General features: G+C 47.5%; 2 protein-coding genes across 15 annotated transcripts; one reads left to right on the forward strand and one right to left on the reverse strand.

Annotated features, from left to right (window-relative positions):
- Positions 1–15,614: 15,614 nt before the first annotated feature.
- On the forward strand, positions 15,615–47,657 carry SHROOM3 (shroom family member 3). 2 transcript variants are annotated; one of them, XM_075420806.1, is made up of 9 exons: positions 15,615–15,730; positions 26,081–26,212; positions 29,234–32,474; positions 35,553–35,629; positions 39,069–39,986; positions 41,071–41,589; positions 42,378–42,528; positions 46,372–46,644; positions 47,298–47,657. In XM_075420806.1, exons 2-9 carry the CDS (start codon positions 26,154–26,156, stop codon positions 47,655–47,657), a joined length of 5,598 nt encoding a protein of 1,865 aa, XP_075276921.1. In that variant the 5' UTR covers positions 15,615–15,730; positions 26,081–26,153. The 2 variants fall into 2 exon arrangements, with proteins under 2 accessions (XP_075276921.1, XP_075276922.1); XM_075420807.1 differs by having other exon boundaries at positions 41,074–41,589.
- LOC104330329 (16 kDa beta-galactoside-binding lectin) lies at positions 47,646–60,656 on the reverse strand. Of its 13 annotated transcripts, none has more exons than XM_075420814.1 (7): positions 60,556–60,656; positions 59,015–59,094; positions 58,708–58,879; positions 58,064–58,197; positions 51,178–51,318; positions 49,768–49,861; positions 47,646–47,731 (listed from the first exon to the last, which is right to left on the reverse strand). In XM_075420814.1, the coding sequence occupies exons 1-6, from the start codon at positions 60,562–60,564 to the stop codon at positions 49,777–49,779; spliced, it is 621 nt and encodes a 206-aa protein (XP_075276929.1). In that variant the 5' UTR covers positions 60,565–60,656; the 3' UTR covers positions 47,646–47,731; positions 49,768–49,776. The 13 variants fall into 13 exon arrangements, with proteins under 13 accessions (XP_075276929.1, XP_075276925.1, XP_075276932.1 ...); XM_075420810.1 differs by having other exon boundaries at positions 58,059–58,197; XM_075420817.1 differs by lacking the exon at positions 49,768–49,861 and having other exon boundaries at positions 47,647–47,731.
- Between the last annotated feature and the right edge of the window lie 6,871 nt (positions 60,657–67,527).

Here is a 67,527-nt window from a genome sequence, read left to right on the forward strand (position 1 = left end):
TCCAGGATGGCACCATCCCTCATTTTGACAGTGGCAATCAAGCAGAGGGTGGGTCACCCTTCTCCTGTCACTGCAGCTACTTCTCTCTTGTGGATGCAACAGGGATATTCCCCAAGGGTCATCTGTGCTGCGGGGGAGACTGAGAAGGGTGCAAACTGTCGATTAGCGTGTTCGTCTTTGCAAGTATTTCCCTTTTCTCAGCAAGTGCGCTGTTGAGAATAGATGATTCATGTCAAAGAACCCAAAGTTGCAAGAGGATATAAATATCTAAAGCTCTTTGTGATAGCAAAGCGTAAAGAACAGACACATAAGAAAAGACTGTATGCTTGAAAGCGGTGATTTAGGAGGGTTGCTACCAAATTTAACTTGAGTGAAAAGCTTGGCTAACCCTGATGTGATGCATGCTTGCCTGTATTCAGATGAGAGCCACTTCTCTAATCCTTTACATTCTAGTTGTGCCAGTGCTTGAATTAGTGTCACTGTCCTTTGGGGTTGAAGAAACATGAAGAATTTAAATCATCAGTTGTTCTTGATGGAAGAGTGGGTGGGGTTTTTTGATGTAGCAGTGACTACTGTATCGGCTCAGTTCTAGTGGTAGGGAGAAGGATCAGAAGCGTAAATTTGTGCCTTTGAAAGAGGAATCTGATGAAAATGAAACCAGCCCACTTCACCCTGGTTAGATTTCATCATGTTGTAACTTCAGAATGCCTTCAGCATCCTGGCAACAAGGGCAGAGATTTGAGAAACATTCATAAGTTAAAAGGACACAGTTTCTATGGATTATCAGTGTATCTTTTTTTTTTAAAAAAAAATCTCATCTTTACTATTCTTTCGACGCTTAAAATGGCATTGAAGAAAAGTATTCAGCCAGACAATAAAAATAGCCAGGCCAAGTGCTCTCCAGCAGCGACCTGATCCCGTCTCGTGTGTTGCGGAGGGCACAGATTCCTTTGCAGTTACAAACAGGCTCCAGGCTGGAGACAGACTCCGTTTCAGACTAATTTAAGTAAAGTACGTGAGGATAACTGATGGCCAGTGCGCAGTACAATTATAGTGGGGACAGGGCACCCCATGCAAGATGGCTACAATTTAATCGTGTTGTGGCAGCCTACATTTCCCTGGATAGATGGGAGCAAATCTGTGCTGTTAGGCATTGCTCTAAAAACTAAGTTACAGCCCTGATGGAATAATCAAGCCTGGAGTGTGTTTGTCTTAATATTGTGTTTTCCCATCTAGGCAGGGAGAAGGAAACAATGTTGTTACACAGCTCACAAGTTCTTTTTAAGCGGATTTCCCAACATTTTGTCTATTAAGGATACGTATTGGTCCTGATGTTCCAGGCGGATTATTAGATCCCAGATGCAGAGGACAAGGAATAGAGTAGCAAGCATTTTAAAGAGAAAGAAGAAAATGCAGGGGTAAAAGAAGGCCTAGCAATAACATATAAACAAACCCAGAATCGTGCCTGTGTCTCAGGCAAGGGGCAAATGTAAATCCAAATATATTCACTGAGTTACATCAGTCAAAAGACCTGGCACTGTCGTTGTGTTTCACCCAACGTGAACTCCTTTTTGTGATAACGATGCAGAGGAAAGCTGGGTCTCTTCCTGGGCTCTGGCACAGGCATCTTCAGAAGAGTCGTCTGGCAGAAGTTAAGCCAGGCTGGTTCCGTTCCCAGGTTTGCAGTGTGGCTGCACGTGTGGTGCTGTGAGCACACCCGATGAGATGTATACTCCACCACCCAGGGGCAGGAATGATCCACCAGGAGAAGGAGAAGCTGCGATATTTGAAGCGGCTTTTGCAGCCAAATAAAATCATGGTTTTATTAGTTTGTCTTCCTGTGCAGACATCTTTTGCCTAGGAGCTCTCTTACTCTGTGCTAATTTGAGCGCTTGATGCACTGCGGTCCAGACGTCAGGATGGTGCTGCTCTGCATTGGTGAAGAGAGACGTTAAGCCAGCAAAGCCTCTCTGAACAAGAGGGAGGTGTATGTTGAGAGGTAGATTGAAAATAAAAGATTTTACGGGGCCCAGTGGCTTTGTTGTGAAGGTTGCCAGACGTTCAGGCTGGAAGCTGCAGGCTATCACTGTGAGAAGCAAAAAAGCAGCTTAGTTTCTAAGTGGCTAATGAGTTTACTACCTTGTTTCCGTCAAGGGTTTTGCAGGGGTGATGCTGATTAATGTCCTGTCCTTTCCCCAAGGCTATCCCCTTCCTCTTCCATCTCGCCAGTCTCAGTCTGACACCAGTTATTAGGCTACTTGTCCCTGATTTGTGAGGAATCAGTATTGACACTGATGTCTGCTTAATAGGATTTGGGTTTGCTGTTCGCTCAGTGGAAGAGTTTGGCACTTCTGACTCAAATGACAATTTATGTTTGGGACTGGCTCCACCAAGACTTAATTCTGGAGTTGTGGGTTTTTTTTTTTTGATGAGGATGGTCACAGCATGTCCTGCGTATGAGGAGAGGCTGAGCTTGGGGATATGTATTCCTCCAGTTTTTCCTGTTTCCAGACTGTGGCTACAGATCACTGCACATCGCTAGCAAAGATGTAGATTCCTTTGAGAGGGTGCTGGTGTTCACACTGGGGAATAATAATTTTTCATGTGAGCTGTCTTTCATTAACCTGTAAATGGCTGCCTTCTGCTTAGCTATGGAAGACCTCAAGTCAGACTGCCAGTTGCAGTGAGCGGCCATCTCCTCCATGCTTTTCTTAATGTGCTTGGAGCTGCTCTAAGGAAAAGCAGTTCATACTGTTTTAAACAGAGTGGTTTTAGCTGGGTTTTTAAGATGTGTCCTTTCAAGGAAAGTCCTGTTAAAAGCTGATAGTCATTTAGGCTAAGTGGGGTTTTTTGAGTTTCCCAAGAGCTGTGAAAGGTTCTTTATCTACAGAGTAGCACCTTTGTGTTCGCAGGAACCCAGCAGCATTTGAGACATTTCCCTGGAAATCAAAGCTATATGCTGATCTGTAGTGTAATTTCTCTTAACTGTTCCTGGAGGTGCTTTGCCTCGTTGGTACTCAAGGGCAGCAGCACCAGGGAGGGCCCTGAGCTCATCCAGGTGAGTGTGTGAGCTTCCCCCCGCCTCCATGGGTGCTAATCCACCCCTGCAGTGCACGCAGCAGAGCATCCAAAGTCCCAGCTTCAGATTGTGCTTTGAGCCCAAGGAATGATTTGGGTCTGGACTCAGGATCTTCAGACCAAAACACAGTAGACAAGCTGATGGGGAAGGGTTTTACTGTTGGCAGCGCGCATAGAAGAGCTCCCACACATAGGGCTGTGTACAGGAAAGATGCTTGTAGTATCTTTTCAGCAGGAGGAAGGTCTATTTGTGCTGCGTAACAATAGAGCTTTGTCCTAAATGGCCTGAAATGTCTACATTCCCCAGTCCTGTTATTGAAAGAAAAATGTTCATGACTTCCTTACTCTTAGCAGTTGTTCACGTATCGGTGATGATGATGTTACTAATCCTGTTTCTAATGTGGGCTGTAAAAGACTTCATTATGTAGACAGAGACAAGGTAACTCACTACTTAGCCGTGCCATGCAAAGACAACCAGCGTCCCACTAGGGGCTGCGACCTGGCTGCTGGCAACTGCAAAGGTTTTTGTGGCTCCAGTGTTAGTTTCTCATCCGTCTCTGTTCCGTGCTAATCATGAGAGTCGAGCCCACTTGTCTGTTCCACCCTTACAATGCTTCCCCAGCCCGCTGAAACTGGAATAATTGTTTTATTGTTGCTTACAGTCTTCCCTATTCTTCACCTCCCTCCCACTTCTTTTTCAAAATTAGCTGCTTTGTGCACGTCCCCCAAGCGTGCCCCTCACCGCTGGCGGCAGGAATGTGCGGTGGGGTGGCGGGGCCACCTTTTCCCGCACTGCCAGCACCGGGCTCAGGGTGGCCGGCCCCCCACCGCCCCACACTCCAGCTGGCTTCACAAGGCAGGGGTAGGTGGCCGGCCCCTGCCTTTGTTGGAGGAGCTGCAGGTGCTGGGGGCCTCCGTTGCTGCCACTGCTGGGAGGGAGAGGAGTGGGAAGGCCGGTTCCTCCTTTGAGGTGGTTTGTGTGAGCGCAGTGGGGATGCACTGAAGCATAGCACCAGGCGAGAGGGGCCAAGGGTTCCTCTCTCATCCAGTGTGTCTTGTGATGGATGCAGTCCTCATCCTTTTCCAAACTCTTGTCAGCTCTCATCTCTGCCAGAGTGACAGAAGCTAAAAATAATTTGAGTGACAAACAGATATTTATTTATTTTTTAGCTTAGCAGCTAGCATTTTTATATCTTGCCTTGGCCACTCTCATCGAAAGTCAAAGAATCACAAAATGCTCAGTGGGCAGAGCCTTAGCTTGGGCACGCTGTTGTAGCTCAAATGTCTTCACTTCCATGGGCTTTGCTGCCCGCATGGATTCATAGCTGCATTTATGGCTGAAGTTGTAAAAAAGCTATGATATCACTGCTGCAGGGGGACAGTAACCACAGCAAACTCATTGTACTGTTTAAAAATAAAAATGCAAGGAGGTGATCAGCTAGATTGCAACTCTGCTGCATTCAGCAGGCTTTTGTTTGCTCTGTGCTTGTACCATGCTCTGTGGTACCTGTAAAGCTCAGGTCTTTTTTCTGTCTCCGGGCTGGTTTTGTGCCCTCCCCAGGCCAGTACATTGGTTTTCCACTGGACCTGTCTAGTTAATGTGGTGCAGAGGAGATATGATGAACCAACGATAGCATTTCTTGCCACAGGGATGGATGGACAGCTAACAGGCATAGCTGCATTCTGTAGTAACCATATTTTTCTTTTTGCTTTTTGCTTTTCTATACTACAGTCCCCGAGAAAACTACAGGTCTCTGAACTCTGTGCAAAATGATGCTGCAGATGCTGCTTGTAAAGCAGCTGGCCAAATCCTTATCTCTTTAATTAATCTCTCGTCATTTCTCACTTGAAGAAATCTCCTGCTGAAGTCCTGAGGAAGTAAATGGATGCTGTGTTGAGTAAGGGATTCAGGAATTTGTCCAGGAAGAAGTAGATGAGTGGGATGGAGAAGCAGCTCCTAAGAAGCAGCGCATGTTCTGGGGATTAGGCATTGCTACACCTGTGAAGGTGACTTAGACCTGTAAAATGCACTCCACCCCTCAAGTTACTGCAATTAAAATCTGGCATACCAGGAAACACTGGATAATAATCAGGTTAGAGAGCACAGAGACGAGACAGCTATAGACTTGAGTCAGTTCTTGAGGCTGAATGTCCACCATGCCTATGACAAACGTGAACATGAGGCTTTCCTCTGCCCCCTCTGAATAGGTGCTCAGATTGTCACTCACTCGGCACCAACCACTGAGACCAGTTTTTCAAAACACAGCTGAGCTACTGTTCCAGCACTTCAGTAACATCCATATTTTCAAAGGACAGCTGCTAGGGCAAAATTTCAGGACATATTCCTTAAAGTGCAATGCATATACAAGGCAGGAAGAGAGATCCAGCTGTGCTGGCGGAAGAGATTAATGCCCTCGCTTGCTCATCAGTGCCAGAGATCTCACCCATCTGCCGCTGGAGCAGTTCGTGTAAGCACTCCCTTAATCTTTAGCTTTAAACCATTTAAATTGTTGGTCTGAACTGACCTAGTTTGTTTTGCCTATAACACAGTGGGAAGTGCTCACACAAACCACTGCACGGGCAGATTGAGTCTGGCCCCAGCTCCTGCGTGCTGTTGGAAAAGGTTCCCGCTGAGGGCTAGTCTTCCTTTCAGGTCTCGGGTCTGCATCCTGTGCCCAGGTCCCAGGTGGGACACGTCTTGCCTGACATTCAGAGCCCTCCCTAGGACTGCCCTTTTGTATCTGGAAAATATCACTATTCTGAAGGGTGAGTAATTCTGAGAAAGTATCTTCTGCTTATTGAATCTCTCTCTGTCAACAGAACAATTTTTTCAGCGTGGAGGGCTTGTAGTTTTTTCCCATGGCATCATTTTAATTCTCTAATCCTACGATGGAAACCAGTCCTTACTTTACACGTGTATGACTTTTGCTTCCTGCTCATGGCTGCCTTTCTTTGTAGAAGCTGCAGTTATTTTTTTTTATTTTACACTTGTCCTTTAGAGCTGGCTTGTGCTTTGGTTCGTGTTATGTAAGAGTAGTTACATGTTGTAATTTATACAGAATGGCTTTTGATCCACATGATTCAGTGCTGGAATACCCCAGAACCTGTAAAGATGACGTTATTATTTTACCTCTGTGCACCAGTCGTGGTCCTTAAAGAGACAGATGCGTTAATGATCCTTCTGCTTGCATGAGCTCTGCAGTACATCGTCTTCATTTCAAGCACCTCTGACTAACAGACCTGAGCACTTCTGCACCTCAGAGAGTTGATCCCAATCTTTTATGGCCAGGTCTGAAAGATTGTTCCTAGTGTCCTCCTGGTCCCAAACAGCCTGTGAAGAGGGGCTACGCTCTGATTCCCCAAGCAAATCCCACAGCGTCCCCAAAGGCCAGTGTGACTTGATGTCTCTGAAAAAGCTCAAGAGATTTTCAGTAATGGTCAAGAGCAAGTCTGTAGATAGTCCCGTTAGTCCTGGGGTAGAAAAGAATGAAAATGGGGGGACCTTATTGCTCTCTACAACTACCTGAAAGGAGGTTGTAGTGAGGCAGGTGTTGGCCTCTTCTCTTCTGGCCTCACGACAGGATGAGAGGCAATGGCCTCAAGTTGCGCCAGGGGAGGTTTAGATTGGATATTTGGAAAAAATTCTTTACTGAAAGAGTGGTCAGACATTGGAATAGCCTGCCCAAGGAAGTGGTGGACTCACCATCCCTGGAGGTGTTCAAAAAACATGTAGATGTGGCACTTCGGGACATGGTTTAGTAGGCATGGTGGTGTTGGGTTGACTGTTGGACTTGATGATCTTAGAGGTCTTTTCCAACCTATGATTCTATGTCATTTACCTGTGTTTTTACTTACACAATAAGTAGATAAACCTGTTTTCAAAGGGGGTTAAAACTCTCTGAGTACAGGGTGCAGGAAAGCAATTCACTTACAAGTAGAGTCGGGGTGCAGGGTGGATTGCACTCCACTCTTTTGTGGTGGTACCATTTGACAGACCAAGACAGTTGTAACCTCTCAAGTCTCACCTCCTGAGAAGGGGAGATCTCCCCTGAGCAGGCAGAGTGCTGCTGAAGTCAGTACTCGTTTACACCAGCTGAAGATGAGAGCCCTTTACTTCCGCTGAACTACATCCTGAATTATTCCTTTACTGAATAAAGCCATCATCCTATAGGGGATGATTTGGGCCAGAGCTGCACAGAGAACACTTTACGTGTGTGGGAACAGCAGTAGGCTGTAAAGGCTCCTGAGCGTGATGGGTAGAGCAAAATCATGGCCAGCAGCAAACACACCTTGTGCACAGACAACCGCAGAGGTAGAAGCCCAGCTATGCAGAGAGTTGGTGCTGCAGCACTGGGCATTTGGAATTATTGTAGGAATTATTATTCCTATAATAAAGGGAAGGACCTTTTATTATATGTCAGTGTGTACAACCCAGGAATGGTGGGCACCAATGCCTGAAAAGGCAGGCTCTCTGGGTGGTACTGTGGCACAAACAGTAAGCTATAATGGAGTATAACTGTAAACTTCTGCTACGGAAAGCCAGGAATTGACTAGGGATAAAAGCTAATTTCTCAGCCCTACAGGTTCTTCCTTCCAGCTAGGGTCCAGGTCTTTTTGGCAGGGCCACGCAGGGAAACATGCACTCTGACCGCCAGCTCAGCAGTACAAGAAAAGACTCTGGTCTTCAGGGCTTCGTGCCCAGCTGCCTCCCTGCCTGCTGAATTCACACGCGCTGTCTGACGGCGAGCTACTCATGCAAAGCAGGGGAAGGCCCACATTTCAGAAAGCATCGATTTAGGGTGTCTTTGAAAGGGTGGCAGTCTCTGAGGTGGAGGTCTGGGTGCAGTGGAATGCCTATTGTCAAACCTAAAGACCAAAGCAAACTCTACCTATTGTGGACCCAAATGCAGCTGGCATGAACCAAAAACGTGCTTGTGAGTGCCTTTCTAAGTACCCAGTAATCCTCCAGGGCAAAACGAGGATTAGGTCTCTCTCACAGACAAAGAGGGAGTTCATTTTCTCAAAGATCCCTTGGCCAATACCAAATGAAGTTGAGGAACCCAAATGAATGCGAATACTCCTTTCAGAGCTCTGCTTGCAAACAGGTATGGCACCGAAGCAGCTTGTTTGTGCATTTGTGTGGGTCTGTGCAAACACAGCATGGCGAGATTGTGGGGTTGAGGTCAGGTCAAATAAAACCCATCCAATCTCAGAGAAAAGGGAAAGCCAGAAAAACACTGGACAAGTAGGGCCAGACGGTATTGCATGGTCAAAATACAGTCTCCGTTCTCCAGACTTTTTCTCGGTGGACCTGAAGGTCAGTGCTGATTGAAGTTGTTTAAGTTGGAGCTGCATAAGTGAAGAGCCCTGCTAGAAGGAAAACTGTGAGTCTGAATTAATTCCAAGTGACTTCTCTGCCTCTGTGTTTCTTTGGCCTGAAATACCGCGTGCTCAGCATGACCGTGTAGGAGCCATTAGATCAAAAGTGATGGGTGCTTGAGTGTGAGATGTATCCATCTAAAATTTGCCATCCCAAGACAGCTCCGTGACTTCTTAGCCCTTTGATTTGCCTTCAGGCAATGGCCTGTGCAATTAGAAAAGCACAAGCTGCCTCTGCACAGTTCCTGGAAAATTTCTTCTTTTCCCTTTTGGTGATTAGCTTATGGCATGAAGATCTAGTAACCCTGTCTTAACAGATATCAGCATGGATGTGCCTGTGATGCATACAAAAAAAATTTGTATTAAATAGTCCTGTTTCTTAGAAGCAGCAGCCAGCAGCACTCTGGATGGTTTTGGGTTGCGTGGCTTTTTTCTGTGAGCTTTACTGACCCGTGTGAATCCAAGACATGGATATTATTGCTTCTGCTTGAGACTTGGATCTTGCTGCAGAACTCTAGGAAGAATACCTAATTCAGTCCCAAGATTTGTGTGCTCGGTGAGCCTGATTGAGGTATCAAAACCTGTCTTGCTCTGCATTAGGATGAAAAAGTCCATCTAGGGGTTTCCACAGGTGGAGCCTGTTGCATTTTGAGGTGTCCGTGAAATGGCCCTGAACTCCTGATCTGCATTATTAGACTGTGGACTTGAACCTGGCTCTTCCCCTTCTCGGGAGAGCCTAAGTGGCAGGCTAGAGATTTTACCCAGGAATTGAGAGGCTTTTCCCAGCAAAAGCTTTAGTCCAAACTGCATGCTCTCCAAGGAGAAGCTTCAGCTCAATTTATGAGAATTTTTCTCATGAAACAATTGTTTTGTCCACATATTTCCAGCTGGTCCTGGCTCTGTCCGGCTCAGGGGTTCCATGAGCACAGACTAACAAACCTGTGCAGACGTTGCTGCTACCAGGTAAGACCCACATGTGCTCTGTCCGGGAGAGGATCTGGGCCTGTGTGCTCTGACACACAGGGTACTTCCACTTCAGCTTAAGGAGATTCTGTGAGCGTGACAGATATGTGGATTACGGGCTATTTCTGGACCAGCCACAGGAGGTAACAAAATAAGAAATACGTAAGCAATCCGGTCTTCTCACTTCAGGTGGAGCAGGGGGATCTGCAAAGCAGCATGCCTACTGGCAAGCGCAAGGTCCGTGCCCGGGGTGAGATTGATCTCTCTCCCCTTCTGCAGCCCTGCCCAGGGGAGCCCTCTCCTTAACAGCATGGAGGAGGCAAGAAGGCTTGCTGTTTACCACGAGATGAAGGACTGTCCTGGAGGCAGCGTTTTCATTCACAAGGAGACATAATTTCAGCTCATCAGCCGCTGAGAGCTTCCCTGTAGCCTGCAGGATGAGAATAGCCAGAGGTGAAGCTGCCGAACTCTCCTGATGTCACTTGGCTGAGCTGGGGATCTCAGAACGTCCTGTGACATTGTGTAACGCGGGGTGCTATGAGGATAAAAGAGCAGCCTTAATTCCTCCATCTCCCTCCTTGTATGGCTGTCGGAGTCGAGTTCTGCTTTGTTGCTGCTTCTCCTTATTTTTGTGTCTGTGCTGTGCTGTTGGCTGTTTCTGTAGTGGAGGAGGGTTACCCCTTGCGTTCTGATGTAGAACAAAGGGGAAAAACATCAGGAAATGCCTACAAATTGCTGTAGAACTTGGAAGAGAAGTTCCTTGCTTTAATCTCAATTTCAGAGGCGTCGGTGAGTAAGCAGTTATTTTTCTAGGAAAGCTCTTAATTCTGACAGTGGTTATAAACGTTCCTGTCAATCCTGAATGATTTAAAAGTCAGAATTTAAGCTCCATCCTCTCTTCTAGGAATAACACTGGGCTTAGAAGTAACGAGACATTGAAAATTACTAAACCTATTAACATTTGCGGGTTTGATCCTCTGGGACTTAGGTCTTCTATTACCGTGGCAGCAAACTTAGTGTTTTTTTAAAATAAGTAATTATGACTCCAAGATGTGGAACAGTTAGAAAAATACCCATTTTGAAATAAAAATTAAAAAAAACTTTAATAATTTTTAAACATAGTTCCAGGTGCTGTTTACAGATGATCTCAGCCATATATTAGACTCATACCTGGAACTACAGACAGCTAAGCAGAAAAGCAGAGTACAGGATGGTAGTGCAGACAGAAGGATCGTAAGGCTGACGTGCTGCAAAATAAGTACTATGAGCAGACAAAACTTCAGAAGTTTGGTTTTGTGCAGGTTCCCTGTGTAAAATCTCTCTCCTTTTGGGGAATTGTAGCCAGGCAGCTGAGCTGGCATCACAGTGTTTCCTCAATGAAAGCAAAGACTGATGCTACTTCCATTACTAGGGGAACTATTTGTACGACACATGGCGTTTAATTCGTTGAGAATAATGTCTCTGCAGACCCTGGCTGAAATTGTTCAGCTGGTTCTGATGTAATTGTTGGGGGATCTCCTGGGCAGAGGCACACACCTCCACTTACTGTCTAGGCTTGATTTAGGAAACCAATCCGTACTGGAATGTAGAGTTTATAAATAAGGATAAGGAAGACCAGAGAAAGTGAGAAAGAAGAGCCGAGATCCCAAAAGGTTAAGATAAATGGTATGAAATGTTTCAAGTATGCAGGTAACAGGAGGTCAGCGCAGGAGGCAGATAAGGTGGCCAGAGGAGGTAACAGTCGTCTATGGTCAAAAAAAGGATCTGCCTGAAAGAGCGAATGAGTTCTGCGGGGATTGTGTCAGCTTGGGAAGGACTTGAGATGTCGGGTGGCAGCAACAGGCAGACCAGTCTTGTAGGGAGTTGATTGACGTAAAATAAGGCCACCCATGCTTTCTTGTAGAGCTCTGAAGATGGTGGTAAAAATAGGGAAACGTTTCACAAATGTCTGCGTCAGAAAAGGCAGTTCTGGATGTGCGGAGGAGATACTGTCGCGTGGGTCAGGAGGTGCTGCCTCTTCTGGCGGCTGGTGCTTGCTGCCCAAGGCGGAGGCAACCAGGCTGTGGGGCAATGAAACTTCAAAGGAGCAGGCTTTTTTTAAAAAAAAGCTTAAATCTGTAATACTGTATTCTATCGCTATGTCTCGAGCAAGCATCAAGAAAAAATCCTAACTGGCCATATTTTTAGATGAGGGAAGAGCTGGGCAGAGTGTCTTTGTACAGCTACTCATTAACGTGTGGTATTACATACCAAAGGCACCATGGAAGCAGCAATATAAATGACAATTCAGAATTAAACACAAACTTTGCAAAAAAGGAAAGATTTCAGAGGCAGCTGCCAGCCTCAGGTGGGAGGTAAAGGAGTTTTAAATAGACTGCGCTAGGTTTCCTGTCTCCCACTTGCGTGCTTTAGAAACGACATGATAACAAAAAGAACAACTGCAGGCCACTCCTTGCCAGGGATACTTTTTAGCTATGCAGTTGTGAGGGCACTTTGCAACATCCCGAAATAAAATGCAGCCCCAACCTTAAAGAGCAACCCAGTGGGCTGGGTGCTGTTGCAGAGAGCCATCATGCCATGCCGTCCTGGGGGCCGCTCGAGCTTTAGGAGAACGATCGCTCTGAGGAGAATAAGGAGAAGGCGTCAGTGGCGACAGTCAAGACGCAAGGTAGGCCCTCAGCGTCTTTGCACTAGGGTGGCTGTTTCCATGTTACAGTTGAAGAAGTCTCTTTATAGAGATTAGCACGCTCCTGATCATTAGACTGAGCTGCCTTAGAAAATGATTTAGAAATGTCTTAGAAAATCTTCCGGGATAAGCAGTCAGGTCACTTGACTGAGTGTGAGGCAGAAAGCTGCAAGTGGAGGAAAGGTGCTAGGTTTGTGGTCCTGTTTGGAGGAGGTCTCCATCTCCACAGCTGCAGCCTTGATGCTGACCTCAGGTATTTTTCCTGCTCAGCCCACTGTGCTCTTGCTAGAGCCACCCTTGCGTGGCTGTCGTTCTCTCTGGCGAAGCACCCGGCAGTGGCCGCTGTTGAAGAGCTGCTGTGCTCCATCCCTAATGTGTGTGTGCTTCACTGGTGGAAGGATCTTCATTTCTTGTGTTCCCCACTGGGCTTGATTAATGGTGTTATTTATAGACTGGCTGATTAGTTTTCAATGTCTTATTGAGCCTGCTGTTCCACACAGAGCTCAGTAATTATAGTTTTTTAAGAGGCTCAGGAAGAACTCCGTTGCATTTCCTTCTTACCCCTAAACAACAACCCCAGAGCCCATGCAGACACTAATTAACGTTTCTTTGTCTCTGTGAGGTAAACCCCAAAGTTATGCGTGCTGGCAAGCACGGGTTTCTCACTGAGCGAGGGGGAACACCCAAGCTGCTTACCCTCCCGCTGCTTGTAGCTGCCAAGTGTGAGGGTCAGATCTGCGTGGATCCATATGGGAACGCTTGGAAGTAACTTACTCAGAAAGCTCTGCTCACAGCAGAGTTTAGAGTCTGTGTTGTCTCTTTTTTGTGTCACGCGTTTTGAAAGCTGTTTTGGAAAAAAAAATACAGGACACTAAGTGCTGAAAGATCACTAGGCTGTGGTGACCGGGAAGCTGTAGGCACTTACTCCTTTATATCAGTTTCTCAGGCTGCTGATTACTCTTTTTAATGTATTTGGCACAGGGGCAGTTTCCCAGTCCTGAATATTGTTACTGGCTACTTCGGAGGTAGCTGACCGGACAGAAGACATCAGCAGCTTTTCTCACTACAGGAGTACAGCTCTTGTGTAGCCTGGGAGAGCCAAAGTCTGCTATTTAGGAAACTGGTAGGGAAGTTACACCTAAGCACTGCTGGAAGTGTGTTAGGAAAGTTCATTGCTGATCCGAGGCGTCTCCTATGAACATGACAAAGATCTTCTACTGTGTCAGCGTCTGCTTTCAAACAGGTTGAAACAGCACGTGGAGAATAGTCTCAAAGAAATCACCTTCACTTTGTAAGTGTTTCAGTGTTGTGATGAGTGTTACAGTGCCATGGCAGTTGGTGGCTCTTTGGGACGTCCAGATGCCTGTTCCCAAAGGGCTCAGCAGCTGTGTTGCCCCTCAAAATCATCAGGAGCCATTGGCACTTCTGCAAAGAAGGCTGCTGGGCCAGCCTCCGGTAGTGACCCACCAGTTTTGACTGGGGCAAGGGTTACCCCGAATCAATGAGGTAGGTATGGTCACAGTCAAGTGCCTGTTCTCCCCTTTAAACGAAGGTTGTGTCACCCCAACATGGTGAAAGATCTGTGAAGGATCTTCAGGTAAACTGTATCTTCTCTTTATGGCCCTGTTAGCAAACCAGGGAGGTGTAAGGGATGGTAGTTCCTTGTGTGGGAACTGAGGCCTGAGTAGGGAGGTCAGGATTTACCCCGGAGTTAAGACAAGTGCCTCTGCTGAGATCCTTTCCCCTCTGAGGGGATCCTGCCACAACGCTGTCAGCGAGGCACCTCGTTAAGGCTTCAGCACAATACGCAGCAGCCTCACTGCGAATTTGAGCTGTGCTTAAACGCTCCCAGGGGCTTTGTGGGGCCCCTTGTCACAGGAATGTCATAGGGGCAGAAGTGCAGTTCTTTGTGGCTGAGACCACCTTTCCAGTGTCGCCATACAAAGCCTTAAACAGAGGACTTTGCCCTCTAAACACTATAGCTGTAAATATATTTTTGCTTACAAAACTGTATATATAAATTGTTTACGTACAATCTTTTAAATCCTCATCTGTAGAAGGCCTTCTGTCCTTTCTCTGTCTCTAAAATCTCTAAAAATTAGGAATTTTTCATGGTAAACTAAGTAAAGAGAATTGGAGCAATTGGCATTTCACAAGGCTGCAGCAAAGGAGGTTGTGCTCCTAGTATATAGCAAGGCTGGTACAGGAGCGGGGAGGGGGATCTTTCTAGTTTGATGGGAGGCTTGACATCATCTCATGGAGCGGGGTGACAGAGACAAAGCAGGACAGAATTTGGCACACAGAAAGAAAAAGCAGCTAAGGCAGGATTTGGGGTAGAATTCAGATGAAGATAAGCAGGGTGAGCAAAAAGGCTGCTCCGGACCTGTCGCTTTCCCCAATGTAGGTGAAAGTGCTGCTGCGCTTCCCTGGTATATCTCATCCGCCATGTGAGGCTTAACATTCCTGCCTGGCACGTGGGGCTTGGAGAGGGAGCGTGGGGGAGGACCGAGCCGGACACAAAGACGGCTGGTCTCTCACCGGAATGGCATCCAAGCCATCTCAGCTATCCAAAGCCCCCGATACCGACATGTGTGCTCAGTCTGCAGCCCGCTAAGCTAAGCACGCTACGAGAGGCAATTACAGCGCACCTCGGGCCACGGCCGCTGCAGGCCCAGCGAGGCATGGAGGGCGTCCTTTCAGACGCGCTTTTATTCGGTGTGGGGGTTCCTTGAGCAAGCAGAAATTTCAAATCTCTCCCGTGTTTCAGTGCTAAAAATGGGAGCAAGTGGGAATACTGGATCGTTTCAGGCTCTCCTGTGCCTGCGGGAAGGAAGGAGCTGAAGTGGTGGTTACACGATGTTTGTGTGACTTCTGCGTGTGCATGATGAAGCGGGGTAAATATTTGTTTCCTAACTTTGTGGAAATACCAGTAGAGGGGGGTTTAGGCTTCTCTTTCTTACTCTCACTGTGTAAACCTTTCTCTTAGCTTTTGTCTTGCGTGTTCAGAGCGTTCCCTAAGCTCTTGTAAAGTGGTTAAGTGTGGAAAGAGCATATCCCACAGTGCAACCCCTGAACTCCACACTTAGGGTTTGAGGTAATGCAGAGTACCAAAATGCAGGTACAGGATAATGAGTTTTGTGCCGTGGATGCTGCAGCTGATCCCTCTCCTGCGTGCCGAGGAGCAGCACTGTGGTATTGTGCAGCTCCTCCAGAGCTGTTGTGAGGGGCACTCACAGGGGCTGAGCACTGCCTAGGTATAAAGGAGAGCAAAATCTCACTCTTGTAGCCTGCCTGGGCAACATCATAGGGAAGAAAAGGGATACATGTGACATTTTCTGTGACATTTTCTTTGCACTTTTTAAAAACTAGACTGATGCCCCTACCTTGCCCCCTGAGTCTGTGTAATGGTTTCTTTCCAAAAATCCTTATTAAATGTAGGATACAAGGTCTGAGTTTTTTGTGTGTTAATGTTTACATGGCCTTGGTTTCTTTTGACAGGGACACACATGCAGTGAAGGGATGCACTGACCTGTCTCACAACCCACTCAGTCTGGACTGTGTGACCACTGACTTTCAGCCCAGCAAAACCACATGGTCAGGAGTTAAATTACGGTTGAAGACCAGGTGAGAATGTGGGTGTCTCTGTCCCTGTCTGCTGTGTGTGTTTTGTGGCCGCTGTTCTTGGAGAGCAGCTGGCAAACTCCACTTCCCTTTTGTTGGAGTGAGGGCAGCAGTAGTGCTGGCATGGAGCAGCGTGAATCCCCAGTGTCTGCGGCGTCAGGCGGTGGAAGAGGTCCAGGACAGTTTCTTAACCTCATGCCCACATTTTCCCAAGGTTTCCTTGCCCTCAGCATGGTGCCAGAGAAATGAATTCACCTTTTGAGCCCTGAGTCAAACATCAACATTGTTGGATGTCAGTAACATTTACATTTACATAGGGCTGGGTGTAAAACAGTTACTGCTTTGGCTGCCAATATGCCTGAGGATGACTCACTGAGGAGGAGTCCTGGAAGAGGTGTCCTTTCTCCTCAAAAACTTCGTCAGTGGTGGTAAAGGTCGTCAGAGATGCTGGACCAAAATATGTCCACAGAAATGATGTCAGCCTGCTGTGGCTCCCCAGCTTGAAGTGCCTGGCTTTCCAAAACCACCTGGCTTCTTCCAAGTTCCTGAGTTTCAGTGGGAGTCTGGCATTCATGACAATCCTGCTGAGTGCCTATCTGCATTTTTAACTGATTAAATGTCTTCAGAAGTGAGTTTCCTGAATTGCTCTGGATCGGCCAGTGTTGTGGCAGAGTCTGATTTCTTTCCTTTGTCCATGCAGTTTAGGACCAAGTCCTACGGCATTTATGCAGGCAAAGCTTTTGCTGGCATCAAGAGAGTCTCTTACATCAGTCAGATGATAATCTGGGTGACCTCATAGATTTTTGTGTCCCAGTCTTCTGAGACTGTACCATGAAGTCAAAGCAGTGACTTTTATAGGCAACATTGCGTTCAGGCCAGACCTTGACTTATTTAAAGTCAAGACGCTACACTGATTTCCTATAGCTGGAGGAAGTGTGGCCCAGCGCCTGTTACGGAGCAGCTGAGAAGGGAGTGTGACACGTGAAGTCACGGAGCAGCTGAGAAGGGAGTGTGACACGTGAAGTCACGTTCTGATCTCATCAGCAAGGATGCACTTCTGGAGCAAACTCACTGACCTTAATGGAGTTGCTCCAGCTTTTAGCCACTGCAGACAGTTATGGATGCTGACCCTGCACAGCCTGGGTAGCTGCAAAAGGAGGAGAAAGGGCTCAGCTCTTCTGCCAGCACTCATGTGTGTAACCTCACTAGGTTTGTATTGCTTTCCTCCAGATGAAGATTTGCACCATAAATCGTGTCTCTCTCAGATGGAGCAGATTTTAGAAGCTGAAATCTCTCCTCAAGGTACTTTTGTCAGGGAGAGATTTATCTCAGACTGGGGTGTGGGACTGCAGTTCCTGAGGTATGTGACCCACAGCAAATTGTGGACAGAAGCTCTCATACCTCCACCACCTTCCTATAGCAATGAGTTACTCAGCATACACCCTCTGTAAATCCTGCTTGCCTGTCGATCTAGTAGCAGATCTTCGCAGAAGCTCCGAAGTTTAGCGTTTCAATTGGATTAATTTGTCTTTGGATGCAGAGCCAATGTTTTGCTTTACTATTCTGGCAGTGTCAGAGGCTGTGTCTGCATATCTCAGAAGCTTTGGTTACAAACAGGAAGTTGCTTTAATGTATAAGAATTCGAGTGTGGGAGGGTATTTCAGACTCAGCAGCCTTTGCTTTGGCTGTAGCACCGGGTGCAATTCCCCTGCTTGTTTACTTTCCACAGACTCACCCTAGGCGATGAAGGCGACGGGCGGTCAGCAGTCCTGATCGGTTTCTGAAACTTGGGGTGCTGAATGAATGTCCTTTTTCAAAGGGGAAGTCCAGAGCTCGGGACCGGTTTCTCAGGTTTTGCAGTTGAGCATCTATGGAAAGGAACAGCACAGCACCACTCTGCAGTTTGCCCTCCGCAGTGTACACTCAATGATTGCTCACTGAAGCTTGCCTCATTTCCTCCACTGCGCAAAATAATCAAGGCCAGAGTGGCATTGCCAGCTAGTGCAGCCACATTACTGCAGCTCTACCCATCGGTAAAGGGCAATTTGAGATGAGAAGGAGGGAAGAATCAGGTCTAGAATCCAGATGCAGGGGTGTCTTTCACCACCAAAGTGATGTTTATCACCATGTTTATTACCAAAGTGATTAAAAGTTTCCCTGAGGGAGAGGACAGGTTTGTTAGCTGTTCTGTGGCTCGAATGGTGTTAGATCACTGCAGATTTGCTATTTCTCTTCCCCCACTGGTGTAAGTGCTAATGATATACTCCCGGCAGGAACAGTGGGAAGGTGTATTCCCAGCCAAGAGTAAATCACAAATTCACCTGGCTAGCTAAAAGATTAAACTGCCCTTGGTACCCTTTGCCTTTTTTTTTTTCTCTTGCAGTACCTCAGCAAGCAGTCTGTATGTGAACAGATCCCCCGTCCCCCCATTAATGTTTGTATATACGTACATACATTCAGCGCGGGCACCTAAAGGACCTTCTTCTCTCCCGTGTATCATTTCCACGTTAGCACTTTGGTGTTGAGTTTATTAGCGTTGCCTGTGATTTGTAGCCCTGTAACTCAGAGGAGAACCCAGCTACTGTCCAAAACGCTTGCCCTGAAAATCCCCTTGGTTACCTGCCATGACTCACTGTCTGCTTCACGTTTGGATAATCAGGCTCACAGGGCAGCGTTTCTGCTGCCAGCCACCGAGTTCCTCCTAAGCACTGAACGAGACTGGGAAAACACATTCCTTCCATTGTTTCTAAGTCTCTCCTGTTGCAAGTTGCTGTGTGTTTGATATCAGGGTGCAAAAGAATCTAAGCTATGCTTGTTTTTCTGTCTTTTTAACTAATTTACTGACTGGAGAAGAATGAGGAAAAATTATTTGAATTAATCCTGTTGGACCAATTCATCAATATGGATAGATCAATGCCGGTTTGTGACTTCTGCAAAGCCAGGGGCAGGGTAAGCCACTGTAGGGTCTGGCTGCTGAGATTTTCTGCCTGCACTCTGAAAGATTATGTGAATGCCTGGAGAAGACAGTAAATAATAGGGTCCTTCTCAAAGACTGTAAGTTAGTCAGGTGTCTCGTTTCCATGTCTGTTCTTTATTTATCTTTTTCCAGCAAAGGAGACAGAGTAAAATTGTATCAAGAAGAGGAAAGTTGCAGAGGGTCTTCAATCCAGTGCTCACTAGCTCCTCATTCTAGCCTACACATGCTGTAAGTACCAGGCTGTCTTGGCATCCACGTCTAAGCCGCAGTCCTGTGTGAACGGCACCGATGGACTATCCTGGCAGCCAGTACTTTCTCAAAACAGAGATCTGAAATACTCTTTATTTTGCAGTTTAAATCATACTTACCATGTTGCTTGGTAATGCTTTCTTTACAAAAGAAAGCTGTTGGAAGATCCCAGTAGGACAAAGTCCTTGAATCCTGTAATCAACAAGGATGAAGCTTGTATACATCATACATACATACACTAATAACTAAAGCCCCGCTGTTCCTATTCGAGCCTGTTGTCTGGTTAGTGTCAGGGAATGTCAGTGGGACCCTTTCTTTGTGTAGGGCAAAGTCCTCAATCTAAATATTGCCGGTCAGGCATATGCTTGGGTAAAGGGAAAATGAAGCAGCAGCAGCAGCACACGGCCTAGTTCCCAGCACTGCACTCTGCGGTAGGCCTGTTGGGTGACTTTATGTAACTTACTTCAACTCTTGAGGCCTTTGTTTCATTTTCTGGAAAATGGATAGATACCCCTTTCTTGGATAAGACAGCCTGGGGGTCACCAAACAAATGTGATAACACAGAGGTGTGACATGCAAGACCAATAATCATTAGTTACAATGTTTGACTGTTCCTGAGTTCAACTAAGGAGCGACCGTTGCTCACCACTGCCATCCCCTCTGAGCCGACCCAGCACTTTCTTCTGCAGCCTGACACAGAGAGCATTTCTTTCAAAAAAAAGCCATTTTTGATCTCCTGCAAACTCTGGCAAATTTTCACCTGATGCTTTCAAGTATCCTCAGCCATCCACAAAATAATCCTTCTGCACCGTTTTTCTCTGCCTGCCTTTGTTGCCAGGGAGAGGAGAAAGAGAGACAGGCTGTTTCCTGGATGTGGAGTTGAGAAGAACAGTAGAAAAAATCTGTATATACATCCACATACGAGGTTGTCATCTCTGCTTTCACGCAGGGCTTTTCTTTCCAGTGGTATGGTGGGGATTTTTTCCTGAAGAGCTGGCGATGGTAACAGGAAATCTGAGCAGAAGCCTCTGATTCTCTACTTCTTCACTTCAGAGACACTGTAGGGAGCTCAGTACCTGTGTCCCAGTTCTGATATGGCACTCAGGGCCTGGTCTGATGCAACCCAGACATCCCAAGTGATGCTCGTCAAAGGGAGACAACAAATAGTGTCTGACATGTCAACTGGAAACAACACGCAGGCACGACATCTGCCTGTGCCACTGGCTGGAGAGAGAAATGAGGCCAGACTAGTCTGGGACAGAGTCCTGAACTCGGCTGGGGTATTTTTCTCAAGGTTTTTTCTTTTTTTAAGACTGAGACTGCTAAAAACTGTGAGATACTCTGAAGGGATTCCCTGGGTGGGGAGTTGTCCTCTAGAAGTTGCAGAGATTAACATATTGTGGAAAAGAAGTTTGTGTACTGGTCTGAAAATACTCATATGTTTCACCTAAGTGTTCTGAAGTGAGGGGTTTTTCAGTGTGTTTTTTACTTGGGGAGAGTTTTAATCTGACATGAGGAGGGGTGGGGAGTGCAACTCGCCCTTTCCTTTGTAGGTGAGGAGACACAAAATACTGTTTCATATACTTCAGGTCTTTCTAACAAGTTCTCCTTCTTTTTAGTCAAAACTGCGAAGGGACAGAGCTCACTCCGGATCTCTCCTGCCCCAGAATTTACCAGAAGGGCTCTGTGAGCCTAAAAAGACAGATTCAGTGAAAGACACATCAAGCTGACGCCATTATGGTCCAGCTTCTTTCTAATTGGCCTTGTCTGTTATGCTTATTTTTAGAACCATGACTGAACTTTAATTAAGAGCGACATTGCTTTGAGTAGATTGTGGCCTCGCTCTGTCGAAATCCTAATAGGCTTCCGAGTGCTTTAGTTTCTCCTTCATCTCCTGCTTAATAGCTAGGCATAAGGACTGCAGCAGTATGTTAGGACGTCTGTAGAACGTATTCCTGTTATGCTAGCACTCCTTTTAGATGTGGCCATCTTGAAGACAGGTCCATAGCGGTGAAAATTCAGATCGTTGTTTACGCTTTGTGTCTATGCAGGTACACAGCCGCCCTAGGAGGGTACATACAAATTGCTATGATTGGAGTCTCTCCCTATAGAAAGAGCCTACTGCACCATGCAGTGGGGTACAGCTCAGGACATACTACCTCTACCACATACTTTTTGTTAGTTTAGAAATATCCCTTTCCACCTCCCCAGATGAACAGGCCCCAGGCCATGGCTATCCCTTCTAGGTCCAGCAACCGCCCACACAGCCACCTGGCCCACACAGCTGCTGCAGGAAAGCACACCCACAGGGACTGCGGTTGTCTGCGATGGCAGAGAGTGACCCTCTTGGCCTTAGGTCTCTTCTCTATTTCTTCCCGTCTTTCTTGGGCACATTAGCACCAACAGCTGGTCAAACCCATCCCTGCGGGTCATGGTGAATGTGTCCTGGTGAGTACTGCTCCTGCCTGGATCAGCAAGTGGATTCTGCTCCTTGGGGAGAGATGCTCTTCTTGAAAGCTTCTGCTGGCTTCATCATCCCCCATCTCTGCTGAGAAGGATTTTGAAGCTTGCTGGGACAGATTAAAAATGAGCGTGAGGTCAGTGGTAGAAGACGAATTGTTCACAGGCAGTTGCTGTTCAGCCATCTTGGATGATGTGTTTGACAGACGTGAGACTGATGAAAACTTAACTCCCTGCGAGCTCTATGGGTGTGTTGCAGTAGAAATGGATCAGTTTATTGGGGCATTGATGACTCTGACTTGCTAATTTGTCAGCTACAACATTCCCTCCCTGGCTTCCACTCCTTAACTTTCTAAAAGGCTGAGTTACATCCTGTTATTGTTTGCAAGGATAAAATTCAGTCTGCGTTTCCTAAGAGAAGGTGCTTTCCTTGTGAAATCCTTCTCTTCTAGCTTCAGCACCTTGCTTTGATACTCTCACGCCACATCTAATCTGCACAGCAAGTACGCCCCATGATGTGCCCCAGGATCCTGCTCTGTGAAAGACCAGGATATGGCATGTGAGAGGAGGGAACTGTTTCTTTCCTGCTTCTTGTCCCAACGTACAAACCAGTCCCATAAATTGGGTGTAACCACAGTCATCCACCTGCCGTTCTTGTTGCGGCAGCAGCGGTTGGTATTGCTGTATTGCTGTGCTCATCAGCCTCAGCCAAAGTGTGCCGCTGGCTGCTGGCAACCTGGAGGCTGCTGTCGGAAACCTGGAGCAGAGGAGTGTGCAGAGTTTGTTTGAACATCTTTCTCTATTTTTCTTTTCTTTGCTTTTTTTTTTTCTCCCCAAAACTGTTCCATTTGGAAGTTTAGGAAAAGGGAAACTTTTCTCGGCAAATGTAGAAAAAAATGAAAATGGCAATCTGGAGAAGTTAGGCTGTTTGCTTTGATTAGAGATGGGCCTTTTTACATGGAAATATCTGTGTGCTCTTGGAGGACACTGGGCTGGAACACGTTTGAATTGCAAAGCACTGAGGCTGTGCATGTACGCTGGCACCAGTAAGGAACAGTATGTAAAGAATGGAAATTAGACTGAATATGTTGTTCTGGAGGGTTTTAGTTTGTAACCTTGGGAAAAAGATAAATCAACCTTTCAATTATATTGTGAGGAAAGCTTGAGATGGCTGTTCTTTAGATGCTGATTCATTTGTAGAGTTAGTGCCAAGGTATCTTTATAAAGTTTCATTACTGTTTTGCATACAAAGCATAAAAATAATCTACAGAGATTACAGAGAAGAACAGGCTCAGCTCTTCCTAATAAGAGACCTACACACCTCTTAAAGTAAAGGGCCTCAGAAATGTCAGTATGGTCCCCACAGCCCAGACTGCAGCCAGCCTTTGCCAGGATGCGTCAGAGGAGACTGCTCATGTGCCGGTCGCATTTCTGTGTCTGCAAACGCTGTGACTGGTATAGCACCAAGGAGCACCCAGATAACAGCAGCTGGACAAGATTAAAGACTATTCTTTTCTCTTTGATTTTCCAGTTTACGGTGTGAATTTGGCAGTATCTGGTATGTAATCAATGTCACTGCTGCCGTGGAGCCTATTTAGAGGCCAGCATTGCATCAAGGTCCACTGACTTCTCTGGGTATCTTCGCTCTGAGGCGTTTGTCGTGATGCCAGCCTGACCTGGGTGCCCAAGTTATCTGATCACTGGAGGTGTCCATGAGAAACCAGGAGTCTCTTTTCCAGCCTTGGCATTCACAATAGAGAGATTGCTTTCTCCATTATCTGAAGTAGAGAATTTATTAGTAGTAAAATTGTCCAGATGCTTTTGCAAGTATGCTACAGCTGCAGCCCTTGAGGAACTAGGATAAAGGATAAGGGGATGAGGCCATTTTGTCATTGTTGTTGTTATTATTACAGTCTGCATTTTGAAATCCTACAGCCTCTTGGAACAAAGTGTCAGCTGTTTCTCCTGGTTTTGTTGAAGCCAACGGAGCTACACCAAATTTATACCAGTTAAAGATCTAATGATTTGTCTTCAACTAAGTCAGGAATTAGCTGCTGCATTTGCAAGTTTTATCACTCAGCCAGTTGTCTGGGATGAATCAGGATCTGATGTGGGCTTCACAAAAACAGTTTTGCCCCACTTGCCAAAAAGATTTTAATCTTGCACTGATTTTTATTACTTCCTGAAAGTTATGCTTTGCAGTAAAGCAAGTGTAACCAAAAGCTGTTGCAAAATTGGCAGGTTAACCATGTTCAGCTCCCCCTCCATCTGTAAAGGCAGATAGCTGTTCTCCTTTAGACACTGCTGCTCATGGTTGTATTGCACTCCAGTTCCAGTCCTTCTCCCTAATTAGGCAATAACAATTATAAACTAAGCTTAAGGAAGTAGGGTGAAGCAAGGTGCTATTTTCAGGTGTTACAGAAGGCTGAAGCTAGGAACTTCTTGGCGTTCCCTGAACGCCCACACGCAGGCACTGTCAGCATTGGCTGTGCCTTTCCTTTACAACCTCGGAGCTCCGTCTCAAGGAGAGTCCTACAGTTGATTCAGTGGAGACTGGGTCAGGCCTGTTCTCTGCCTTTTGGTGCACGTGTGTGTGCAGAGACTCTCCATACTTCCATCCTGCCGCCTCCTTGGAGATCGCCTGCGTGAGTCTGCAACATGAGCTGGAGATCATGTGTACCGCAGCGCTTCCTCTCGTGGCTTAAGCTCAGCTAAGATTCGGTTACCCTTAATCCACATTTCCAGGATCAGGTAGGTGTGGAAACAATGCCAGGTTATCCCACACTGAGCTGGTACAGCATGTCTTCTGACTTAAATTCACAGCTTCACGTGTTGTATTATTACACGGACATCGACCAAAAGGGTTTAAAATACCTGTGTCTCAGAATATCGGCTACACAGCTCCCTTGCAGCTTTTTACTGATCAAATCACGGGATAACGTGCTTTGCTTGTGATCATTGTGTGCTTTCCCAAGCAAAAAAATAATGCTGGGGGCTTGTGCTGCTTGAAAGTACAAATAGAGTCTTTAAATCTGTGCAACAAAAAAGGCAAGAATGCAGGTTATTCTTCATAAACAGTTTTGTCCACTTCCCATCCAGCAGCGTTCAGCTTCCTTGTTTCTCTGGGCAAGGAGCTTAACAAAAGAGCTCTGTTTTAAACACACCTACACATGTAATGGTAAAACGGTGCTTGGTTCAGCTTGCCCTCTGTAAACCTCCAGTTCAGCTTTCCTTAAGACAGTCCTGTCACAACAAATGTTAAAAGGAAAAGAATGTCCCTTTGTCTTTCTTCTTTTAGCTGATGGTGAGAGAATGACCTGTGCTTCTGAAATCTATATGGAAAAACTACTGGTGAAATGGTTCTACCTCTCACTTTCTGCCAATGCTTTTCCATGTCACAGAACATCAGCTGGTGCCAATGTTAACTTGTGCTAGTATAGGATCTGACCCTGACAATCGTTTTTTACTTTGTACATTTTCCTGTATTGTTTCTTTTCACAATCTTAGGGAGTACTAGGAGAGTCCTCTTTCGGTGTCTGGTTTACATCTGCAGAGGGCATTTTAATCTATTTACTGACTTATTCGGGAGGTGCTGTACTGTGAAATTTTCAGTGAGAAAAAGGCTTTAGAGACACATCATATCCTTCTCTTGCATTTATGCTTTATAGGTAGAGTTGTCCTGCAGGCTGTCATGTTTAGAACTTCAGTAGTATACAGGCCCAGTGCTGCTCCTCATTCTCACGGGAAGAATTAGAAACTGCTGAGATGAGTGCTAGAGTAGGAGGAGAGATCCTCTGTGGAAAGCAGAGGGAGGATTAAGGACGAGCCCAAAGGCTGGGGTGAAGGAGAGTCTGTGCAGCACATTCAGGGTACTTGATTGCTAATCCCCTGCTTTGACTTTCCATTGCACCATTATGTGCTCTAAATAAGGTTGTCGGTGTTTTATTCCTAAGAGCTGATGGAGGCCTTCCTTAGCCTTGGTGACTGAAGCAACCAAATGCCAGCCGTGCTGTGCCTGGGGACACACCCAGGCTCACATGCTCCAGGGGGACAGCTGGCTGGCTGCAAGGCCCTGGGGGATGCAAAGGACGCACATCGCTGGCACTTGGTTGTCATGTCTCTTCCTGCATTTTTATCAGCGCCGAGGAGAGATCAAAACAGCATTGTACGGGCTTCCACCCCCTCACGGTATTTGATTCTTTATATGCCTTTGCCAGCCATCACTTTAAAATGAAGGGAACCTTTTGAGAAAAGCACTCTTTCAGCATCAGTGAGAATCACATGCAGCCACCCGGCTTGGTGCATCGTGTGGGAGTCCACACAGAGCCCAGCCTGTAAGCTGATCCCTGTGAATGGGCCCCCAGGCTCGTCCCCAAGGGGTAAGGCTTCTGGCTGGGAGGTAGAGGGGAAGACCCCCCACATTCAGTGATAACCTGCTTGTCTGCCCATGCCTGTTGCCTTGCAGATAGGAGGGGGAGTGTGTTGTGTGTGTGTCAGGAACAGTGCGCGATTACTGCTTGATTCACTTGAAAGGGACAAGAACATAGCAGGGAAACAGACGTGAACGTGAGCAATTTTGAATGTGACTGTTGTTGTTACTTCACATTCGTCTTCCTTGGAAGAGCTGGCATGTTGCTGATGTGCGAAATCCTTCTGCTTTTACCTAGGCGGAGTGAAACTCCAGGCCGACCCCACTCCTGGCATTCAACCAAATTTGCAGAACACCAACCCGATCCCAGCATGATGCAAATATCTCAGGGTACGCTTGGCACCCCTTGGCATCAGTCCTACCACTCCAGGTAAGCACTACAGAGCTGTGGTCCCATGCTGTGCAGACAGAGATGTAAAGAAATGTGCGTTTTAATTTAGTGTCATTTGCCCTGTTTTCACATATCTCCCACGAGTGTAGAAATCAGGCTCCCAAGCTGGAATGTCTCTAAAGTAGTCCCCCAGTCCCATGTCATTCCTTGTTTCCACTGTATTGCTGGCTTCAGGGAGGCTCTGCCTCCTGCCCAAGAATGTGTCTTGATGGTACTGACTACAAGGTCAGGGCCAGGTCTAGAGCACAGGAGTGAAGGAACCGGACAAAAGATGTGGTGAAAAAATGTTACCAGTTGCCTCCATACAGCTGGACAGGTTTACAAACAGCCTGGGTTAGGATTAGAATTAGGAAGGCTTCAGTTTCTGTTCGGTTACCGAGGTAAAGTGGCCATGTTTTCCTCCTGTAAGTGCTCTGTGAGGTGATTAACAGATAGGAAATTGCTTTAAAAGCCCCTCTTCTCACCAAGATGGGAGCCCGCTGTCAGGATGTTATGCAGCTTTCTCTGAATCCGGATTCAGAAGCTGGAGTCTCGCTCTGCATCCTGTGGACTGCCCCCATGTCGAAACGCAGCATGGTTGTTTTCCCAGCAAAGGAAAAGAAATCCAAAGTCAAAATTAGCCTATTAAAAAAAAAAAAAAAAAAAAGGAAAAGGGTGTAGGTAGCAGAGCAACTGTGCCCATCAGCATAACTGAGCCACTCTCAGGAGCAGCAGACAGTAATGCGTCACTGATGATACTCCCAGGGTGAGAAGTTCATCAAGGGATTTCCTGGTTTTGGCAATCGCTTTCTGCAGGGGTCAGCTTTATCAAAACTGCATGTCATGGCTGTTTCTCTAAGAAGTTAGTGCAGTGGTTTATCAGTCCCCAAAAGACTAAACCTGTAACCTCAGTGATGTTAAAAGAAGGTGGCATGAGGCACCTCTGGATTTGGCCATGGACCATAGCCCAGGCGGATGGGAAACACTGATGTGGTCCCGGGGAGTAGGGGCTGTTTCTGTGAGACCATGCAGTGTGGTGAGTACAGAGGGGAGAGCTGCCCGGGGGAGACATACCCCTCAGCTACCCTAAGCAGCCCCAAAAGGTTCTTGGTGGTAAGTGCTGTGGCAGCTTGAGGGTGAACAAGTTTAAATTCTGCCCTTGGAGGATTTTCCCTGGAGAGGCAGAAGGGTTTGAGGAGCAGGAAGCTCTCCTGATAGCCACTGGGATTCAAACATTGTTTCTGCTACAGGCGAGACTGAGCCTTGGCAGAGGGGAGGAGAAAGAAAACAGAGCATTAAAAATAGTGAGGAGGTGGTTGCAGAAGAAATGTATTTTCATCTCTGGCCTTCAGCACAGATCATGCTGTAGCATATTGATTTCCCACCGAGGGGCTTTGCTTCCCAGCCACAGGTCCTGGCAGAACCTTTGGCAGCGCAGCTCTGTCTCGTGCGTGCTTGAAGAGGAGCACGGGGAACATCTAGTGGCCAGCTGGCCAGGGCTGTGCTGGGCATTGCCAGGCAGATATTTATTTCAAACTAAAATAGAGTGGTGCATTTAAACGAGTAAACCAGCTTTATCCTGAAATTAGCCGTATCTCTTTCTGCTTGTCTCTGTTCCTCTGCATCTCTCTGCCGAGCTGCTGCTTTCTCACCTCACAGATAGGCTTCCTTCTGCCTTTCCTTGTCCTTAGCAGCCTTCTCCCCATTGTCTGTTCTTTGGGCTTGTGGGTGTTAATCCAGCAGGATGGAAGAGACTGTGGCTGGGATATGATCTGGAGCAAGCTTTAGGCTCTTCAGCAGACCCTTGTTAGGGAGGGGACTGCTACCAAATGTACCTGCTGCACATCCCCAGCTCCCCCGCTGCGCAGAGCAGGTTTGGTTTCTGCAGGTTTGCTCCCAGTGGAGCAAAGCACACAGAAATGGAGCTTGCCTTTCCCTGTGCCAGTTGAAACTCCAGCTTGCACACTGGCAAACCCAGGCTCCTCTCTGTTCCTGCTCCCAGCTCTGAGCCTTGCCACCCTTCGCGTGGGACAGCAGTCTTTCCTTTCCTGGTGCTTTCCTGTGGCTCTGCCAGGACAGAGCATGTAGCTGCACAGGAAACCAGAGAAAGCGATGTCTAAGGGAGGGGAGCTGGGAACAGAGGGAAGGAAGGCGAGATCCTCAGGCTACACTCCTCAATCCTCAGTGTATGTGCTTGAATCTGGGAGGAGAGATTAGCCAAGGGAAGCTCCACATAAATTTGTCATATACCCTTGTGAGGTGTAAAAAGAACTGTGGCCAGCACAAGGAGCTCTCTTCCCACTGACAGAAAAATCTCTGAATATCCTTCCTTTTGAACACATCTCTGGCAGCCACGAGTCCTCTTTTGGCACAGGTGTATCTCGGAGCAGGTGCCAAGGTGTACCTGCACTTGCTGAGCTACATGAGGAGGCGGCTGTGAAGACTTCCTGGGGCATCCTCGAACTGTTTCTGTAGTTGCATCTCCACTTGCCTCCATACACAAACACATGCATCTCTTCTCTGCCTTGTCAGTTTAGTTTTCTCGCGGCAAACAAACCATCCTTGGGACAGCTGAATTTCCAGGAAGCCTGCCAGGGCATAGCCTTCATCTCCATAAAAAGAAATGAAATGGGAAAAAAAGAAAGAGATTAGATTCCCCCCAGAACGCCTCTCGTGCTCCTCTCCTCCTCCTCGGTGGCGTCGGCGCTCTTTCAGCTTTCCAAGTGCTTTGGATAGATTTGATGGGTGGGGTTGGTCCTCCCTGGCTCCAGAGATGCACAATCTTTCTGTCTGTATTTCCCTTCCACCCTTCTGCAGTAAACAAGAGCCATGTGTTGCAATGTCAAGCAGTTCCTCTTTGTGAACTGGGATGACTGCAAATGGGGGATGGAGTTAGGCCCAAATATGGGTTTTCATCTGCGCTTCTCAAAACTAAACATCTTGCTGCTGAGCTCACTTATAAGTTGGTGTGCTTCTGCTCTGCAGACAGTGGGTTTTTACTCTTCTCTCACTCTTCCCCAGCTCCTCAACCAGCGATCTCTCTGGCTATGAGCATGGCTATCTGAGGAGGAGTCCTGACCAGTACAGTTCCCGGGGCAGCATGGAGAGCTTGGACCACTCCTCCCCTGGCTACCACCCTTGTCACCTGTCCCCAGCCAAATCCACCAACAGCATCGACCAGCTCTCCCACCTCCACAGCAAGAGAGACTCTGCCTACAGCTCCTTCTCCACCAACTCTAGCATCCCTGAGTATCCTGCTCCCCCATTCAGCAAGGAGAACTCCTGCTCTATGGACAGTATGCAATCCCGAGGCGCCCTGCAGGAGGGGATGAGGCAAGCTGACATCAGGTACGTCAAGACAGTCTATGATGCCCAGCGGGGGATCTCCGAGGAGTATGAGGTGAAGTCCTCCGCCTTCATTCCGAGCTGCGAGGCCCGGGCCTCGCTAGATGGTCGCGGCCATGGCAGGCTCCACGGCTTCAGCCGGCCCAGCGCAGCTCCATCCTGGGCGCCGGTGGGCCAGGGCTCCTTGGACAGCAAGAGCCAGCCCCCTAAGGGACCTCCCTTGCCTCCCACTCGCAGTGACAGCTATGCAGCCATCAGGCATCACGAGAGGCCCAGCTCATGCGCTGGGCTTGATCTGAATAAGCCTGGTCGAACCCAGATGAAAGGGGCCTGGCCTCCGCTTGTCAGCACCCTGTCCCAGGGGCTCCTACTGAAAACCCCCTTCGGAGAAGGACATCTGCACACCGTGGTGGAGAAGAGCCCAGAGAGCAGCCCCACCGTGAAGCCCAAGCAAAGCTATTCCCAGCCAGCCCAGCCGGGGCAGCCCCTGCTGCCTACTGGTGTCTACCCAGTACCTTCCCCAGAACCGCACTATGCCCAGGTTCCCCAGCCTTCTGCAAGCAATAATGGGATGCTTTATCCAGCTCTGGCCAAAGAAAGTGGGTACTCTCCGCCTCCTCCAGTCTCTTACGACAAGGCCGTAGCCAGCAGCACCCTGGGCTTTGATGAGAATGGAAACCAAAGCACTACAAACAGATCAACCATCTTCTACCAGCCCCCAGCAGCTGAGAGACAGCACGATGCTGCAGCAAAACTTCTCCAGCAGAAGCCTCCTAGCACGGCAGGCCCAGAAGTCTCCCTGACCACCTTGAGAAAAGAGGAGTTGTTACCCCCTTACAAGGTAGCACACAGCAACCAAGAGACCGCAAGTACTGCACAGGCCTCCAAATGCGGTTTTCAAGCTCCACAGCCCCAGCTGAGGGATGCTAGTGAGAGAAAAACCCATCACCAACCCAAAGAGGACTGGACGGCTGAATCCCAGGAGGACAAAAATGGCAACCCACAGATAAACGAGAGAGACACTGCTGCTCACCACCAGTGGGGTCACAGCAAAGACAAGCAGTATGGCTTCTCCTCCTTGCAGAACACCCCAGAGAGCTCCAGGAAGCAAAGCGGCTCTGAGCTAAAAGAGGTGCAGCCAGGTGAGGGTTATTCCAACACGAAACTGTCCTTGAACAGCAACAGTAAAGAGGAGAAGGATTACAGAGGACATGGGCACAAACAGTGGAGTGATGTAGACCCACAGGCCTTTGTAAGGCAGGAGGAGGACAGCATGAGCATGACTCCATTCCATGCTGCCGAGCCAAAGGATGAAGAGCCCCCTTCTTCACAGTACCCACAAACCTCTGATTTCGGGAGGAGCTGGCTCAGCTCTAGCAGCACCCAAAGCTTTCCCTATGGCAAACCGGATGCTGGCAGGCCCCGCTGCTCAGTGCTGGAGAAGGTCAGCAAGTTTGAGCAGCGAGAGCAAAGCACTCACTGGCCCCAGAGCTTTGGCCAGCACTACGGGCTGAGCAGGACAAGCCAGCCCTCCAGCTCAAGGTGCTCTCTGAACAGCCTGGAGGACATGAGGAGCAAGTGCCGCGAGCCCGGCCAGCTGCCCAGTGAGCCAGGCAGGATCTCCAGCCCCTCCATCAGGAATGGGAAGCTGGAGGGGGCCAACTGGCACTCCGTAGAGCTGCAGATGGTGGCTTCGGTGAAGCAGGCAAGACCCAGTGAATACTACAGCCTGTGTCATGAAAATGAGGTGCAAATAAGGGCAGCTCAGCTACTGAGGAGTAAAAGCACATTCCAGCTGGGAGGTGAGCCTGAGAAGGAGATCCTCTGGAAGGATAATGTCCAGGATGCCCATGGGTCGCAGCTGGACACACCGTTTAACAGGGCCTACAGGAACAGCATTAAAGATGCTCAGTCCAGGGTGCTGAGGGCCACTTCCTTCCGCCGCATCAGCCCCCCATTTGGGAATGCACCCAAGAGGACAACACAGAGGCCTGCCTCGGCCCATGTGGGCATGAGGAGTACGATGGCATCTCCCCACACCCCAAAGGAGAGGCACAGCGTCACACCGACAGAAGGCAGCCTCTCTGCCCTGGACTATGCCAAGACACAGCAAGTCTTGCGCATTGGGGGCCGAAAGCGGCTGACGGCAGAGCAGAAGAAGCGGTCTTACTCAGAGCCAGAGAAGATGAATGAGGTAGGCATCTCTGATGGGGAGCCATCACCATTCTCCTTCCAGAAGAAAGGCATCCATTTTGTCTTCCCAGAGAATACGGTGGCTGACCGGCGCAAGATCTTTGAAAGGGATGGCAAAGCTTCTTCCACAGCCAGCCTCTCCAAGCCGGAGCTCAAGCAACTCCAGCAGAACGCCCTCGCTGACTACATCGAGCGCAAAACAGGGAGACGGCCATCCTCACAAGACGTCGGACTGCTGAGAGAGCGCTCCCACAGCTCCTACCTACAGGCAGGTGGCCCAGACAGCCAGAGCCTTTCTTCCGCCTCCAGCATGAATTCCCTCCAGGATCAGAACCTTTACCGCCGGAGAGAGTCCATAGAGCGGATATCCAGGGCGGGGCGGATATCTTCTACTCTTCCTCCTGGGCTTATGGGCTGCTTCGACGTGAGTGGAGATGAGAAGAAAGGGCACCAGAACAGCTCAGTCATGAGCCGACCGAAAACAGAGAGGTTCCGGGATTACAGAGCCAAAACAGAGCTCACCAAAGGCACACAGACAGATCCTCTGGGCATGCAGGGCCGGCCTCGCTATGGGAAACAGGAGCAGGTCTTTGAAACACCCTCCTCTGCCAGGAAATCTGGGAAATCTGTGTCTGTGGAAGACTTGCTCGATAGGTACGACAATCAGACAGTATCTGTGCATATACGTTCCAGATCATCTCCCACGGCAGATAAGAAACACCAGGTATGTGGAAACCGGGTCATCATGCATGCGGGCAAGCAGGGCTCTCTGAACCAGGGGAAGAGGCGGGGTGTTGGAGGGCAGGCTGATGTTCGGTCACGGCAGTTACTCCGTTGGTTAGAGAGAGGTTAAATGCCTGTTGTGACAGAGACAGTTTATTGCATTTAAATTACTAGGATGCCGTTTTAAATGGTTGCTGGTGAGGTACTGCTTCTGTTCAGCTTTCTTACTGCTGGGCCTGTTTCAGGGGTTTCAGAGATGCTGGGATTTCAGTGCATATGCTGGTAGTATGCGTGTGTTCTTGCTGCTCCTGACATCCCATCTGAGGCGTCCTGTTCTTACCTGCCAGCATCACCGGAGAAGCACTGATCGCCTTTCTGGTGGGGTCTACCGTTGAGGTGGTGATAACGCTGTTGCTGCTGTTCTGCCTTAGCCTGCTTTCCTGGTGCAAAGCAGACAAGATTAAAGGCTGCTTGAAATTTCCCTGTCTCCCACTGTGCCTGACAGTGCTGGGAAATGCTCAGCAGAGGCACTGCCAAGTAATCATTATGTTTTGCCTCCAGCCCTGGAGGGAAACATTGCAGAGAAACCTTAGCGGAGACCCTGGCCGCTCTTTCCATGTCCCCTGCTTGGCGGCTGGGAACATTGCACTGATGTCACAAATGGTGAATTCAACTGACTCTGGTGATGGTAAATAGTAGAAACAGGCTAACTCCTTAACGAACAACTGCCCAGGCCAGCTCTTCAACTAGCTCAAATCTGTTCAGACCTATTTAGGTAACTGCAACTGGTTGAGCTGCATGAATTTACAGCAGTGATGGATCTGCTGCCCCATCCCTGTTTCCACAGCAGGCTGCGTTCATCACAGGGAGAGCGAGGAAACAACCAAAATGTGTGGACAGGCTCCTCTCACTGCAAATAGTCCGTTTGGACAGCCTTGCGTGTTTACAGGGAAGCTGAGATCCAGGACCTCTCCTTCTACTCTTGCACTTGGTCCAGAACAGATTGTCTAGGTGCAACAATGTTGTACTGAGTCAAGTAACATGGAGACTCTGGGCAGCATCTCGGCCAACCAGGGTGCAGGGGAGTGAGCTGTCCTCCCAGATTTGTTGTGTGCTTCATTCTAGATGTCCTCCCTTGGCAGACCTCAGATCCCAAGCTACATTTTTAAATAGAGATAATTAAAAAAAAACAGCTTTCCATGACCATTGCTGTCTCGTCCTATCATCAGTATTTTTCCACACCAGCCAGGCATCAGGCTCATCTGTGCAATTTTGTCACACTTGACGATTGTGAAGTCTGGTGTTCAGTAAGAGGGCAGTCCATAAGAAAGTTAGGGTGAAGGCCAAGCTGTGGCTTTGTCTCCCTCCTGGCACAGTCAGAGCAGCAACAAACACAGGCATCCAGAAAGTGAAAAATCACTAAAATGCACTTGTAAATGACAGATTGGATGATGAGCAGCTCTAGTTAATTTTTACCCAGCCCCCTCTCTTGGGCAGGGGACATACAAGGTAGTTGTTAAAATCTTTTATTTCCCCCTTGCTGGCTCATTTCTAATCTTGCATATGTTCAGCAGGCAAACCAGAGTTCCTGCCTGTTGGAAGCTGACTCAAGGAAGATGATGAACAGCAGTGCAGACCTGCTTACAGGGTCTTAGTTCAAGTGTAGAAGAGGGGAGAGCCCTTACTGCCGTTTCCCAGACTGATTTAGCTGTATCCACTTCTGGAATGAGTATTTAGTCCTATAGGCAGCAAGGCACTTGTGAAAATCCTGTTCTTGAATCCCAATTCAAGAACGCATGTTTGACTTCAAATATATACACCAATCCGTAAGCATCCATTTGAAAGGGAAGTATGTGTTTAAGTGCTCTCTTAATTAGATTTGTTTCTGATTTGCCTCCAATACAAAACCACAGCTATAAAAGTGGGGGACAAAGCCAAAGCAACAGGATGGTTTTGTTTTTCCTTTTCTTTTTTTTTTGCCTTTTCTGATTTTTTGTGGGAAATGTCTATTTCCAGTTTAGCAGCAGACTTCTCTGGCTCACTGTATATTTTTCAGGGCCCTGTGTACAATGTCTAATGTTCCTTTCAGACTGCGTATAAATCACATTGCAATGTCACTGTAGGAATTTGTTTAAAGATATAAGGAAATTGATAGCCATGTGGAATTATTAGCTCTCAGACTTCAGAACACATTCTCAGCCTTCCTTTCTCTCTGGATTTTTAGTCTGTCTCAGCCTGCATATCTCCCAGCTCCCAAACTCCTAAATCAAGATCTGCACTTACCCTCCCTCTACAGCAACACTGACCAAAAAAGCAAATTACTAAGAGTGTGGGGAAAGGGGGCACTGAAATGCTCTCTGCTGGAAAGATGGTACGGGAGAAAATACTAACCTCTTCAAAAGCAGCCTAAGCGTTTGCTTTCATGTCTCATAATAGCCTGGTGTCTTATGGTGGGAGCTCTAGCGACAGAGAGAGTCAGATTCACAAAGGTATTTCAGCAGCAAAATTTCTTTGGTTTTACATTACATAAATACCTAAAGAGGAGGTAGTTCCTGTGCTTTGGTTTCCAAAAGAACCAAGTGCCAGATTTTGTGATGTTTTTCAGCACCTCTGCCCATGGCTGGAGTTTCCAGACTTCGTGACATTCAGCATCTCTGCAGCTTTTCAGTCCTGTTTTGGCACTGGGCTTAGGCACAGATTGTTCACTGTTTAACTTCCCCAGTTAAGGCTGCTTCAGTGATGTCTCAGCTTCTTGCTTGCATGTAAAACAAAGCTAAACACCCAGGTCCCACTGATACCACTGAGCATTTTTTTAGAAGAGGCAAGGACTTACTGAGAGGTTTTAAAAAAACATTTCTCTGAATAAGTCTGCCTATTGCTCCACAATCCCTCCTGAAAAAGGTAGACAGGGGCAGGTCCTCTAAGCAGCAGTAGGGTGCTGGAGGGTGGTATGCCACACTAGAGGTTTTCTCCCATCTGTATAGGGCACATGCTGTGCTCTCTTCTTAGTAGGAAGCATCAGTGGTTTGTTATTTTGTGTTGCTTTCTGCTCGCTACTAATACTGTGTTTGCACTCCAGGACCTGCTGAGAAGGGAAAGCAGTGAATTTGGCCCCATGGTGAGAGATCCTTTCTATGTGGTCGGTGCAGGAGCCAGGTAGGTATATGTTCATGTCCCCTTTGTCACTGCAGGATCAGCTCTTACCATCCTGCTGCCAGCAGCAGTTACCATGTGTTGTCTATGTAAACGGGTGGATCACAACAAACTAGAGAAACCATCAGCATGGACACAGTTCTGGGTATGCTGAGCCTGGCAGAGTTGGGAGGAGTGAGTTGCTGTGAGCTTTTTTTTCTCTATAGACAGGAAGTCACTATCAAGTCCTCCTCATGTCGTCTTGGAGCATGTTTTTGCAGCAAATTTCCAATTACATACCTTCCAAAATGTGTTTGGTCTGCTGTTAGAACTCACATCCAGATGCTGTCATAACTGAAGGATTTTAAAGGGTCTAAAGTCCAAGGTGCTGCCTACCCAAAAGCAAGTGAACACTTGCGTGGACTGAAACTGGGAGATTTTATTTATCTTGCTGAATTGGGAGCTTGCATTTAGGCTGCTTTCCTTGGTGCAGGCAGGATATTTTGCTCAGCAACAGGGGACAGAGAATTGTTTTTAAAAATAGAAAAGTGTAATCAGAAGACTCATAATATTAGGACTTATGTAACTATCCACTTAGTGGATTGTTTTGAAGTTAACTAGAACTGAAGTTGATCTTGATGTATTTACATTTAAATGATAAATAGATGCTTGCCCTAAGCTCCGAGTGCCCAAACAGCTAAATCATATTACAGTAAAAACCATCAGAAGGACTAAAAGAATTATTCACAAAGGAGCTCTGTTTCTCACAAACTTGCAGTAAATGTCATCCCACTTTGTTGCCACGGTGGGAGTTAACACTGCTGTCTCCAAAGGTTTTGCTATGCGGCTCTGGGTCAGGGAGTGACAGCTAGAAGTAGAGAAAGGCTTCTAGTCTAGCTGGATCTTACTTGTGACTGGCTGGCCATTTTTACCTTAAGAAGATGTAAATGTTGTTTTAGAGGGACTCAGTCTGCCTTCAGGCACGTCCTTTTATGATTATTTAAAATGCACCCGTTTACTTTTATTTGGAATAACTTTTTCCATTTTTTTTCTTTCTAAGAGAACAATACAGCTGGTTTAGTTCATCCTGCCTCCCTGTTTCTTCTAGAGATGGCATGTCATCATACTTGCTGCTTCCTCTCCCCCCGGCCTATTTTCCAAGTAACGGGATTGAACACTCAGACTGAAAACAAGTTTATTGCGGCACGAAATGTAGTATTATTGGTATTAACTTAACAGTTTTATGATGTTTCTGCTGTGTAGGCATCCTGCATGCTCTGCAAGCACGTTGCTTCTGGGAGTTGCAAGGTTGCTTTCCCTTCATGATCAGAATTGGATTTCCCAAAAGATAGAACAAAAGGATGAGAGAAGATGGGAAAAAGCCCTTGGCTCCAAGGACACAGGTTCCCACTACACCTGCAAATCACCCCCTATGAGCCTCAGCTGAGTGATTTTTCTGTTAGTTTGCCTGAAATGACCTGAAAGAGTCAGGATGAGTTTTGGAAGCCAGAGGACTCTGATTGTACACTGCTGAAGCCAGTAGAAGTTTTACATGTAACTCTCGGTGAGAGCAAGATCTGAGTCCTCCGTAGACTGAAAGGGACAGGTAGACCAGGACCTTACCCATGTGCCAGTGATTCACAGAAGGAGTTCCACTATTAGGTTACTGCTGAATGTTCCCCTGCCCCAGTGTGAGTGAGTATTTCACAGTCTGGGTCATACGGGATTATTGTAGTATCTTCATTCCATCTCCTAAGAGATGCAGTCTTTGTCCATCCTGTGATTTTCAGCCCCAAATAGCTGGTTTTGTAGCCAGTCTTCTCACAGCTGACCATCACCACCCTATCACTGTCTGCAGTGTACTCTATGCACGGGCCCTTCAGGGAAGGCAACAGCAGGAAGTAGGAATTATGCTTCTAGGTTTCCTTGGGACACAGCTGCTTAATGTGCTGGAGAGGAGATGGGACCATCCCTACCACCCCTCTTGCTCAAGGAGGAAAAGTGTCAAATGGTGAAGTTATGGAAACTCTGGTCAGCAATCCCTTGCTCCGGTCATATGTGCTCTGTAACTTACACTCCATGCTCTTACGCAGCTCCCCAGGTGTCATTCAATAGCTGTCTCGTAAGCACTCTTGGGAACAGTTGTTGCTCCACCAGTTGTAGAATCCACAATTGCTTCCGCGCTAGGAGAGATCTTTCAATTAGAGAATTACCATCTGGCATTTCTGACAAACACTGAGCATCTGAAAAGAATACACATTGCTACTGTCCAGGAACCGCAGACAATACCAAGAGCAGTCTGTCTGGGAAGTTTCCCCACCCCCAGGCAAAGGCTGCCAAATTCTATTCTCAGTTACACCAGAATAAAGCCGGAACGACCCATGTCTTTGACAGAGTAATTCTTAATTTGTACCAGTACATCTGAGAGCAAGTTTGGGGCCCAAGTCTCAAACATCACAGATTGGCAGTGTTGAATTATTTGCACAATGCATCTCACAAACAGAAAATATACTGGCAGTAGAGCATTATTGTATTTTATTGGTTTATGATATGGCCTCGTGTTTTTAGGCCATCTCTTGCATCTGCTGGTGCTTTTGTTACTGCTCATTTTGTTTCCTAGCTGAATAGCTGTACGGGCAAGTGGGTTTGGCTATGTATTTTGAGTACAATCCTCACTTCAAAGGGCCGACACTGTTTCTCAGACTCACATGAGAACACCTTAAAAGACCTGGAAGGAATAATTTAATCTGCTGGCTTTGCAGCCTTAACATCGGTTTGCAGTTGAAGTGTATTGGTTTTGGGTTTTGTAACACTTGCCTACCTGAGTGGAGCTCTTTTTTTCGAATGGGATTCCAGGGATGTAAGAGTTTGGGTTTTTTTATTTTCCTCCACAGTCAAAATAGTGCATTTTTTGGCCTCATTTTGTTCTGGGAGACAGTTGAATCATTTCAATGGCACCTTTCCAAAAGGAGCACATAATGCTATGGGAATTTTTGGCCCATAAAGCTGAAATTCTTAAAATTACCAGCAATTCAGAGTGGAGTTTGATGGTAGGTAATGTCAAGTATTCTTTCTTACAGCAGTCGCTGCTAGCCCCATCTGTAACAAACAAAATTCAAAGCAAAGCTGGAAAGGAAGCCAGGCACTTAGGTTTTCCAAAAATTTTTTCTATTAAGTTGTTTCTGTGATGCTTGTTACATGGGTGCATGTGTGTGTGATCTAGCACATGCTGAAAATGATGGGAGATGGTGAAGGGGAATGGATCTGGCTCTGTGTCTTTAATATTAGTAGACTGGATTTTACTACCAGTGTCGAAGCACAACTGCACCTCACCTAGATTAGCAGGCACTGACCCAGGCCTATGATATGGTTGTATAATTTGCTCATTAAGGAAGAGTACAATAGCTTTTCTTGCTCATTGATTAATTATTAATCTTATCATGGTCTGTCTCTTGATTTTTAGGTCATTCGGCAAGAAAGAAAGAAGCCACTCAGAAAAAGTGGCATTCACAAGTTACTATCCCCATCCTCACCACAGCAGCAAGGTTGTCACCGGATCCACCACACTGACTGAGAACCACAAGCTCTCAGAACTTTCAAGGCCAGATAGCAGGACTTCTGCATTTGTCCCATCCCCAACAGAGAAAAGGAGTCACCATCCTGAGCAAAAGCAAGGCTTTAAACCCTTGTTCCTTAACCTTACGGCTTCTGGATCTGGCCAGTCCTCCCCTAATACGCCCACCCAAACTCCCTCAGACTTCCAGACTGCAGGTGATGGCCAGGCTCTGAGACAACACCATGCCAAACGAGATGCTGTTCCCCCTCAGGGCAATGGTAATATTCAGTCACAGTCTTTGGATGCTGTCCAGGATAGATCGCCCGAGACTCCTGTGGAAGAAACAATGTGGAGAAGGAGAGCCGGGATGCTTCATAGATCCCTCCCTTCCAAAGTGGTGTGGGGTCATTCAGTCAAAGACAACAGCCACCCAAGGGCTACGGTATCTCCTCCAGTGGCTGGGCCAAAGTTCTCCCAGAGGTGGCAGTCCCTGCCGACACAGAGCAGCACTTCTTCTGACCCAGAGACTCCTTCTCCCCAGGGGACAACCCATCTCCGGATCTCGGAGTCGGGCCTGCAGCTCACGCCCCCGCCATTGCTGCAGGACGATGAAGATGATGAGGTGTTTGTCATGCCTTCCCAGCCCAGTGTCATTGGTCCACCCTTCTCACCCCCACTGCCATCCCGTCCTCCTCCTGAGCTGAGCTCTTGCACTTCTCCAGACGGCACAGAGGAATTCCCACCTCCTCCCCCACTGGCGGCGCTTGATGGGAATGGGGCAGCTGGAGACAAATCCACCAGGCTCACAGAGGAGGCCAAAGTGAGGTAAGGGAGGGCTGCAACACAGCATCTCGGGCATTGTAGGGACATATACAGTAAGATATGCGGGGTTCCAGACAAATGTGACTGACCTCCGCAGCTCTGCATGCCGCGACGACCCACCCACAGCTGCTAGCTGAGAGGGAAGCTTGCAGAGGAGCACATGTGTTATAAGGGGAGAGGGACAGACAGACTCACTGCCGCTAGGCTTTGCTGGCTGCCAAGAGCGTTATCAAATGATGTGGTCAGGGCAGGGCACAAAGCAAGAAGGCAAAAGGCTTTGCGGCCCATCAGCAGATGCACTAACAGGTGCTCAGTAAGCTATGCAGAAGGGGTTATGGGTGAGAAACTATCCTGGTCTTGTTCTCCCTGCAGTTACCATATGAATTTCAGTGGAGTTGCTTCTTGCTCACTGCAGCATGAAGAGTTAAAATGGCTGCTGACTTCTTCCAGTTACTGGTTTTTGAGAGAGAACTATGAACATCCATGACAGTTTTTCCAAACAGAGTTTCCCAGAATACATTTTAGACCTGGCACAAAGTAATGCTGTTATGAAACAGTGACCATCTGCCAAGAAGTGACAACACAAATATGTCACAGTAACACAGTATAGTGAATTTTTCCTGAAGGATAGGACTTTGGGCTATGTGCCCAGCTGGTTTAACTCGACACAGCTTCCTTCGCCCCCAGGGAGCTGCTCTGATTTCCATCCAGGAAGAATCTGGCCGGGGCTGTGGTAGTGATTGGCTTTTCCAATGTGAAAAGAACAAATGGGTGTAGACTGCTCAGGATGGTACTCCAGGTGGTGAGACTCAACGTCCCCAGCCTTTGAGCAGAAAAGAAACTGGCTTGTCACTCACTAGTTCCTTCTGTGTTGGAGTGACAAAACAGCAGTGTGAGGTTGAGGGGACAATATGCTTCTGGTACCAGTAGCTTTATACTGTGGGCGTTTCCGTGTTGAAGTGAGAAGTAAGAGACAAAAATAAGTGAAAAAGAAGGAAAACTTACTTGTCTTAGGCCTTCACCATGTGTTCACAATGGTCCTGTGTGGTAAGTTTATCTTCATCTCACGGAATTTTTCTGTCCATAGCAGCTTCAAAAGCTTTCCTAAAGCCCTGGCTGAGAGGGAGATAACGGGCTTGGGCACCAGTATCGGTGAAAATAATTGGCCCTTCTCGCCACCTGCATCAAAGAGAACTAGCTCTCCTTCTGCTGTGGATAAGCAGCACCAGTTACCTGCTGTTTCTGAAGGGCCTCAAAGCTCTGATGGACAGCCCATAACTCAAGCTGAAGGCAACCACAGAGAGCCAGCAGTCATCACTGGAGAGTCAGAAGATGGCAGCCTGGACTCTGGGATACCCAGTGCAGCACCTCCAGTGAAGACAAAGAAAAAGACTTCAGAGGATATTAAATCAGAGGCTCTAGCAAAAGAAATTGTCCATAAAGACAAGTCTCTGGCTGATATCCTGGATCCAGATTCCAAAATGAAGACAACCATGGACTTAATGGAAGGGCTTTTCCCCAGTGGAACCAGCTTGCTGAAGGAGAACAACATGAAAAGGAAGATGACACAGAAGAAAGCTATCAGGACAGCAGTCGAAGATGACACGTAAGCACTGCTTGTTTGGGTTGTGGGCTAATGTCACAGCAGAACTTGCTGCTTGCTTGCTTTTAAGGACAAGCCTGTGCTGAATTTTTCTGCATCTGTGTAGGTGGACGCTGGCAGAGAGTGAGTTCCTCGGTTCCCAGTCATGAGGACGGGCAGGGCATTTCTGAATGCACTTTCTCTTGAGCTCCGCTGTATGTGTGGCCTTTGAGCTCACCTCTCTGGGCTGTGTAGAAAACGATGCTGAAATGAACCATCTCTGAAGGTGTTACTTGATTTTGCTGTCTTAACCTTTGTAATCTGAAGCAATTCAGTCCAAAGCACAGTAACAGAAATCTGAGGCCAAATTTTGGAAGGCAGGATGAGGGCACCTACTTGTTACAGGGGGATGCAAAGATCAGCCCAAGTCTTCCAGTGTGGTTTTTTTAAGATAGAGATTCCGAAGTGACAGCTAGAGCACCATATAGAAATAAGTTGTAATGCATCATGCCAGATAAGATGGTCAGTTTAGCCATCACCAGCTGAGCTGTGCTGATTTACCTTCAGGAAGGATCTGATCCTGTATAAAGTTGTTAACCAGTCAACGTTTAAACAGAGCAGCTGTTGTGCACAGGGGAGAGATACGAAAGCAGCTGACATGCACCCTCTGAAGGCAGGAATCGGTCATGTCCTTCGCGGTTCATTGACACTGGGAAGGTACCAAAGAGGGAGTGCTGCAAAACCATGGATCTAGGCATGGGAAAAAGTCAGGCTCAAGACTGAACTCCTCCTTTTTCTTCACTGTGGTGCAGGAGAGAAGAAAAGGAAGCTCCTGTGACCCTGGTCACCTGTCCTGCTTATTACAATGTTTCAGCACCCAAAGCAGAACTGCTGAATAAAATCAAGGACTTGCCGGAAGAAGTAGGTGATGATGAGGAACAGCTGGACATCAATGAGAAGAAGGTAAATTCAGCACACACCACCATTTGATGGTTACATTCCTGAAATAATAATAAGCCCTGAAGTAAAGTGCATTTCCATTTGATGTCAGCTTTTGGCAGTCCCGAGTTGCGTGGGGGCTGGGTGCATTTAGGCCACCTGTGACACTTTGTTAGGGTAACCCAGACTGAATGATTTTCCTCTTCAGTGAAGCCAATTTATCCATTTTACCTGCTGTCTGCACTCACTGCCTCCAAAGAAACATTGGTTACTCTTTTTCCTCCATGCTTCATTTTTTCACTGACCTGCTGAAAGCCACATGCACCTCAGCAGCTCAGTCACCACAACCTCGAGGTGATGACTTGGGTGGGAGGAGAGCAGGGCAGGTGAGGAGGAAACATTTTCCGCTCTTGTTGCGGCTACATTTCACTGAGGAATGGCCCCTGCAGTTCTTGCTGTAGGCTTAGGTGCTCTGTCTTCCAGGGCTTTTGCAGGGCCTTCTAATTTGACCCTGTGGTTGTCTCACATTGGTTACCTGGTAATTACAGTCATGTTGCGAAGCTCACAAATAAATCCCAAGGAGCCAGAGGCAGGTACTTGCCTGTCTGTGCCTCCTTTCACACACCTACTACAAAAGCAGCTGTGCCTGCCTGCCTGCCTGTAAATTTAAAACATCCTACATTGCACTGGACAGAGTAGCACAGCCCGTATTTTGTGCTGTTTGTACAACAGCAGCGTTTAAACATAGTGAAGAATACAAATATTTGTGCAAGTCCCATATGCTGTAAATAGACTACTTAATTCTCCCTGCATGGAAATCGGGCACGGATTTAAAAGAAGGCTCCTAAGCTCAGCCTCTGTGTCAAAGTGCAGAGAATTCGTGTGTCTCTAGCACAACTCCACACTCATGCCAAGTGTAAAAAAAGCAGAGAGAAGATGTGAGGCTGAGTGATGTTTGTGAGTATGCCATTTGTCCTGCAGCCCTGACTTGGAGAGCTCACCTCTTTTTCATATTTATTGCCTTACTGTTTCTGTTCTCAGCTTTTATCTGCTAAGCAAGATCTTCTCCCTACCATGCTTTAATACAATGACAGTTAGAATGGGACCTCCATCAACACAAATTACGAGTACTAAGACTAGATTAGGCCTATTTTGTGGAGCATTTGAGGTGCAGGTTGGACCCCGTCAAGTCTTCAGGAGCTGTCATGCCATGCCACTGGAATGGGTTAGAGACACTCGCTGTGCCTGCCATATCTTATTTCTGTGCTCCTACACGGTTTCTGGGTAGCAGGTCTACACAGATAGATTATGCGTGTGTTGCTCATGCATGTGTTGCTAATCGAAAGCATTTGCCTAATGGCTTTGTCTGCTCTTTAATTATCTGGCCCAAGCCACTGGCTGTAGATCACACAGCTTCAAAGGTAATCGCAGCCCCTGCCATGTCTGTAGCATTCAATTGATTCTTGGAGTGCCGTTCACTTCAAAACCAGCTGCCTGCTTATACCAACGTGATGAAAGGTAGGGAGTGATTAAATAAGAAGAGGGTGCTGCTCCAAGGAGTCGATGGACATGCTGCAAGCATCTGACAGGCTTGCAAGTAGATGTGAGCCTGCCACGGAGGACAAGTCCCAGGCCTCAAAGGTTACATTTGCATGGAAAAACAGAAATAGATGGGAGTGATTAGGCTCAGATGGCAAAATCTGCATGGCATGTTTGTTCATGGTCTATGTGAAAGTAGATTTGCATAGGCGTTATCTGAGAAGGCAACTACTCTGAGAGGTCATTTGGATAAACCAAACTCATTTCCACTGTGAGTATGCAAAGGAGCTATATAGGTTGGCATTTGGGATCACAGGAGAGTCACTGATTAATGAACACGAGGCAGGATCGCAGGAGCATCACTGATTAATGAACATAAAGCAAGTATTTCACAGTCCCTGTCCAGCTCCCATGCCTTCGGAACAAAGGTATGTCACTCCCAGCAGTGCCGCAGCCTCCTGCTACAGCTGGAGGGCAAGTCCGCACCTTGAGCAAAGCTCCCAGAACAGGGAGGGACACCTGCCAGTTCTGAGCAGCTCGGTGCTCCTGAAAACCTGTCGAGGTTAATGCCAGACTTTGTGTATGGCCTATAGAGTCCTGTCACAGAGTTTTGCCCCCTGGCATCATAATCATTGAAAATGGATCCCTTCTTTTGCTCCTCAGGATCTGGTCCAGCAATCAACTGGTGAGGACCTCGGATCTTTATTTTGCAGGTGGCATTAGCATCATAGCCACAGGGAAGGGCAAGTGTTGGTTCTTGTCTCTGGGTGCTACCTGTCCTACTGAGGGGACAATCCAAGCAAAGCAGTTTTGGTTGTCCCTTATCCTAGCAGATGGGATTTAATACCACCTTTGCTCTCCTCTCCCCCTAAACTACCCTGCTAACAACCTGCATGACTTAGCAGTCATTCCAGCGTAAGCCTGGTAGCTGCCATTTGTTTTAAGAGAATATTACTCACATTTTATTCAGCCTTTGCAAATATGTGGAAGCTGGCAGTAGACTGTAGTGCAGCCACAAAACCACACGCTCCAGAGGATGCACACAAAGTGTACCATCTAGTGGTGTCTGGCTAAACAGTGCTGTTAACTTCCCGGCTGCGAAACCAGCCTTTTAAACCCCACCCTGGCAGGATAAGGGCCAATTCAGAGCAACCCCCAGCCTGACCTGGGTTTGAAGATCCTTTGAAGTAGACTGCCTTCCTACTTGAAATGACCATCAGTTTTGGTGGAAAGAAGACATGGAGAGAACATTTTCAGGCACCTTGTGTACTTCTATTTCATCCTGCAGTGTTTGTGTGCAGAGTAGATTAACGTACATGTCATCGTGCCTCAGCAGTGCATAAACTGAAGAGACTGAATATACCCAACGCTTGTATGAAGAGCTTTTCCTGCTTTCTGTGCTTTCAGTTCTAAGTAAATGGAAGCAAGAATCTCATGCCCCAGGCCGCAGACTTCTGCTGTTGCATGTGTCTTTCCCCTAAATCCTAACAGAAATTAGGATCTCCAGCACATGCACAGCACTGCTGTTTCTGGAGTAACTGAACCCTGGAGGCCTCTTTGCTTCGACAGTGAAACAGTTGCCAGCATTTTCACAAAATAGGCGTGTGCGCTTCATGTCTTTGCTCAGTCGCTATGTAAATATAGAGCATCTTTGGTGTAAATGCTTACTTGATGCCTCTCTGTGTGAGGCAGTGCCGCACAGGCAGCGAGTTTTGGTCACAGCTGAATTTGAGGCTTGCACCTCAACACTGAGGTGGCTGAGTAAGGAGCAATCAGTAATTTCAGGGTACTATAGGAGGGGGAAATATGTAGGAATTCCTTCTTTCTTGCTAAGTCATATGTAACTAGTAAGTGCCAGTTCAGCCTCCTGTCATGTCACTAATGCAGTTTAAATTCATTTTTCTGCCAGCTGTTTCGTAAAAAATATAACATCTAAATGAGACGTTTCAGGCTGGGGCAGGGAGAGGGGAACATTCAGGAGATGTGGCTGTAGTCCTTTTCACTCTGAGACTTTAAAGAACCTATATCTTTCAGATGTAGGTAGCCGGGTATCTGAATATGGTACACCAAATCAGATGTCTCATTTATAAATGTTCGTTGATGGTAGAACAAATATATCTTCATGCAGTCTGATGGGGTATTCAGTTTATCACCTACATGTTGAATTTCGGAGTTTTCTCTGTTTCCTCCTTAATGCTTCTTTGTCAGCTGTTGCTGACTTAACCCCGCTCCTCAGGAACTGTAGCTGTATCTTCTTGTTGTTGTCATCCATATGACCAGGGTGATCATGGTAACGACCAATGTGGCAATGTGTTTCCCTTCTGACAGGCTGAGCTCATCGGGAGTTTGACCCACAAACTGGAAGTCCTGAAGGAAGCCAAGGAGGGCCTGCTTGCAGACATTAAGATGAATAATGCTCTTGGAGAGGAGGTGGAGCTGTTGATCAGCAAGCTATGCAAACCTAACGAGTTTGACAAGTACAAGATGTTCATCGGCGATTTGGATAAGGTGGTGAACCTCTTGCTCTCCCTCTCGGGACGCCTGGCCCGTGTAGAGAACGTTCTGAGTAGTCTCGGGGAAAATGCCAACACTGAAGAGCGGGTACGTATCTGCACAGCCATAGCGTCTTGGCCTTTTTCAGGGTGCGGGACAGCAGTAGTCACAAGAACATGCTTGTATAAGCTAGGACCTCCAAAGGCTTACAAGAAGGCAGATGTCTTAGTGCTTATGTATAAGCACTAGAAAATGCAGTTCTGTCCCTGGGAATCCTGGTCCCAGTTTGTATAAATGTCTCAGATCCCACGGCTTTTGTCTCAAAGCAGAATGGCTGTGTTCAGGACAGCATGTCTATGACCCGCGGCTGGAGGAAAGGCTGTATGTTGTTGTGTGTCATGGAACAACCCTCTGCTTTTTGCCTCAGTTGAAGCCGTGTTTTAACATTCTTTGGGTGGTTGTGAGAGACAAAGCCAGATTTCCCTGGTAGTTGTTGCTTTCAAGCAAGTTTTACTGACTTTTTGTTGGAGCACTTTCTGTCCCCCATTGACTAGAACATTCAGAGTCTGATTCAGTGGGATTCACATTCAATCTGTAATGAGGAATTCGTGCTCCTCCCCGAGGCTTTTGATTGTGTGTCTGGGAGCTTAGCAGCCATCCCACCTCCCCCAGAGGTGGCAAACATGGTGTCAGGGGGATGGAGAGGGGGGTGAGTGAGATTGGTGCTGCTGATACTGAAGTGCTCTCTCTGGTGTGTGCAGAGTTTGCTGAACGAGAAGAGGAAACTGCTGGCTGGCCAGCATGAAGATGCCCGGGAACTGAAGGAAAACCTTGACCGTCGAGAACGGGTGGTCTTGGAGATCCTGGGCAACTACCTCTCTGAGGAGCAGCTCCAGGATTACCAGCACTTTGTAAAGATGAAGTCCGCGCTCCTCATAGAGCAGCGAGAACTAGACGATAAAATCAAACTGGGTCAGGAACAGCTCAAGTGCCTGATGGAAAGCCTCCCCACAGACTTCACGCCCAGGGATGCAACAGCAGCAGCTGCTCTAGCTGCAGCACTTGCTACCTCCGTTGGGGTCAGTAGAAAAACACCTCCAGCAGTCTCTTCCTCACTCTAACCTTTACCAGGTGGACCTGGGATACAGTGCTTCTGCTCGAGTCTATTTAATCCAAGTACGTGGCAGATGGTTCTCTACAAAGACAATGAACAGAGACAAGTTTAAAACAAGATTTTAATGAAGGAAAAACATAGCAATAATAAAGGTTTTATTCTCCTTTCCTTCCACTTCTGCTTCCTGGAAACTTAGATCAATGTGGAGGGAAATCTCCTCCTGCCGGAGATGAGGAAGAGTCTCACGAGACTTGAACGCATTACCTTTAATAAAAAACATGACCTCCTCTCTTCCCTCCATTTCCTGCCTACCTGGCACCTCATTAAATAATGAAGGATCTAAAAGAATGAAGCCTTAAAAATAAAACCAACCCATTCTACTGAACACTATTGATATTTATATTTTTTAAAGAACAAGACAGAACGTGTAAGTTTTTGTACATACTCTAATCAGTTTCTTGATTCTACTTTGTTCTGTATGTAGAAAAGACATTTAATTTTGTATTTTGTGAAAACCTTAACAAAAAGAGGGAACCCCAAAGATAGTCATGCATTAGCTTGGAACATCTCTCTGTGGTTTTGTGGCTGTTGTTGTTGTTGTTTTTTAAGATAATAAAGGGCTACCAGAAGAAGCTTCAACCTGTTTCAACACATGCTAAATATACCATTAAGTGGCCTCGTGAAGGAGATTTTGACCAGGAAAATACAATCTTTCCTCTTCTGAATCTTGTGATCCTCTGATTCTGGAGTTTGAACACACTTCTATGAGAACCTGCATCGCAGGAGTCCAAGTTCACATGAAGTAACGAACTTGGGTCTGGACTCGCTGCGGGAGCATGGGGAGAGTCTGTCTTTGTTTTGAATAATCTAACTCGTGATCTGTGTTACTGTTGTAGCCTGAATGCATTTCCATGAGATGTGAGAGGGATCTCTAATGACATTATTTATTGTGAAGGGATGATGTACACTAGGACTTTTTTCGTACAGCAATACCTCATTTGTCTGAACCCACTTCATGAGAAATTATTTTACAAGCTATAAGAGGCATTAACTTGAAATTCGACATTCTCTTCCTATCTACAGAAATCATGAACATGTAATGATAATGTTGTGTGCCCTGGTTAGATAGACAAGAGCCTACCATAAAGACTATTGGATTATCTCCTAGTCAGGGCAGTCTGGAATAACTAAATTTACCCAGCTGAACCATATCAATGTACCAGGTCCTAGAGGACTGCTGTCAGTTTGCAGTCAGCAGAGCAGATTGGGGCAGACTCCCTTTTTTGTATGGAATGTGCTTTCCTCTCTAATGAGGTGCATCACCTTTTAAATGAAATGTCTGGAACCTGCATGAACAGATTACCACTGCAGCTGATGATCCGGATTCCGGTCATCTCTCATCTAACCTTGCAGAGATTTCCTGCTGCAGTGGCAATTCGAGCTTCTCCTTTCTCCAGGGGGCTGCGTTGTTTATCCCATCCTATCTTGCCACCAGGACCAGATCAGAGATTTTAGTCATGTAGTTTTTAATTCCATTCATTTTTAATTTCAACTGTAGCATGTGACTGATAATTACAGCATTCGTCACTTTCAGTGCTGGTTTTAAAGCCCTTTTGTTTTTTTATTTCATAACTCATATCATAGCTCTTCCATGGGCAGCTTGGCAGACTAAAGAAAATGCTAATGCCCTTCTGTCATAGCAAGCATAAATTCTCCAATACCCTAAAGAAAATCTACCTGGTTTTGTAATGCTTTTTGAAGCAGCAAGCCAATTACTTGTGATGACAGCAAACATAGCCTTTTCATTACTTCTGAGCTTGAACGTTGTTCAGGCTCATACACAGCATTTCATGAGAACCCTAAGCAAGAGAACTGGCTTTTATGCCTTAAGAGCTGAACCAAAACAAAACTGGAGCGAAAAGTATTTTGGGGGTCACTCAGGAACAATTATTTGTTTGAGGGAAGTTTCAGGAAAACAGTGGGGGGAGCTGTTTCAAGCCAATCAAAATATTTTGTCAAAAAAAAAAAAAAATCCTACACAGTACGTCAGTGTGTCATATTTAAAAGTTGTTTGCATTTAGATTTTTTTTACAGCCACCCTTCCATCCTACACTTACCAAAACAAATCAAAAAGACTTGGCAAATCTGGCAGGCTTCTGCGAACAGCTTGGGACCAGCCCAAAGTGCATTTTCCATTTACGAAGTTCTTTCCTGAAAAAGAAAATCCTGCAATCTTCTCAGGAAGAGCCTCCCATCCAAACAAGGTCTGCCTGTTTGCTCCGGGGACCAGCAGCGACTTCAGGGGGAGCACCTTGGGCTGCGCACACTGCAAGGTCCAGCTGCCTTCGCCCACACAGGACACATGATTGACAGCAATCGCCACTCTGCGTGCTGGCGTTACGCTGCAAGTCAAGTGTTTCCAAGTGGCGGGCAGTCGGCCAGCCTTCTGGTGGTGGTATATAAGGCTTTACTAAATAGTGTGTTTCTGTTGTCAGGTTTCCAGCTAAAAATTTGGGGCTTAAGGGTTCATGGTGGTTTACAGGAAATTCAGATGTTTGGCATGGTTCTACGGTCCAGCAGGTTTGGGGGTTGATGATGAAAGTCCTACATGTGCTCCCACTGTACACACAAGCATCAGCTAAGGAGGCAAGTAATAATTACTTACATTTTTATAACAGATTAAATCTTCAGGTGAAAAAGAGTTAAAGCCCATATTTCTGTTGTAAGCGCTGGTAAGTTTATCATTAGGAAAACCGTCTTTGCACAACTTACTTTTCAAAAATTGCTCTCGTAACTACAAGCTTTGCTAAGTTTGGTAGAAGCACATCTTGACATGTATTTAAAGATAATTAAACATTGGCCAAGCCAGTAGATTTATTTCTCAGTGCCTTTGGCAAAAAAGGGAGCCTATTCATTGCTCCTTATCCCACCTTGCTTTTCTGTTGTGTTTTTAAAACTAGAATATAATGGAAACTCATCTCCCAGAGTGATGACACGATTTCCTGGGACAGGAATACCATAGACAGAATTTTACTTATTGTCTAGTCCTTGTAAACTTACTGAAACAAATCTGAATTTTGGGTCTGGCTACATGAGATTTTTAGATCTGAACCTGTAGGTATGTGGCTACAGTGGAGAAAGCCAGTAGGCTCTAGATACAGTGAGTATGATTTGCATTGCTACGCCTTCCCCAAAACACAGTGTCTTCTGCATCCCAGACCTGGAGTATTTCCCCTTGCAACTGCAGCAGGGGCTAAACATTACAGCAAGTTAAAAACAAATTATTCAAAACACATCTTGCAACAAACAGTAGTTCTCAACAGGTGGGCATGTTTGCTAAAAATGAGCCTTATTTTTATAATGGAAACATCTGTTTGGGATATTGGGATGGAACACCCGACCTCCCACCCTGCCACGGGGACAGCGGCACTGGCCAAGTTCGCCGGCCAGCCTGTGTGGCCTCCCTCAGTAAATGACAGTGGATGAGACTCCTCCCCGAGTCAGTTCAGAGCACCTGAGTCAAGCACCTTCTCCAAAGCGGTCTCCGGAGAAGTCCTTTGACTGTTGAAGGATCCTGCGACAGCCACCTGGCCCGTTCAGCTGGGTACAGTCGGTGCCTAGCACAGGGTGAAGGGCGCAGCTCCACTTCACTAGCTTGAGGAAAAATCCTAGTAAGGACAAAGCAGTTTTACACTTTTGACATACATTGCCAGTTTAAAGTGAAAGCCAGTTGTACAAAAGCAACAAGGCGTCTCATTGCCTGGTATGTTGCGTTGTTTGCACATTGCAGTTAGGAACATAGCATTCTTCCTGAGTCAGCATTCCTTACATTATTATTTTCAATTTCCAGGCAGTTTCTGAGGGACCGCTCAGGAAAAAGGTAGATATAAACCATCATTCCACAGCCTCCTGCTCAGGCAGTAGCCTTGGCACTAGAGAGCTGGGGTGTGCTTTTCCTGGGATTTGAAAGTAATCAAACTGCACTGCAGTTACAGCACCAGACCCAGCACAGAGGAACAGAAAAAGATGGAGGCATGCACTTGCACCATGATGCTCTCTATTGCACAGGATATTGAAGCAGGTCTTTTAAACCTCTCAGGAAGTCCTCACATGCTTTTAGCAACATGCTGCGCCTACAGTCTGCTCTGCCATGCCATGCCACGTGATACAAGAGCCATGAAAATCTGGTCATCTGACTTACAATTTTCTTTTTTTTATCAGAGCCCTGGGGCAATTGATGGTCAGAAGGAGCGCACATCAGATGCTTTCCTCAAGACTAAATCTAGTGAAGAGCGTTTAGATGCTAGGGTCTGTTGGTTGTAAGTTTATACACAAGATCTTTTGTGAAGGTTACCTATAAAATCAGTCAAACACAGAGCACCAAAACAGTTCATGCATCAGGCCTGATTCATCATCTCTGCAGCTCAGCCACTGTCATGATGATTTAGACTGGCAACTGAGAGAAGCAAACAAACCAAACTGGATAGCATTTCATACTCACTTCTCACAAACCTTGAATATTAACATGAACAGTGACTTGTCATTTGCAAAATGGGAAACAGAGCGAGCTTTTCTTAGGAGATGCCATGCCTTAAATCGGTATGAGCAAACTAGGGGCATATTTAGAGATCCAGTCCCTGCGTTTCTCCATGCCTTATTCAACCATCCACAGCAAGCCAGTGTTTACATTGTTTGTGTTGTGCAGCTGAATGTATTTATGTGGCCAGAGTGATCTCAGTCTAGAAGATGGTCCTTTCCTGCCTGGTTTTGCCAGGCTCTGCTGTCCCTCCTCAACACAAACTGCAGAAATTGGCTGAATTCATGGTGTCAGGTAGTCTGGAGAGTGCTTACCAAACCCTTCTACGCATGCATTTTATGCTGTTGCTTCTGTGCATACAGTAACACAACCTCTCCAGCTGCAGCTCTGGCTTTTGTGCAGCTTGCTCCGTGTTACTGCTAAAAATCCTTGCAAAAATCTGCTTTCTTGTTGCCCATTGCAAGACGGTGGAGAGATGGAGCCGGCCAGGCTGGGTTTATGGGGGATGTCAGCGCAGCTCTGTCTGGATTGGGATTTGGGATTAGGAAAAGGGGCTCATTTTCTGCTATACCATAAAGAAAACATGGTACATGTGAGCCAGGCAGCTTTTTTCTTCTCAGGTTTGCAGCTTGAGCTCTCTGCTAGGGTTGCTCTATGAGCAGATAGCCTTCAAATGAAACAAAAGCCAGCAGTACTTTTTTTCTTCATGTTTGTTTTAGCACTCAATGAATTTTGAGGACTGAAATGCAAAACAAATACCCAAAACGCATAATTCAGCTGGGGAGAATAAAAGCTGGTGAAAGCGTGACTGGATACTGAGGAAACAGCTTACGAGGGACCCACTTTTGCACTGCTTGTTGTGTCACAGGGGTTTTGCTGAGCTAAAAAAAGATTGTGATTAAAAAAAGGATCCAGGCAAGCTTAGAAAGGATGGCATTTGGAAATGAGAAGCTGTTGCGAGAGGTTTTGGAGGAGAAAGTGGCTTTCTGTGGAAGTTTCTCTTGGCTCTCCAAGCTGGTTTGCGGCGGGCGCCATTTTACCTCACAAAGGGGCCAGGCAGAGCCACCCCAACTGCATGCTGCTGGAGGGAGCTCTGCGCAGCAGGGGGGACACGGGGACCCCCCAGCACCCATCCCTCTCCAAAATCGCCACAAATGATAGCAGGGCTTGCTGCCCACTCCTCCAGGAGCATTTTTACAGTTAGCACCTGTGGGGTAACCAGGGCTAAGGAGGGACGGCAGGGCTCGGGGGCAGCCGGCCAGGAACCCACACCCAAGGCACTGCAGGAGGACGCACACCTCAGCCTGAAGGCTGCTCAGACAAGGTGAGGACATATATATTTTTATACATTGTTTTCTCTCGTGTGGGAAGGCTTTGCAGCCTGTTCCTGCCTGCTTGCACCCACTGGGGAGCAGCTGGGTCAGGGCTGAGGGGGAAAAATGCCCCAGTTAGTTGGAGAGCAGGCGCGTTGCAGGTTTGGTTTCCACAGGGGTGGCCGCAGAGGGAGGGCCCGAGCATGGGGGATGTCATGGTGCACGTACCCAGGAGGTCTCAGCATGGTGCGCAGGCCCAGCAGTGTCCCCCCATCACACGGCACAACTTGCCCTCATCCCTTTGCTCCTGTACACAGACAGCTCACCATGTCTGTACCTGCCTGACCCAAGGGCCTGGTGTCCCACACCAGCAGCATCCAGCCTTTGGCTCAGACCTCCATCACACTACAGAAAAGGGGAATGGTGTATTTAAGGTTTCTCGTACTTTGTACCAGAACAGGGGACCAGTTACCAGGTAATGCAGCTTACGGTTTGAGGCTGACTTTCTGAAAGTGAGTGACAGAAGTTCCCTTTGGTTTGTAAATGTTGAAACTGGGGCCAACAGAGCAGGAGCTGAGGAGACAGAGGAAGATCATGACTGTCAGCACACTGAGTGCTCTTGCAGAGCTGGCTGGTGGTCACTTTTTTATTTTGTACAACAGATGTCAGTTAATTTCTTATGTCTACTGTTTGGAAGAAATTGTCTTGCATGATTTTGCTTGTAAATTCCGGTGGGATGTGGCCCAGGTGGTTTCCCATGCCCTACCACAACCTGGATCGCCCATCAGCTTACCCCAGCACTCTCTTTCCACACACTGCACATACTTAATGCCACACACAGTTTCTGGGTGCACAGCACCCTGCAACTGTCTTTTAAGGCTGTGCTGGTCAGTGTTGCATGCTTGTGTAGCTACAGACTCAGCTGAATGGCCTATTTCTGTCAAGTGAAGTTAATGTGAACTGCTCAGGAAGAAGTTATTTTCTGAGAAGACAAAGCTGCTAGTCTGTCTTAGCCATCACTGCTCTTTTAGGTCCTGCATGAGATTTTAATTCCTGTCACATCTACTGTTTCCAAACTAATCTCTTCTGCAACTGGGTATTTCTTCTCCTCTTCCTAGACATGAGGTGATAACATACATCACTTAATTTGTGTTCATAGAATAATATAGGTTGGAAAAGACCATTAAGATCATCGAGTCCAACTGTTAACCTAACACTACTAAGTCCACCACTAAACTGCATCCCTAAGCACCACGTCTACACACCTTTCAAGCATCTACAGAGATGGTGACTCAACCACTTCCCTGGGCAGCTTGTTCCAGTGCTTGACAACTCTGAAGAAATTTTTCCCAATATCCAACCTAAATCTCCATGTTATAACACAAAGTCTCACAGCTGGTTTGCAGAGTTTTCAAAGTCCAATTTTCCCTCGCCATGATGCTATAAGGAAATAAAGTGGTGCAACTTTGATTCCTGGAGAATGACCAGAGATGGAGGCTGAGTACAGATTAGCAAATTTGCAACATTCAGCTAATGCAGCCCTCTCAACAGGGATTTGTGTTGTTTGCCCCTCCACCTCAGTCTCAGTGTTCAGGCAGATAATGGGCAGATTCTTCCTGTAGGCTCTTGGCTCCTGTCAGGATGCGTTGCTGGACTGCAAGACTGACTATACACAATGCAGGATTTAAATAAAAAAAAAAGAAAACCCACACCCTTAGGCCATTCTGTGTTGCTTTCTGGTCCTCCCCAAAGCAAACAGGGCTCAGGGTCCTCCCAGAGACACCTACAAGCCAAGTTCACCTTGTACTTCCAGCAGAGGATACTTGGCAGCGACAGGCCCTGCTTTTCTATTCACTGTGACCCTCTGCCTGCAGCAGGGCATAGTATTCTTGCTTTCCTGATCACTCTAGCAGAAGAGAAGCCTTATCGTGACTCTAGTAGCCAGCCAGGGCACTCTGCATTTACTCTGCCTGTTTACCTGTGTCACTTATAAGAACAGGAGTATTTATAGCTCTGGGACTTGGGAGAACAAAACTCAAGAGGCAGGAAGCGCTGCCAAAGGCATGCTTCCTTCCTACCCTTTCTCCTATTTTGTGGTCTCTTCAGTGGTAACTGCCAGTGTTAGAAAGCAGGATAAGCCTAATTAACTGTTGTGGAAAGTACAAGAAGGGGGCGGCCCCCATGAAGATACTGTTTGTACCCTGAACATAGCAGTCACAAACACTTGTGGCTAACCCACTTAGAAATCAGGACTGCCAGCTTAACAGGCAAAAATGAGCTTTACTCTTGTCAGCACTGACAGACAGCCACCTCATCTAGTCAGGGCAGCCAGGAACAAGAGACAGCAGAGGGACCAGCTGTAAGCTCCCCTGTGCCTTTGCAACATAAGGGCCTTGTACTTTTTAAGTGCTTGTACACTTCATCATTTAGGTTACCTTCAGTCAGATAACACAGGGATAGAGGGGGAAACAAGACAAAAGCCATCCTCTTTTCTTCCCCACCCCCCCCACCCCAAATACAAATAGCCTTCAAAAAAAAAACCTCAAGGCTTACCTGACAAGGCAATGCATCAGCAAGACTTGTCTCATCCTTTGCCTAGCAAGCACATCCTATCCTCTAAAAAATAATACCCTACCCTGTAAATAATGCAGTATATGCAGCATAGGAATTACAAGCACCGTCATCTGTGCCCCTGTCAGTGTCAGATGAGGTATTCCTCACAGCAATCTGTTCCCCCACCATCCCAGCAGGTGCACAGTGGAAACTTTTGCTGAACTTTGACGCTGCAACAGAGCCTTTTGGTGCATTCCCCAAACACACACCTCCCCAGAGGGAGAGGTGCCCAGAAAGCCTCCTGCTTATTTGCACACCAGGTCCCTTGCTGTCATTAATTGCATCAGCTCTGGAGACCAAAGAGGCAGAGCCCTGTCTATCCACTGTCACCATCTCTGTGCCCACAGGGTGACTGGCGAGACACAGCTACATCTCATGCTTTTCCAGCAGAGCTCCAAGGAGGCCTCCATAAAAAGAGTTATCAGACAGCAGAGAAAGAAGGACATCAGTAAAGCAGGTGGGTCCACCCTCTAAAGCAAATTCCCCCATCACTCACAGCGATGCCCAACTCAGGGGCAGCTGCCGCAGTACAGATCTGGACAGCGTTACTGCCATGCAGCAATTGTGCTGACATGAAGGCAACAGGCTTGCAGCCTGTCAGCCACTCCACAAAAAGTCTTCAAATGGCTGAAATACTCTACAGAGCGGTATTGCCCCAGCCAAGCAGCTGGCCCAACTGCTCAGCTGTTCAGAGGAGCAACAAATGCAGCCCTAGTCTCGAGCAGCCCTTCCGAGACAGACGAGCCAACAAGAGTCAAATTCCAGCACTTCAGCAGTATTTGGCTAAGGAAGACCTCACCAGCACAGCCAGTTACTAGCCAAGCTGCACAGTGCAGTTGTAGCTTCAGCAGTCACATTTCCAGCCCCCAAACCTGCGTAGCATGCCCAGGCTCCCCGCTCTCCACAGCATGCAGGACTTCTTTACCTTTCACCAGGTCCTCAAATGCTGCAGCAGTCCCAACTCTAGCCCTGTCTTGGGTAGGCATGGCTAACAGGCAGCTGGGGAGCAGCAGCAGACACACTCCAAGGCATTGCACGAGCAGAGCAAAGAAGTTGTAGGCAGAAGAGACTGTTTACTGAGCTCTTTTTCTTTGGTCTGCCTAACTACAACTAGTTGTGCTTGGTACCCTCAGTCTTTAATACCTCAAGTAACCCTGTTTAATACAGCCCTCCGACTGCATCTGGAGCTTAGCAGCCCAGTTTTACAGACACTGACCCACAGGCTGCTACATGGCTTGTCACCCATACCTGCCATGATGCTAAGCCACTGACTTCACAGTACATCATAAAGGGTCTCTGACAGTGTCAAGACCTCAGTGCATGAAGCAGCACAGAGAGCCTGGATCTTCTCACCACCTCACTCCTAAGCTCTCTGTCACACTTCACCTTACACTCCATGCCTTTTCAGTCAGCCTGACTTGCCTGCTCTACTCCTTCCATACACTAGTGCCAGCCCACAATGCACCCAACTGCTGAGCATGTTCTTGGAATACAAAGCTCTTTACAAGAGTACAAGCTATGCCCTGTTCCCTGACAGCCCCCCCATCCCCAGCAAGGAGACGTGAGCACCACTTCACAAAGCATGACCAGCATACACTTGTTTGAGCTTCCTGGCTAGGGCTCCCGGAGTTTAGAAACCAAACAGCCAGGGACCACTTGCTGCACCAAACAGGGTCAATGGAGCAAATACTGCCAAGGTAGCTCTATTCAGTGAATCATGCTTTGCCTGGCATGTGGTCTAACTCCGTACCAGCTGCAAGGCCACAGCGTAAGTAGGCATGTAGATGGATATATATACCCCTTCCCACTGCACACCCCTGTAGCGCACACAGGAGCAAGCAGATTAGAGCAGAAAACAGCAGAAGCAGCAGCCATTGCAAATTTGGGTTTATTTCACTAAGCAGGGGGGAGAAAAGAAAACAAAAACCAAGCTATAGCTGTTCACCGAACTTAATGGCTTTGACTTTAAAGTCACCCTCCACAGCCAAGTATTCAATTTTCTCCATGCCCAGCCGATTTGGGAACTGGAACTCTGCCTCGGGTAGCTTCACTGTTGCCTCTGCTTCATTGAAGGAGATGCACATCTGTAGAGAGACACAAGAAGGAAGGCTAACATATCACAGCTCACAAGCCTCCCTCATTCCCCACTCCCTCCAGTCAGATTCAGGACAGACGAGGCGGCCACTGGTATCAAGGCCACGTTCACTAGCTCAGCCTCCTCCCTGCCCAGAGGCATGCAGGGGAGGAAGCTTGTTTGCTCTGCCCCAAGGTCAGCTCCAAGCTTCTGCAATGAAGGCATGAGACAGACCCAGTCTGAATCTCAGGTCAGGGTTTTAATTGCTTTTACTTGCGTGGCTTGCAAAGCCAAGCCAGAGTGGAGCACTTAACACATCTGAGCTATTGGGCATTGATTTTAGCAGACCAAGTCGAGACAGCAGGTTGGCTTTAGCTGCAAGACTCTTCCCCTGTTGCTTAGTCCCCTTTCCATGCCTGCTCCTTCTCCACCACAGAGGTTCAAGGCAGCATTAAAAATCTGTGCCCTTCGCCGATTAGTGGTCTGTGCCAGGGCCTTGCACACACCCCTGGGTCCTCACCTCGATCTTGTCACCGTGCTGGAAGGGAAAGTCAGCCTTCCTGTCCTCCTCACCCCACATGCCATCCTCCTTCGAATTGCACACAATGGTGTTGACGTCCCCACGGCAGTCGAAGCGAGGGTTGAAATGCAGCATGAGGGTGCTGCTGTCCTTCCCTACGTTCACAGCAAACCTAGGGAAACAGGCAGGCAGTGCAAAGGAGGGGCCTGCGCAGCAGCTCCAGCTACCTGGTGCTGACAAGCTGGACACAGCAGGAGCCCAGGCTTCTCCCAGTGCCAATCAATCCATTCACCATCTCCTCACTCACCCTTTGGCATCAGACAGGATCTTCCCTTTGACCTTGATGCACTCACCAGGCTGGACATCCAGCTGAGTAACGACGAGCCCCTGCAGGGCCAAACCACAGGAGTTAGCCTGTCCCAAGGCAAGCCTACCAGCCCTGCTTGGGCCAAGGCACAAACTAGCTCAGGCAGACCCAAATGCATCTGCGGTTTCATGCTAGAGGAAGGGTTGAGTTAGGCCAGCTGCCTGCCTAAGCCCTCTGCCAGGGAATCCCAGCTCACAGCCACCACCTCCTCGGGGCCTCCCACCCCACTAAGCAATATAAGCTGACAAGGAGGTGATTCAAGCCAGCGTAACAAGAGTAGGGTAAGGGCACTGATGTACCAGCTGCAACAGAAAACATTCTCACAAGCAAGCCTGCACCTTCAAGTCAGCAGTGGCCAGGGCCATTAGCATAAGGTTAACATTAGTTACAGAGCTTTTCTAACACTAGATCTGTCCCTCATCCCTAGGCAGGTCTGCAAGCAACAGGAGCCACCAAAAAAAGTTTGTCTTGACTTAAAGCAGCCTACATAGAGAGACAGAAGGGTCAGCAGAGCTCACTACTGGCTGCAGCCCAGTAAAGCAGAACAAACACCGCCCTGGGAAGCTCCCACTGCCAAGAAGAGGGCTTGATCCTTGAGCTAGGTTATGCGCTCCCCCAGCCGCATACACCCGGAGTAGAACTTAGCATCACCAGCTTCCCTCAGCTAAGAGGAAGATGCCGTTCAGCGAGACCAGACGTAACTCATATCATGCTTTGGTGCCTATGATCCAGGCCCGAGCGCAGTGATGCTGAGCTCCACTTAACCACAAGCCAGATAAGGCAGGGAGACTAATTTCAAATTAGGTGTACTGCATACTTGGGCTTGTCCTCCTTGCCTGGCTGGCACAGGCCCATGCCCAGCAGCTGATCGCTGCTCTAGAGCCCAGTACCCCTCTAGGGCAGCCACCCAGCCCCAGCAGTGCTTCCCTCATTCCTGCTCAGCCCGCACACAGGCTGCTACAGCCAGGTTTCCCCCAGTCACTGAGCTGCTTATCGTCACGGCACTGGCGCTGCCTTCTGGCTCTATTTCTAGCACAGCCTCAGCGCCCGGGGGGGCTTTCGAGGAAAGGAAGGTTAGGGGAGCAGCGATCGGTCAGAATACACTGCCGCCCTCCTTTCCTCTGCTGTTGCATTAAGAGTCAGCCCAATCCTGTACCCAAAAGGTATTCTTCCAGAAGGAAAATAAGAAGTTTAAGGAAGAAAAGGTATTCAAACTGTAGAGTTGCAAACAGTCCCAAACATTTAGAGTACTCGAGGATATAAACATGCATTAGAACAGCTTCCCCACTCAGATAACATGCTAGAGAAGCAGAAAAACGGCTGGCCAGCCCTAACTATTCCTCCCACCGCCATATATCACCCCAGCGTTTCCTCTCAGCTAATCCTTTTCTCCTCCTACCTCTGGCACCAAGCCCAAAACCCACAGGCAACCAAACCTAGTCCTGCTTAGGGCACCCATCCAGCTTGAGGAAGGCACTCACTTGCTGCATGCTGCCGGCACCAGTCGCACCGGGCAGGCCACCCCGCGCCCCGCTCCGCAGCCCAGCGTGACTCAGCGCTGCGCTCCCGCAGCTTAAATCGCTGGGCAGGACCATCACATGATGGGGGGAGAGCGGCGGCACCAGGGAGAGCGGCGGCACCAGCTGCGGCTGCTGGGGGCTGGAGCTTTCCCAGCCGTTTAAAGTGGGCAGCGGGAGATCTCCGTCGATGTTGTTCTTTGCAGGCAGGATGTGTATGATTTTGAAAGATAGTGATTGCTTGGTTCTGCGTGATCCTAGAAATCCTTACTGTAAGCTCTTCTAGCTGCTATGCAGTGTATGTTGGCTCTCGTCCCAGGAGCCCGAGTGTGGCTCTGTGCCTGCAGCGAGGTGCCTGCTTTTTGTTAAGTGATCCCTGTCTAAAATCCGGGTTGGAGTCCTCATGTAACTGCTCCAAAGTGACTGCCGCTGAGACTATATGGGTACGCATCCTCCCAGCCCGGCCCCACACCTGCAAGGAGCCAGGACTGGCGGGAGCCCCTGGGTACAAATCATCACTGCTCGCACTCAAATGAATCCCAAGGGTTTGTTATATTCTATGCCAGCATTTAAAACTGCCTGAAAGTAAAGGTTGTTTGCATGGGGCACTACTAGATGTGAGAATTCAGGCTGCAGCTTTTGAAAAGCAGTATGATCTCGCTGGTTCCATTTCAGCTACAAAAGACTCCAGCTTTGTTAGTGGAGGAGGACGCCGGGCAGGGCTTAGTAGAGCCATCAAGAAAGGAGGCTACTTTCCCAGCTAGTCCCTAATGCCTGCTTTCCCCCTTTGCTATGTCCCTTAAAAGCGCCTGGTTACCACTGCCCCGAGGGTCTTTGCAGGGAGGTCAAGGGGGGAGCACATGCCCCCCAGGAGTAATTTGTGGGTCTGTATGACTGGTGCTGCTTGTAGCTTTGGCTTGTCCTTAGCAGGGTCCTCAGGCCTCTGTGCCTCAGTTTCCCTCCAGTGACATTAATGACATGCAGCTTCACAATCCCACTTGTAAAACTTCACTCGGAGCTGCTACATAAACGCAGCGTGCTACTTGTTGCTTCAGCCACGACTAGCCTGTGAGATGCCTATCTGCAGATAACGTTAGCAAGGGCTGCACAGGGCAGCTTACGAAACACCACAGGAATTTACGGTTAGGTAGCAGGAGGAAACATGCTGCCTGGCAGGAGGCTGCTGGAAGTTCCTTAGAGCGTGCTCGCCGTTATAGAAACAGCATCCTGACTCCTGACACCATCCTTTGCCCCACATCTCCCCCCACACCCATTTCTGAGCATTCATGTGGCATTTCAGCATCCTGTATGACTCCGGGTGAATCCAAGCCGAGCTGCATTTGAACTGGAAAGTCACAAGCCTGAACTGGAGCCCTGTGACTGGAGTGTATAAAAGGCCAAAATGCTGACTGGAAGTACTACAGGGAAAACCCAGCCCATGCTGTGGCCCCCAGCTAACTCCCTGGCCACGCTGCGCATACGCAAGAGCCACGCTGAAGTGGGGAGTTAACAGCAGGAACAGAGTTGGCTCAGGCAGCAGAAGCCGCTGAGAGCAGGCCCCTCCATGGACAGTTTGGAGAAATCCCCCGTAATTCCACCTTAAGTTTGCCCTGTCTCTAGCATAAAGTTAGCTGGGATCACGTGCGACAGACAGGCTTTAGGCACCTGCTTTCTGTGCAGTTGTTCCCCTGTTCGCTGCCACGTGTGAGGGGTTGAGCAAATTCTCTTTGGTTGGTTGAGTTTTTGTATTTGTTTTCCATTCAGCTCCGTGAAATCCCTGGAGACTTCCCTCCTCCTTTCAGTGCTGCAGCGTTTCTGGAAACGGAGCTGCTGGCAAGACGAGTGGTGCTGGGGCTGTGCAGTGCCATAGCATTGGCCACGGACTCCCCTTCTGAAATGCACATTCCTTGTGAGCTGCTTTTCTGGCCAGAAGTCTCTCATCTGACACCTTCATTCAGACACAGAAATACCTTGCTGATAATAGGTGGAGACTGCACTGTTTGCTTTCCTTGAGTGCTCCACACTAGCAGCCTAATTAGTTTAGCAATAAGCCCTTTGGTCTTGCCCCTGATTTAAAGCACTCCTGGTCTTATGCCCTGTGAAATCAGTAAAGTGTTTATTCTCAGACTACAATGCTGAGATGCCCAGCTGCCCTCCATTTTTCCTAGGGATTAAAGCCAACAGTGGAGAGGCAGAAGAAACAACATCTTCCCTTTTGCAGCCTCCGGTGGGAAGAAGTGGGAGAAAATTCACAGTGGGTCTCCTTCCCTTGCAGAGGGTTTGTAGAGGGAGACAGGCTGTAAAGCAAGGCCATGCTGCCCAGCTCCACCCACCAAGGGTGACCCCAGCCACTCTACACAATATGAGGGAGAGGACACCTTGCGCTGCTGCCAGAGAAGGCACTCAGCCCCGACACACTCTGCTGCCTGGGATGGGAGTTTTGTGCCTAAGGAAAAATGTAAAGCTCACGGCAGGAAGGCAGAGGTAGGGTGTGCTTCAAAGGCCTGGGGGGGAAAGACAGAGATGCTGTCCCACGCAAGCTGCTCTTGCACGCCGGGACCATGAAAGTGATGTTCTGAGAAGAAACCGTGGGCAGGAGACAGAATGCAGAGAAGAGCATCAGGATTGTAGCAAGGGATTGCAATGCGTAGAGGCCCTGAGAGGGGGTAGTTGGAGTGCATACATTGTACATGCTCCCATTTCCAGGAGTTACTGCTCTCTGACGTGCTTTTGGGGAAGAGCGTTGCACCCACCAGTCAGCTCTGGCAGAGGCAGGAAGAGAAGAGTCATCTCCTGCTCATCCAGAGGGTGATGCCCAGAGGTATTTTCCCCTGTGGGGAAAATTAAGGGTGTCCTCCCAGCACCTGGCCTTGCAGGGTTGCTCAAGGGCATGGGGCCCTGCCCAGCACCAAGTGCGCAGCCCAAACTCTTAATTCATCTCTTAGTCTGCACAGGCTGAAGCCAGACAACTGGCCAGCCTGATATTCTTGTAACTCCCTAGAAATGCCCCAGATCTGCTTTAGAAAACTGTAAATACCAAGAGGATGCTGATTGTTACTCTTTTTAATCTTCCACGAGAGAAAATACACCCTAGCCCTTGGCAAGTCATATCCCTGGCTAATCACTCCTGTCATTAGAAATGGCTTACCCCTGGTTTTGGAAGGTCTAAGAACGCACCTCTGCTGCTGGCTAAATCAAGGACTATGGTGCATTCTCTAGCCTCCATGATACAGGGTGCAGAGGCCAGCAGTGCTGGCTCTTCAGTATCTGTGCCTGGTTTGTCTTGCACTGAACACACACACACTGGTAGCTGCTGATGCTACATATCCTGGTTTTCATTGCTGTAGCTGAGAAAGAGGCCCCACTTCTTGCTGAAAGAGCTAATAGTAGCTTTCTCCTCCTTTGGAGATGGCATCTGGCCTCAGCTCCAGCACAGCAGTTCTGTGCATGCGCTTCCCTGAGAGGGCACCGCCACTTCAACCATCACGCCAGTGGGAACGCGCCCCCGAATCACTTAGGCTGGCCAGCGAGGGAGAAAAACTGGTCCAATCCATTTTCACTGGTGCAAGATTTATACTGGTAAAATAACGACAAGAAACACTCCTCGCCCTTTTCTAGTGTGAGATAAAGCTTGCAGTTTGCTGTAAGTTAGGGGGTTTTTTTGACTTTATTTAGGGAAGATATGTTCTTGTCTCTAGAAGTTCATTCGCAGTTCATCAAGCAAAGACAGCATCTTTCACTTCCACTGTCTTTAGGGAATACTACTGTCACTACTGTCTGGGTGGGATTCTGGTCTCAGCAATAGCTCGCAGTTCCTCTTGAAACCGAAGTATTACGCTGTTGTAGCATAATAGATACACACATATATACACACACACGGGGCTGTTTTCTACCTCTTAGAATATCTGGGGACTTTACCTTAAGCAATCCTCTGCTATTGCTGTTGATGTGTCTGATTCTTCCTGTCTCTCCCGAAGCACGTTCATTTGTCTCGTCTGAGAAGTTCCTGCCTTTTTGCTTGAGTAGTCATAACCCCCTGAAGAGTTCTGTTGCACACAATTTCTCTGGACCCTGCTGCACCAAAGGTCCCTTACGTGGCTGGCTAAAACAATGCTCACACCACCATCGTATCTTCCAGCCCTATACTATCTGTGGGGGAATTTTCAGAGTTGGTCAACGTCTTGAGTTCCTGCATCTTCTAGAATTATTCGCAAAAATTTTAACTTATGCATCTTAGAAGTTCCCTTAGGGGGCCACACATCCATAGGTCCCCCTCCTCTAGTTCTAGTGAGAAATGGCCATTCCTTCTGACATAATAATATCAATTTCTTTTTCTTCAAAGTATGAGACAAAGGTATCTTACTCCAATTTTCTAAAACCTCAGCAAGGGGCGTCCCCCTTTCAACGCTGGGTGTAGTTCCCATATCAAATACTTCAAGAAAAATTTAAACACAAGAGAAAATCTCAACAATCAGTCTGAACACACTCGAGACCAAAAGCTCTCAGACTCACCTAGTCCTTTTGTTTTGTGCCGGCACTTTGAGCGTTGGTCTTGGGTGTTCCCAGAAAAGATCCTGAGTATCCGTCTCCTGTGTCCTAGTGTCCCATGTGGGTCACCAAATTCTGTTAAAGATTTTATCCTCACACGAGTGGGTTACACTGGGTATTGCTTTATTCACAACTCAGAGTTGGGCCTTCACATCAGTGAGTGGCCAAGCTTAACTCGCTAGACCAGTTTATGTAGATTTATTAAATCGATTACATCAAGTCTAGAATATTCATAATTTTCTAAGCAACCATTCCGTTCCTTTAAGTACATCATTTATTAATTTCTTTCTATTCTTCTGTCTTCGTAGAATTCTCCCTCGCTGGTTTCAGGCCTTGCTTGGTTTCAGGGTCATCTCGGAGTCGTTGTCTGTCCTTTATCTTCTTTTTGTGAATTCTGTTTGATACAATCCATACAATTGATTTCTATCCCAATTACAACATACCGATTGTATGTTTACACAGCTGAATCTACGTTCTAGTTCTATGATTTTGTTTTATTCTATAATCAATCTTTATAATCAATCTCTAACAGTCTGGAGACCACAAGGGAATAGAGCCGGACTCCCAAGAAGAATCCTTAGCCTGCTCCTGAAAGACAAAGGACGAGTCTGTAGCCACAGTCCCATTCGGCAGGAGGTTGAGAGGCCCTCCCAAAGCACTGTTTCAGAGGGAAGTTTGTGCCAGGAAGAGGGGCTGAAGGTCCAGTCCACCCTGGATGGCAGCTGCGGTTGCATGGCCACATGTCACTGCAGCATTTTTACCCCAGGGGGTTTCCTGGTTTCAACTTTCCCTACATTAAAACAGAAGCACCTCTATTCCAGGTTATAAATTAATTTAATTATAAAGAACTTGTTGCACTATCTCAAAGTGAGGAAAGGAGTTTGCTGATCCCTTCAGTGGGATTTAAAGTATGTCTCATCATTTTATTTCCCTCATTAACACTGACCCAAGCTGACAATCCCTGTGTTTCTGTCATCTCTCAGTGGATTAGATTTAACTAGAGCAAATTGTCAACTACCCAGCAGAACTGGGGCTTTGTTATTTTGGAATCATTTCACTTTAGCACCTCTCCCCATACCTTTTAATTTTGCAGGCAGCAAACACCTCTCCTCAGACTTTATTGCCACGTCTCAAAGGAGTTTGTTGCATTTGTTCCTCACTGGAGGTCCCCACTACTCTAAACTTAGGAATCCAGGTACATCTCTTCCTCTTCTTCGCAGCTCACCAAACAGCAGGAAGATTAATCTCATCTCCAAAGTCATCATACTTGCAAGAAAGCAGTAAAAAGCAGTTTGCTGGCCTACTGCTGTACACTGCCAGGCTGCACCTTCACCTGCCAGCCCACTCCTTTTCCCATTTCTTACCATACTAGAGTGCAAGACCCACATCACCTGGGACAGGCCTGCCCTTGTTCCCCTGTGACACCAAGCCACAAACAGCAAGGTCTCGAGCTGGAGGCCACAGCAGCATTTCACAGCACAGACTCAGGTTACCGACCCCTCAAGTGCACGTTTTCTAGAGTTCTGTCAACTCTGACAGTTTTAATTCTTTATTTTTCCTAACAACATTGTTGTTTGCTTTACATCTATCACCACATTGCAAATTTCTGCAACAGGGAACAGACCCTGGAACACTTTTCAGTGGGGTATCACAGTAGGATATCAGCACTTCCCAGGCCTTATATATTCCTGTGGTCTAGCTCCAGACAAACCGGGTTTGATTTTTAACTTGTGATCAGCTGCACAGGGACTTGGTAGCAGCAGGGGGAAGATGGGGAACTATGCCTTTCCCTATCCTTAACCAGATGAATAAAATCTGTACAGGTCTTGAAGTTGTTCCCATGATGTGCAAGAGTTGTGCAAGAGGTGAGGAAAGCTAGAATGGAGTGCATCTGCATTGCTCCCCCCCAAGGTACCCAGGCAGTAGAGCTGGTTAGCTGGGTCTGGACCCTGTGCAAGCGGAGCAAGAGGGAAAATGGTGCAAATAACATTGCCTGTTTTGGTTAAAAATAAAAGGAGGGGTGGCTCTGGAGAGGGATTATCACTGGAGCATGCCTTGTAGGTAGCTTTCATCTTGAACTGTGGTGACTGCACAAAGGTTGGAGGTCTAGCCTTGGTTTCATTTCCTATTCAGAAATCATCTTGCACCACTTAGTGCCATCCATAAAGTTAAATTTCCTTGGTTTTGCCAAGAAACCTGGGATGCTCTTCTGAAAGACAACTGTGCATTTGGCCCATTCTAGGCCAAAGGACTGGATCTGTGTTGTCACAGTAGACACATCAGAAAGCATTGCTTCCTCCGTTGTTGTCTGACACAGGAGTGGCTTCAGCAGGGCTGGAAGGCAGAGGCAGCACTGCACTGCTGAGGTCGAAATGCCTTACCTAGCCC

The sequence above is a fragment of the Opisthocomus hoazin genome, chromosome 5 (genome assembly GCF_030867145.1).
Source record: "Opisthocomus hoazin isolate bOpiHoa1 chromosome 5, bOpiHoa1.hap1, whole genome shotgun sequence".
Classification (NCBI taxonomy): Eukaryota; Metazoa; Chordata; class Aves; order Opisthocomiformes; family Opisthocomidae; genus Opisthocomus; species Opisthocomus hoazin.

Bases quoted from the DNA above. Each gene is read 5' to 3' on its own strand.
- SHROOM3 (XM_075420806.1), top strand. From the start codon at position 26,154: ATGATGCAAATATCTCAGGGTACGCTTGGCACCCCTTGGCATCAGTCC. The intron at 26,213-29,233 runs GTAAGCACTACA...ACTCTTCCCCAG, and splicing joins CATCAGTCCTACCACTCCAG to CTCCTCAACCAGCGATCTCT. The intron at 42,529-46,371 runs GTAAATTCAGCA...CCCTTCTGACAG, and splicing joins TGGACATCAATGAGAAGAAG to GCTGAGCTCATCGGGAGTTT.
- LOC104330329 (XM_075420808.1), bottom strand. The intron at 58,198-58,707 runs GTGAGGACCCAG...GTCTCTCTACAG, and splicing joins AGCACGGTGACAAGATCGAG to ATGTGCATCTCCTTCAATGA. The intron at 50,289-51,177 runs GTGCTTGACTCA...TTGCCTCCTTAG, and splicing joins CGGAGACCGCTTTGGAGAAG to CTGATGCTTGTGTGTACAGT.